We start from the raw sequence: 65,314 nt of genomic DNA, 5'->3' as shown, positions 1-65,314 counted from the left end.
TGTAACTTCATCGTTTTTTGTTGTTGGTTTTTTCCCTGAGAATTTTTAGCCTACAAGTCAGTGTAACTGAGCTGGAATAGTCTTGGTTTTTTCCATCAGCTTTAAAAAGTAGTTTTAAGGGTACTGCATTTTACAGATTATTGTTTGAACCTTGTTATTTCTTCCTTACATTTATGGATTTTAATGAAATATATAAAGACAAATGTGTTCAAAGTGCCTCGCAGGAAAATCTGAAGCAATTGTAGTGAAGTTATTTTGAATTTGAGTATTAACTGTGCTTTTCTAGTCACTAGCACATATTGGAAGCCGACTTAATTAATCCGTGGCTAGTTCTGCCCATTACATTTTGTGGTAAATTAGAGTTGTTTCTTTGGCTTTGAGTTACAATTCCCACCCATTTTTGCAATTCTGCATCACTTGACATACAAGCATAACAGATGAATGTTTGCATTTAAAAAAGTAAAACCAGTACCTGCATGCACAATTTTGGAAATGTGTATATTGTTGCAGCTTGGCATTAATTTATTTAAGTTGGCTAATTATTATGCAGAATATTTGCTGCTTACGTATGGCTTTTCACTTGCTCATTTCATAATTTAAAAAATAAGTGGATAACCAGTGTTCTCGTTTTAGACAGGTAAAAATTACGTGTATGGCTTGTGCAAGGTCAAACAACAAACTGCTGTTTGAATTAACTCTCAAAACTTATGGTGTCAGGTCCTGGATTCTACACTGCAGTTTCTCATCAAGCAAAATAATGTGAAATGATCCAGATATGCGGATCAGTGAAATTTGTTGAAGTTACTACTGCCAGGATATAAATTTTTCTTTTTGCAGGAAATGCATTTTAGCCCTTTCTTCTGTCCTTATCTTGATCCCTTCTTCCTCTTATGCTGCTTTTTCTTCTGTTTTTATCAGCTCTTTCAGTGTGGATTGCCTTTGTAAAATTTCTCTATTAGTTCTTTTATGTTCTTCCTGACTAACTTTGTGAATGAGCCTGATCAGGTAGTCTTGCACTAAGGGGCTCCTCTGAGCAGTATGCATGTCCTTTAGTAGGAGCTTCTCCTGTGCAAAAAGAATTAAGAATTTACTTTTCCTGTAAACTTGTACTATTTCCTTTGCTGTTAAAATATAGGCTTTGAACCTACATTGAATGCTCTCAGATATTCTGAAATCTGTAGATACATAACTGAAGAGGCCTAAGTTCAGACTAGTGCAGTGCTGAAAATTTAAACTTTTGCAGTTTAGCTGTTTGTTATACCTTGATCTAATTTGTGTAGGTTGGTTTTTTGTTTGTTTTTTTGTGAACAGCAACAGTGATAATAGATGCCCCCTGGGATGCGAGATTCCAGCTAAAGAATGATGTTTTGTTTTGAATTTAGAAATAAAGTTTAGGCCTTGATTTAATTTTGGGTAGGTAACACACTGGTGCTCTTCACATTATTTTTATTAATAGGAGAAATTTACTAAACTTAGTAACAACTAAGAGCTTTGATCTTCTGTTTTTAAACACAGTTTTGCATTGATTTGTAATATGAAGTTTGGCACTCATGTTTTTTCTCTTTTTTAATAAATTGATTACTTTGCTTTTGTGTGCAAAGAATTATCTAGGCTACGTAACTCCTTTAGGGATGGTAGTTGGCCATTATACTAACCAAATCTGAAATGAATAGCAGTTGGGGTAATCCATTCTCATCATTCATTTACCTAGCATGACTAATCACCATTCCACTTAAACTGTATTCCTTTTCAGTCAGAGTATCACTGTTGAAGATGTTTTAAGGCATTGTCCTTTACTATCTTGTTATTGTTTGATTGAGCTTATTTCCTGGCAAGCAATCTGAATCTTTTTTTCCTAGTGTTTGCTGGTACTTGTGGAATCTTACCAGGGAGCACTGTATTTACCCTTACCTACAAATAAGATTTCAAGTACAGTTACTTAAGATTACCAGTGCTTGTGAAAGCAAGAATATTGGCATGTTAGTAAAGAGGACAGCACACATTAAGCAGCTAGGACCTCAAAAGACTTTGGTGAATTGAAATTGTTGATAAAATGGCATTGGTATACTCTGTATCTGGTTTAGTTTCTAAAAAGGATTTTGATTTGAAGAGATTTCTGATGCTTGTGTAGGTAAAAAAGATGCCTCTTTGTAAATATGGAATGAGAAGTAACAACATTACCTTAAGCTACATCAACATTAGGGGTTTTTTTTTGATGGTTCTTGAAGTGAAAATGGTTGAATTGTTATTCTGGTATGTTTTGGGTAGAGCTGTAATTACTGATGTGCTGATAGGTCTTGGAATTCAGATACCGTACTAAATATTTTCCAATGCCAAGTTTTGGTTCTCAGAAAGTGTGAATTGAGGGATGGCTTGGTATAAAAACTTACTGTCAGCAGTAACTTGAATCCAGAGCTGTAACTTCCTTGGAATCGTGGTCTTTGATATTTGAAAGTGCTGTGCATTCAAAAGTTGTCCTACAAACTGTTTCAGTGAAATCTAATGTGTTTGAATTTACTTTGTGATCCACTGTAGAGGTCACAGTAACTTTCTGTTGGTGTATTCTTATACCCTGCAAAGCAGACTAGACTGTGGTGGCCTTTCTTTTCATGTGTGCTTTTCTTTGCTTGACCAGCTAATTTACAAACACTACCACAAGAGTATGGTAGTGGAAACTAACCCTGAAAAATACTGGTCCATAAACTATTGCTTCTAGACAACATTACAGAGTGAGTAAAGGACTGTGGGAAAACACTCTTTACTTTCCCTGTTTAAATTGTTCTGGTTATGAGCAATTCTGTAGAGTCTTTCAGACAACATTTCTGTTTCAGCCATGTTAGGTCTGCAGATGGTAAACATTTTTAGGTTCAGAAAGCAATTTCGGAAGGTGTTCAGAAATACTCAGTATTTATCTGTAAGTGATTTTCTTGGCTATAGACCCAGCTACAAGTTCCTGTGCAGCCACAATTACTAAGTATTGATAGGTGATAACTATTTTAGTGTCTATTAGTTGGTAATAATGTGGCATTCTATGCTAATGTTTAGAATTCATCTCAGAATACTTTGGGAGACATGTATTTGAAAATAGGGCTTTCTGTGGCCTCTTAATGCTGCAGGCTGATCTTGTGGGGGCCGTCTTCGAACTTTCTCTTGTGGCATTGCAATGCAAAGTGGCTGGTGTCCCCCTCCCCCAAGCCCCAGATGCTCTTCCTCCCCCTCCTCTTCAGAGTTGCATAGTCTAGTTCCTCAGGGGCAACTACCTGCTCTGCTCACCTAGCTGTGGACATAGAGGAGTGCCACAGCTAGGAGGTAAGGGCAGGGAGTGTGACTTACCTCCTGTCTTTCAAGTGGTAAAGCTTAGTTTTGCAGCTAGCCAGGCTTAGTGCAGGACCTGTATCCTGTTGCCTAATGATTTTGGTGGGTTTTGGTAGCACAAGTTGAGAATTGCAGTATTATTATGGTATATTGCTTATCACTACCTGCTGAATCTTTTTTCTCCAAAATAAAAGCTTTACTAAAGCTTAGACTTTTTCAGTTAGCTATGCTGTTCCCAAAGCAAAGTGGAATTACTAAGAATATAATCATAAGTGACAAAACAAGAAAAAGCTCTGCCATACTTTCTTGATGTTATGTTTAGCACATATACAGCACAGTGCAGCATCTTACTTAAAAGTGACACCTTTCCTTAATTAGAAGTAGCTTACTATAGAATAGGTAGAATCATAGAATTGTTTAGGTTGGAAAAGACCTTTAAGATCATCAAGTCCAACCATTAACCTAGCACTGCAAAGTCCACTGCTAAACCATGTCCCTAAGCCACATGTGTACATGTCTTCTAAATACCTCCAGGGATGGTGACTGATCCAGTGCAAGTGCCTCAAGTTCCTCTCCTTTTCTGCGTCTTAATATATGCATCACCGGGTTTTGTGTGGATGCAAACTGAAGAAGTTCTGTGGAAGAGTTTCATTTATGGTTACTTTGTAGCAGCATCGCTGCCATAAAATTAACAGTTATCAAGGTCATGCTAATAATTTGTATCCTAGTTGAGAATTCACAGTCTTCAAATATAATTATGCTTTCAATTTCTGATTTGTCACAGTCTGTGAGACCTTTTAATTTAGAAATGCTGTACTACAGGTAAAAGGGTTTTGAGGTAGACTACTTTTTCTAGTAATAAAATTATATACATGTATTTAGATTTACATTTGTTTTATATATTCTGTACTTACTGACTATACCGACTTCATCTTGCAAAACTACATTCTAGATATTTTAGAATTCCAAATTCTGCAAGTGGTTAGTGATTTTTATATCTCACACTGTGTGTTATCTGCGACACTATATTAATTTTTTTCAGAAGAGGCTTCTGCAGTCCAGGTGTTGTTAAAATATCAAATTCAACTTATGAAATGACAGTCACTTAAGAAGAACTGTGCCCTCTCTGTCCCAAGTATTAATAGCTGCGCTTACAGGATTTAAACCCTCTAAGTTTAGAGGAAGACCAGCTTGAGCTCCAAGTTCTGTTTGTGGGTTTAAAATGAGGAAAGCAATCCTCATGCATAGGTGAAGTGCTGTACCTTCTCTGATTATTACTTCTGCTTTCATAATTTTGAAATTATTAAAAGATTTTGCTTTTTGATTTCAGATCCCTCAGGGAAGGACTTACTGAAGGACACTGTTTAAATGTATGACATTACTGCAGGAAGATCACAGCAGGATAATCATCTTGCTTTGCACCTTGTTTTCCTAAGGGTAAGTTCGGGCTTTAGGTCTTCATAATCCTGTCTTTAAGGGGTGAGGTGGGTGAATAAGTACAAGATGATACACCTTATTTTTCTTTATAACTACATTTGGAAATCTAAAAGCCTGTAGAGCCAAGGTCCTATGGTGCAACTATATAAGGTCAGAGATTCTTCCTGCAGTGATGTCATACGCTTTGTGTCTTCTGTACCTCTTCAGAATTTTTCTATTTAAACGTAGAAATGCTCTATTATTTTCAGTTTGAAGACTGAAATTAGTTGGGGAAATCAAACAGCCCCTCCTTTGAATCTGTAACAAAGGCGAAGGCGGGGAAGCGATGAATTGGACTGTTTTCAATTTATTATAACAGAATTAGGCAGATTGAAGTAAGATAATTGAACTAACTTAACATGGATTTCCAGTGTGTGTATTTTAAAACTGTACAGAACTATAAAGTACCTTTAAATTAGTAGTATACTGAAAAGAAAAATCTTCCATTTGGGGAGCAATTTAATAACGATTACATATTAAATGTGAAGCCATTATGATGTCAGGTTTTTACCAGGTTTATTACTAAATGAACATAGATTTCATTCTGTGACTTTGCTTTGTACAATCAGTGCAGAGTAGAAATTGTATAAAAAATGAAAAGAAAACCACACTGTTTTTAAATATCATTAGTGATTCAAGTCCCGCTATGGTGAAAGTCTTCCATGTCAGAAATTTTGTGAGACTGTTTTCACTTTGTCAGTGTCCTGTTTCACCTTACTCTTTGTACTTACTCACTTAAAGATGTATCGATTTGACAAAACATTTATTGCTGGAGGAGGAAGAACCTGTGCTACATGAGGATGTAGACTAGCTGAAAGTATTGATTGTTTCTTATAAACTAGTTGCAAATTGACAGCGTCTTCCTGATAAAATTAAATAATCCTGTGGATGAAGATTTTTGTGTTCTAGTTCAGTCCATGTCAAATCTGTGTTGTGCTGTGGTAAACAGAAAACATTTTATAGTGGAAGTGCTGACTAAAATTCTCATTCTAATAGTCTGAATGATGCTACTATGATAAGCTTTGCTTTAGAAAGAAAACACTGGGTTTATTTGTTGTAATATAAACACTGCTTGTGAAGGGTTTACTTTTGCTAAGTATTTTTATTCCCAGAGCCATTTTCTGTAAGCTCTAAATTCTGTGTTTTAAGAATATAAAAAACACAGTGGAAACAGTAAAAAGCAAAATTTAAAATATGAATTCTCTTTCTGAATGTGTCTTTCAATAAACTGATTTAAACAAAAAAGAAAAATAATTCCTAAAATGCAGCATCGAAGTTTCAGTTCTCGCAATATAAAAACTCTCAAGTATAAAAATTAGACTGAGTTTACGTTCCTCTTCATTTTGTAATGAAATTGATACTTTGTTATAAAAAAGATACTTTCCTTAACTGTGACTTCTGTAACTGAAAGCTGGTTTTATATATGTGCTTTTCATTTTATGTTTTGGTCAATGAATTTCATTAGAAATATTGTTATATAAATAGTATGTTTCTGATCAGAATGTCAGTTTTATATTTCTAGGTATTAGTAAGTTGGAAAGCTATGTTGGCCAGGCATTGATTCTATACAAGATGTTAAAGGTTTCAATATTTTTATCTTCTGTTGCAACTTCTAGTGATACAAATGCTTCTTTTACTGCTGCATGTCTTCAAGCTCAGATATGCTTTAGCAGACATGAAGCTGCTTTACAAGTATTAAAGCAGATTTTGAGAGCTTTTTGGGTGACAGATCCTACACGATTTTTTTTTTTTTTTTTAAGCTAAAGGAAGGTACTACAGTACCATTCTGAAGAAATTGTGGCTAAGAATGGCACAATATGTAACAAATAAAGCCAAAAGACTAGAATTTCAGTATTGATGCTCATTACGTTTTTTCCTTCATATAAGGGCTATTTACAGGTTTGTTTACATACATTTATGTTGTTGTTTTGTATTCCACAAATGTAAACCCAAGTGTGTTAAGTACAGTAGTCTGTACCTTTCATTTATAGTGCCATGTGATAGCTTTCTTTTCACCAGAAAATGAGAAAAGTATTTTTATCAAAATATTTTCACAAAATTATAGGAGGTTGTAGGACAATCTCTGGAGGTGATCTTGTCCAGCCTCCCTGCTCAAGGAGGGCCACCTAGAGGAAGTTGCCCAGGACCATGTCCAGGCGAGTTCTAAATATCTCCAGTGAGGGAGCCTTCACAGCCTCTCTGGGCAGCCTGTGCCAGTGCTCGGTCACCCTCACAATAAGAAAGTGTTCCCTGATGTTCTTATGGCACCTCCTGTGTTTCAGTCTGTGCCTGTTGCCTCTTGTCCTGTCACTGAACCCCACCGGAAAGAGTCTGGCTCTGCCTTCTTTGCACCTTTTCTGCAAATATTTGTACACATGGATGAGATCCCCTCTGAGCCTTCTCTTCTCCAGACTGAACAGTCCCAGCTCTCCCAGCCTTTCCTTATATGAGAGATGCTTTAGTCCCGTAATCCGCTCAGTGGCCCTTTGCTGGACTCACGCCAGTAGCTCTGTATGTCTCTTGTACTGGACACAGTGCACCAGGTGTGGCCTCACCAGTGCTGCATGGAGGGGAAGGACCTTGACCTGCTGGCAGTACTTTGTCTAATGCCACCTAGGATACCGTTAGCCTTGTTTTCTGCAAGTGCACGTTGCTGGCTCATGTTCAGTTTGCTGTCCGCTGGGATCCCCAGGTCCTTTTCTGCAAAGCTGCTTTCCAGCCATATACCGGTACATGAGGTTTTTCCTTCCTGGATGCAGGACTCTGCAGTGCATGAGGTTCCTGTCAGCCTATGTCTTCAGCCTGCTGAGGTCTCCCTGAATGGTAGCACAACCCTCTGGTGTATCAGCCACTCCTCCCAGTTTTGTCATCTACAAACTTGCTGATGACATTCTGCCCTGTCATCCAAGTCATTAATGAAGATGTGGAAGAGTATTGACCCAGTATTGCCCCCTGGAGTACACTGCTAGTTACTGGCCCCCAACTCCATTTCATGCCACTGATCACAATCTGCTGGACCTAGCCATTCAATTTTTTATGTTTTCCTCATAATGTAATTGTTTCTAAACCAGTAAATATCTTTCCATTTGCAGTCTGTATGTAAGCAAAGGCTTCTGGTTAGTAACTGAGAGTTAATGGTAATCATTATACTTGATGACAGTTTCAACAAAGCTACTGGAACCTTGTAATAATTCTGTGGAAGTTTGAGTGTAGATATAGTTGTTTTTGTTTATAGTTATTAAAAGCTTTTGGTTTTTCTTAGAGACAGAAGGAATGATACTGCATTATAATCTTAAAATCTCAAACATAAGCAGTTTACTTTTAGTATACAAATAAAGTCATTTACTTCTGCAAATAGGTAGTGGCTGAGCCACATTGCCAACTTCCTGGTTTTACAGCTTGTTATTTTGAAAGTTTCTTTACTGAAACCTAAAACCAAACCTACAAATGCATACAGAAGTTGTGTTATTCACATACGTGAGCATGGTATCTAGTGGGAATATGAGCGTGTATGTGAATATTGGGTTGGGTTTAGAGTTTTTGTGTTGTATTCATTGTAGATCAAAACTCTTTCTAGTGTTTAGTGCCTATAAGGTAGGAAGGAAAACAATAATTTGGGATTTGGGGTGTGGGTTTTTTTGTTTTTGTTTTTTTTTTTTAGAAGTATGCTGATCACTTACCAAAATAGGTGATGAAATATTAAACTGTGCCTAAAACATGGTTTTTTTTTTTTAAATTTATAATAGGAATAACACGAATGAATGATTAGTTTAAGATCTCATTTAAAGTAGCGGTAAAATTTTCATATACATAGAAAACAATTTCAGGGTGAGCAAGCGAAAGTGCTTTTTAAAATCTCTTCTTTCATGAATATTAGAAAGAAATACCTGCAATCTTTAAATTTTTTTCCCTTCTTTGTTTTCTTTAGGAAGATGATGCTCCTCATCCTAATTATCTGAGGTTCCCTCAATGACAAGCTAAAGCAAGAACAACTAAAAGCTACTTCTGGAACCCTGGATATACAACTTAAATTTGTAGGAACCTTTCCAGAATGAAAACCATATACAGTTACCTTGATAATTGCAAAAGGATGAGAGGAAAGTTATGATGGCAAAAAACAAAGAGCCACGTCCCCCATCTTATACTGTTAGTGTTGTTGGACTGTCTGGAACTGAAAAGGATAAAGGTAATTGTGGAGTTGGAAAGTCGTGTTTGTGCAATAGATACGTTCGTTCAAAAGCAGATGAATATTATCCTGAGCATACCTCTGTGCTTAGCACAATTGACTTTGGAGGAAGAGTTGTTAACAATGATCACTTTTTGTACTGGGGTGACGTAACACAAAGTGGTGAGGATGGAATCGAGTGCAGAATTCATGTAATTGAACAGACTGAGTTCATTGATGATCAGACTTTCTTGCCTCATCGGAGTACGAATTTACAACCATACATAAAACGTGCAGCTGCCTCCAAACTGCAGTCAGCAGAAAAACTAATGTACATTTGCACAGATCAGCTGGGCTTGGAGCAAGACTTTGAGCAAAAACAAATGCCTGAAGGGAAATTAAGCATAGATGGGTTTTTATTGTGCATTGATGTAAGCCAAGGATGCAATAGGAAGTTTGATGATCAGCTTAAATTTGTGAATAATCTCTATATCCAGCTGTCAAAATCTAAAAAACCCATAATAATAGCAGCAACAAAATGTGATGAATGTGTGGATCATTATCTGCGAGAGGTTCAGGCCTTTGCTTCAAATAAGAAGAACCTTGTGGTAGTGGAAACATCGGCGAGATTTAACGTCAATGTTGAAACATGTTTTACTGCACTGGTACAAATGATGGATAAAACCCGTGGTAAACCTAAAATAATCCCCTATCTGGATGCCTATAAAACTCAAAGACAATTAGTTGTTACAGCGACAGATAAGTTTGAAAAACTTGTCCAAACTGTGAGAGACTATCATGCAACTTGGAAAACTGTTAGTAACAAACTGAAAAACCACCCTGATTATGAAGAGTACATAAATTTGGAAGGAACAAAAAAGGCCAAAAATACATTTTCAAAACACATAGAGCAGCTTAAACAGGAACATATTAGAAAAAGAAAAGAAGAATACATTAATGCATTGCCACGAGCCCTTAATACTCTTCTGTCAAATCTTGATGAGATTGAACACTTGAGCTGGTCAGAAGCCTTGAAGTTAATGGAGAAAAGGCCTGACTTCCAGTCCTGTTTTGTAGTGCTTGAAAAAACACCCTGGGATGAAACTGACCATATAGATAAAGTGAATGATAGAAGGATTCCATTTGACCTTCTCACTACACTAGAGGCAGAAAAAGTTTATCAAAACCATGTGCAGCATCTTATATCTGAAAAAAGGAGGGTTGAAATGAAGGAGAAATTCAAAAAAACTCTTGAGAAAATCCAGTTCATTTCACCCGGACAGCCATGGGAAGAAGTTATATGTTTTGTAGTGGAGGATGAAGCATTCAAATACATCACTGATGCAGATAGTAAGGAAGTGTATGGTAGGCATCAGAGGGAGATTGTTGAAAAAGCCAAAGAGGAGTTTCAGGAAATGCTTTTTGAACATTCAGAGCTGTTTTATGACCTGGATCTTAATGCGACACCAAGTTCGGATAAAATGAGTGAAATTCATGCAGTTCTGAGTGAAGAACCTAGATACAAAGCTTTACAGAAACTTGCACCTGATAGAGAATCTCTTCTGCTTAAACACATAGGATTTGTTTATCACCCAACTAAAGAAACTTGTCTCAGTGGCCAAAACTGCACGGACATTAAAGTAGAGCAGTTACTTGCCAACAGTCTTCTACAACTAGACCATGGCCGCTCAAATTTATACCATGACAGTGCCAACATTGATAAAGTCAATCTTTTCATTTTGGGCAAAGATGGCCTTGCACAAGAATTGGCAAATGAAATTCGGACACAATCCACTGATGATGAATATGCATTAGATGGAAAAATATATGAACTAGATCTTAGGCCAGTTGATGCAAAATCCCCATACCTGTTGACTCAGTTGTGGACCTCAACCTTCAAACCACATGGTTGTTTCTGTGTGTTTAACTCTATTGAATCACTGAATTTTATTGGGGAGTGCATTGCAAAAATAAGGGCTGAAGCATCTCAGATAAGGAGAGACAAGTATATGGCTAATCTTCCATTTACGTTAATACTGGCTAACCAGAGGGACAGTGTTAGCAAGAATCTACCTATTCTGAGACATCAGGGACAGCAATTGGCCAACAAATTACAATGTCCTTTTGTAGATGTGCCTGCTGGTACATACCCGCGCAAATTTAATGAGACCCAAATAAAACAGGCTCTGAGGGGAGTACTGGAAGCAGTTAAACACAATTTTGATGTTGTAAGTCCAGTTCCCACCATTAAAGATCTGTCAGAAGCTGACTTAAGAATCGTCATGTGTGCCATGTGTGGCGATCCCTTTAGTGTGGATCTTATTCTTTCACCCTTCCTTGACTCTCACTCCTGTAGTGCTGCTCAGGCTGGCCAGAATAATTCTCTGATGCTTGATAAGATAATAGGTGAAAAGAGGCGTCGAATACAGATAACTATATTATCATACCATTCTTCAATTGGTGTAAGGAAAGACGAACTTGTTCACGGATATATACTGGTCTATTCTGCAAAGCGGAAGGCATCCATGGGAATGCTTCGGGCATTTCTTTCTGAAGTTCAGGATACGATCCCTGTCCAGTTAGTGGCTGTTACTGATAGCCAGGCAGACTTCTTTGAGAATGAAGCAATCAAGGAACTCATGACGGAAGGGGAACACATAGCAACAGAGATCACCGCTAAGTTCACAGCTTTATATTCATTATCTCAATATCATCGTCAAACTGAGGTTTTCACATTGTTCTTCAGTGACGTATTAGAGAAGAAAAACATGATTGAAAGTTCTTATATGTCAGACAGCACGAGGGAAACAACGCATACAAGTGAAGATGTTTTTCCAAGATCTCCCAGAGGAAGTTCCCTTGACTATAATTATCCGGATTCAGAGGATGATGCTGAAGGACCACCACCTTACAGTCCAATTGGTGATGATGTAAGGTTACTCCCAGCCCCTAGTGACCGTTCAAAGTACCGATTGGATTTGGAAGGAAATGAGTATCCTATTCACAGTACACCACTCAATTGTCATGACCATGAACGCAACCATAAAGTGCCTCCTCCAATTAAACCGAAACCACTTGTTCCAAGAACCAATGTGAAGAAACTGGATCCTAACCTCCTGAAAACAATTGAGGCAGGTATTGGCAAAAACCCCAGGAAACAACCTTCTCGAGTGCCTGCGGCACCACCAGAAGATATAGACCAATCTGACAACTATGCTGAACCTATTGACACTATTTTCAAACATAAAGGCTTTGCAGATGATATCTACGCGGTTCCAGATGATAGTCAGAATCGTATTATTAAAGTTCGAAACTCAATTGTTATAAATACCCAAGGGGAGGAAGAAAATGGGTTTTCTGATAGAATATCCAGAAGTCACGGGGAAAGAAGGCCTTCAAAATACAAATATAAGTCTAAGACTCTGTTCAGCAAAGCTAAGTCTTACTATAGGAGAACACATTCGGATGCAAGTGATGATGAGGCTTTCACCACCTCTAAAACTAAAAGAAAAGGAAGACATCGTGGAAGTGAAGAAGACCCACTTCTTTCACCTGTTGAAACATGGAAGGGTGGCATAGATAACCCTGCTATTACATCGGATCAAGAATTGGATGATAAAAAAACAAAAAAGAAAACCCATAAAGCAAAAGAAGATAAGAAAGTAAGTCAACTGATTTAAATTTTATTTACAACTTCTGGTGCATTGTAATAAGGGAAGAATTGCCCCTATTTAGAAACATGTGCTTTAAAATTTTCTCTTAGCATTGTTTGATTTTTGTTCAAGTTTCTAACTTGCTCAGAACTAGCAAACTGGAGGGGATGAGATGGTTTGTCTACCTAATCAGCTGTTCAGTAAGTTTCAGTTCTTCTCACCTCTGTATGTACATGTGATGTCTCCCATATGAGTAAGTGAAGGGAGAATTTGGTCCACAGTTCCTTTGTTAATCGTAACATCTTTTTTTGTTTGTTTGTTTAAAAAAAAAAAAAAGCTGCTTTATGAGTTCTTGGGTAGAACTGGTTCTTTCAGTTCTTGCAGTTCTGGCTGTTGGAATGAAGTTTAGGGCTGGTGAAAGAAAGGAGTGGTTTCTTTTTAATTCTCAATTGTCTACCTGGAACTCTAGAACAAGAACATGAAAAGGAAACTTTGTATAGTGGTTTTACTGACTGCTGTATTTTCCTAGTGTGGGCAAGTAAATAATTAGGTTGAAAGCTGTGCTACCTGTACAATTCTCTATTCAAACAAAATAAAGGGAACAAAATGCCTGCCCAGTGTGGGTTTCTAAATAGTAATGTGACATTCTGCTTGAAAAATGTCTTAAGTTTTATTTTGATCTTTATGCCTGATAGTTACTAATTTTTTGACTTTTTTAAAAATTATTATATCAAGGTAGTGTTGTATGGGTATGTATACCCTTTATAGTTTAGATTTTAATTTTACGCTAGCAATCATTGTCTTGCATATAGTTTTTGTTTAACATTAAATCAGGAGTGTTCCTAAACACTTAGATATGGGGGTTTTGTCTCAAAATAAGTGGACCTTTTAAATATTGTCTTTTTTAGCATTTAAAAACATCTCTTTTAGTTTAAATCTGATAGTACTTGAATAGCATTTAGAAATAAGTTTTGTTCAGGTAGACCATAGTTAAATTTTACTAGTGGATTGAATTCTGAATTGCACTTCCTAGTATACAGCTGTAATTTGAATTACACATGACTGATTTAAAGGGCACTAAATTTTCTTAAGGCTTACTCATAAGCATAGATAATGATGTCTTGTGGGTATAAAATCATACAGTTAAAAATACTTTGAAGTTATTCTTTTTGGAAACTTAAGTGTTTCTAAAAACAAAAATTTATACACTTTTGACTGAAATAATCTTGCTACATAGAAATTGAAATATAATATTCATAATCCTACTACTGTCATAGTTGTGTTAAGTTGACAGAAAGTTCCTTCGAGTTGGATATTTATATTTAAACTGTATTGACCTAGTATAGTGGGATCTTATCTTCCTGGCATGGTCTCAGGAAATCCCCTGATATCTTTACCAAAGCCGCTGCTTTTGGCTTTGGCCTGTTGAGAGGCAGCCTGAGTCAGAAGTTTCAAGCTGTTCTAAATTTTTGTAGTGGTTAAGACTCCTGAAGAGTACAACAGTTGTTTCAGGTTTTCTTCAATGTGCCTCTTGTTTCTGTTGGTTGGTTTTTTTTGTTGGGTTTTGTTTTAGTTTTTTTTTACTTGCAAGTTGTGGTCTGGGTTTGATATTTTCAAGTTAGTCAGAGAAAGCTTTAATAGTAGAAGTACAAGTTATTGTAATGATGTAGAAAGCAAATTTAGCTTGATAGCTAGAATGTTGGTAAGCATTCACAGTATCTAAGAACGTTGAGTGCATAGTGCTTTTGAGAAGTATTCACTTCTATGTGCGTTGTGTTGAAGTGAGAGTAGTTCCAGTTAATGTGATGAGTCATTCTAGTTTGCGATATACTCATTGTGGTTTTTTTAACTGTTGATTTTTTTTTTTTTTTTTTTTTTTTTGCAAGAGAGATGCAGTTTTATTAGTTTTGGAACTTATTCACCGTGATTTTCTGTGTTGTTTTAGATGAGCAGCTAGCAGTCTTTAATTACAGAAACTCAAAAATGAATGAAATTATGTTTTCCTTGTTCAGCGTTATTTAGTCCATGGGAGGGACGTTAGTGCACCACTATTTACAAGTTACTTGCTGGGGCTTTTTTGAGAATTTTGACCACTTGAACGTGGAAGGAATCTGAATGTGGAAGGAATCAATAAAACTTTTGTACTGCTTTCTGAATATTTCTTAAAGCTCTTACTGATAAGTTTTCTAAATTGTTCAGCTGTATGTAAAGGGAAAATAAGATACACATGTAACTATTCTTGCTTTTTATAGTGATTTTGAAATACAGAAATCTTACGAACAAAATGAAATTGTTTGGAAAAACTCAGCCTTTTGAAGTCTGAGGTCCTCATTGTCTGTCAAAGATTACAACTGGATCTTTTTTTTTTTAAAGTTAATTATTTCTTTAAAAATCAGCTTTGTAGTATGCTGTTGCTTTTTAAAGCCCAAATAGGATGTAACATTTTTGATACTCCTTTCATTTTTATTGGTTTGAGGAGTTTGAGATGTAGTGGTTCTGGGTGGGTTTCTTGTATGGTATTGCAGAAAGCTCTTATGCACAGTCATTTGTGGGTTTTGTGCTTCAGTTTTGCACTTCATTCAGAGACAGAATTTTCCAATGCAGATTTTTACACTGAAAATTTTTTTTTAAATTATGTTGTGGGGCTTTGGGGTTTTTGGGTTTTGCCCCCCCCCTCTCCCTCCTTCCCCCTTTATGACAATGACTTTAAAGTTAAATACACTGAAAGTTTCTTAAAGTAGTATTTACTTTCGTCTTGGAGGTTCTGGAAAATGTTTTAAAGGTAGGCCCAGAATAAGAAAACATTTGAGAAAGAGTCATGACCTTTATGAAAGATGCTTGTTCTGTCCTGATGCTTTCAGAGCCCAGTCTCCCAATTTACAAGATGAAATCATATAAAGGTATGGGCACTAGGACAGATATAGGGAGGCAGGGAATGGATGTAGAGCAATTGTAGGATTCAGGTAAGAAATTGAAGGGAAGAAGGCAAGAGCTGGATGGGTAGGAAGGAGGAAGGGGAGGTTTGGCAAAGGATGGAATAGGAAAAACAACAGTTCCTTTTTACAACCCTGAAATTAACAGCTGTAGTTTGACTGATCTACTAACACATACGTACCAAACTTTTTTTAAAATCTGTTGTGAACACGTTATTAAAGGCAGAAGTAAATACTCAGAATTGTTATACTTGTTGCTATTTGGAAGCATAAATTAAAATGTTTTACTGTGGAAAGTATAGCAATGACAAATCTGTGGCAAGCAGATAATGTTACTTGCCAAGGTCCTCTCACGTTGCTTACTACCAAAGGAAATGAAGCAATTTAAAACTGAGACCAGTTAAATGAGTGTGCTTTGGTCTGAATTATTTGTCCGTTGTTGTTGTCCATAGCACTGCATTTATGTTCTCAGATCTTGTTTCTATATACGGCTAGTCAGAACTGGAAGAACCATCCTTGACCTCTGTTTTCAATTGTCACAGAAATAATTCCTCATAAAACTTTTATCCCCCCCTTCTCACTATTCTGTAAAACTCCAGAACTTCTGTTTCCTCTGTATTGGTGAGGAATCTTCTTGCAATTTCCCATTTTCACCTTCCCTTGCGGTAACCTTCTTCCTCTTGTGACATCTGTCACCCTCCAAACAGGTGAACAATATGGCTGATCTTGACCTGAGTTTCAGAAGATTAAAAAAAAGTTTTGTGGTTCTCTCTGAACTTATGTTTTTGAATGAGGATGACTGAAACTGTGTATAGTATTGTAAACAATGTCATAGCCATGCATCATATAATCTTAATGTTTGTTGATCTATATTAGAAATTACCTGATGCAATTGTGTGATTGCATCCAATTTTTTCTTAGCCGCAGTTATTGTCACTTTAGGAACCTCTGGCCTATTCTTGGCCTTGGTAATTTCATAGAATCGTCTAGGTTGGAAAAGACCTTTAAGATCATCAAATCCAATTGTTAACCTAACACTGCCATCCCACCACTAAACCATGTCCCTAAGCACCTCATCTACCCTTCTTTTAAATACCTCCAGGGATGGGGACTCAACCACCTCCCTGGGCAGTCCATTCCAGAGCCTGACAACCCTTTCTGTGAAGAAATTTTTCCTAATGTTTAACCTAAACCTTCCGTGGCGCAACTTGAGGCCATTTCCCCTTGTCCTATCGTCCATCACCAGGGAGAAGAGGCCAACCCCCACCTCACTACAGCCTCCTTTTAGGCAGTTGTAGAGGGCACTAAGGCCTCCCCCCAGCCTCCTCTTCTCCAGACTAAACAACCCCAGTTCCCTCAGCCACTCCTTGTAAGACTTCTGCTCCAGACCTCTCACCAGCTTTGTTGCTCTCCTCTGGACATGCCCCAGCAACGCAACGTCTTTCCTCTAGTGAGGGGCCCAAAACTGAACACAGTATTCAAGGTGCGGCCTCACCAGCACTGAGTACACTGTGGGCACGACCACTTCCCTACTCCTGCTGGCCACACTATTCCTGATACAAGCCAGGATGCCACTGGCCTTCTTGGCCACCTGGGCACACTGCTGGCTCCTATTCAGCCGGCTGTCAACCAGTATCTCCAGGTCTTTTTTCACCAGGCAGCTTTCCAGTCACTCCTCCCCAAGCCTGTAGCGCTGCATGGGGTTGTTGTGACCAAAGTGCAGGACCCAGCACTTGGCCTTGTTGAACCTCATACAGTTGGCCTCAGCCCATCGATCCAGCCTGTCCGGGTCCCTTGGCAGTGCCTTCCTCCCCTCGAGCAGATCGACACTCCCACCCAGTTTGGTGTCATCTGCATCATTTCCGGCTAATGACTTCCTACTGTATAGTTACAGGTGGTTTATAGTACATGCACATTATAGTACATAGACACATGTATAGTATATACACATAGTACATGTTCATTATAGTAAATACACATTCCAGTGCATGATTTTTCCATTAGTCTAGGACTTTGTCCTTTTTTTTGTTGAATATCATTCTGTTTATGTTACTCCAGTTGTCCCAGTAGTTTACTACATGCCACCATCAAATGCCTTACTGAAGTCCAGATTGGTAAAACCAACTGGTCTTCATAGTTTCTTTGCCTCTAGAAAAGAATACATGTTTTCAAGGGAGAAGGTTTTAATCAGTCTAGCATAGTCTAACTTGTGATGCACCCACCTTTATTCTATTTGATGTTATTACCATGTTTCTAAATGCTCTGAAAAATTTATTGTATGGCCTAGCATGTCCTGTTAACGTATTGACCGTTAGACTTTTTCTGGTAGGGAAGTATATGAAGAAAAGCGGAGAGATGGAGAAAAAAGAAAGCAGACTGGCTTCAGGGTCATAGGACCTTTTAGCCAAGTTGGCATGGAGCTGTGTGCACACACTCTGCTTGAAAGCTTTCAAGTGCATGTTGTATGCCCATATTTTTTAAGCTGTGATGTGCTTTTTTTCCCCCCCTATGGAGCTTTTTCTGTAAAATCACCTAGTCCTTTCTGCTGTTATTATGCAAAATATCTCTCAGATTAAATGCATTTTCCAGAATGAATTCTCCCCTATATCAACATGCTTTCTATGTTTGATTGTTCGTTTCCTTACCAGTGTTTACAAACTTGGAGGAACTAAGCAGAGAGTCCAATATTCATAGGCAACTTTGCCTCAGCTGTTTCCACTTTGCCAAGTTAGACCTCTCCAGCCGAGATGTGTGCTTTGTGTCTTTTTCAAAAATTGCAAGTGAGAACTACAAGTAGATGCTTATCTCAATTAGAATCTTTAAGGCTGTAATACTGAGGTCTACTATAGATTATTGTGTGTTGGTACACAGCAGTTTCTTTAAAAGCAAGAGCCTTGCAGGCGCCATACAATAAATTAATTTTGTCTTCAGTTTAACTTGAGTTTGGAGATATGGAGCAACAGAGAAAATGCGGAAAATTTCAGAACATGAAAGGGCAGTGAACATTCCTAGAGGATAAGGATCTTTCTGGAGGAAGCCTTCTTACATCCCAGACAGGAGGAACCTCTTCATGTGTGTGCAATAACCCTAAAGCTGCAACTTTCATGCAGTTCATGCATTGATATGAGGCCCAAACTGCAGTGCTCCTTGGCTTTTCATTGTTCTCACCATGTTCTTCTCGTATGTAAACAAGCTTGATAGAAATATTTTTAAAATTATTTATCAACTATTATTGATTTATCTATTATTATTATTACTACATTAAATAATTGCAAGTTATTTTTGACCCTTGTCTTAATTTAGTAATTCCCTGTACATCAGGAAGCCTGCCTGATCTGGAAGCCTGTAGCTATTCTATATAGTTACAATTAATACCCTTATTATTTAGCTTTACTATGGAATTGATGAGTATTAAAAATTTACCCCTCTAATTTAGAGCTCTTACCTTTTTGAACGCTTTGAGTTATATTGAGTGTCTAATGTAGGCTGTATTTTTTTTCCCCCTTTTATAAAGTATAGTTATTTTAGTTTTTATCCTCCCCAGCATATAAAGAACAGCAAATATCCTGAGTAAATTTCTGCAAAGGGAAAGGCAGAGCCTCATCTTGAAATAAATTCTGCAGGCTTCTTGCCTTGTTACAGAAGAATTATTTTGTTAATACATTTGTAAAAGTAGGAATAAGATTAGTATGAGTATCTCATTTTTTTTTTTGTATGGAAAAAAAAAAACTTGAAATACTTGTGAAAACAAATCCTAACTACAGAGATCTTGTAAACCGTATAGTAAACCGACCAGTGATAATTCTTTGACATGCCATTGTTAAAAGTTATTAAATCTGAAAAGTTTTCACTATTTTTGTTCTTTGGCCAATAGTCAATAATTTTATTACTCAAGGTCTGATTTTTATTTTTTTTTTGGTGACTGGAGTTTCCAGCTGTGTTGTTAAATTGAATCTGAAAAACAGAACTTTAAAACACTATGCCTTGTAACCTTGTTTGCAAACAACATTTGTTGCTTCCAAAAGATGAATTATGTTTTTTCCATTTTCCTTTGCACCAAGATGGTTGTAAGATGCCTTCTAATTTGAATTAACCTGAAAACTTGTCTCGGTATTTCAGCAAAATCGACCAGCACCTAGATGAATTCTCACATACCTTACTCAAACTTGTTTTAGAACGTGGTATTTCTAGTACAGGTTTGGCATCTATTTTTCTATGTTTAAACTTGTTTGCTCTCATTCTAATTTCAAAACGATACGAAATGTTATGTTGAAACTATTACTGAAATAGTGTCAGGAACTGTATAGCCCATGTGTGTTGATCTCAGTTTTAGTAAGAGTATGGTAAACATGTGATAAGGGGGAGATCAGCTTATATTTTTCTTAGCTGTTCTTGTGTAAATTCAATGGTTGACTTAGCAAAGTGCTGTCTACTTCAGACTGGAATGTGCAGTGATTTTTTTTTTTTTCTTTCTTTCTCCTGAGGAGTATAGGAAATACTAAAATCTGTACTTTTGGTTTTCATCTGCTCAAATTTAGCACTCTTAAAATGCATATTAGGAGCCATATGCCTTCTTGAGCCTCTTTAGTTTAAAACTTAGTGTAACAAGCTGGAACTCTAAAAATGGTTGAAAGCATGAGGGGAAGAAAGAGAGAGCATGTTAGGGACCATAATCTCCATTATTCATATGTTGTATAGTTTCTGACGAACTAGCCATGAATTAGAGATTACAAATGCTTTATTAAGCCTATAAAATGAATGCTGTTCATGGTACATGGTTTTATGAAGTATTTTAATAGTCCCAAAATATTGACTTTGCCCTCCATGACCCTAGAACTGATTGCAAATGAAGCAGGCAGAGAATTTCTGTTGTATTAAAAGTAGTAGTGAAGTGTGTGGGAAGTAGAGAAGTGACTGAATTTCCCCTTTGATAAATAAATGATGGTAGTCCTGGTGGGATGGAAGTGAGAGGAAGAAAAGAAGGGGAGCCCCTCTTGAACAGAGGGGACTTGCCAGAGTAAGCAGCCCATCCATAAAGGGGGTTGATAGATAGCTTTGGGCAGTTTTTTAGTTTTCTAAGTTAATTTTAAAAGGTTGTGTTTAAGTGCATTGTACTCTCAAGACTCACAGCTGGCTGAAGTCTCAGCCTAGTTTCCCTTTAAAACATGAGTGCTGCTTATCTGATTCCTTAGTACCTACAGTCAAGAGGGCTAATAATCCTGAGTGTACTTTAAATCTACATTTTTCACAATTTTATGCTTTTTATGATAATATTTCTAGTTTTGAAATCAAGAATTGGATACTGTGCTGTGCTAGAATACATGTTTTCATGTTTACCTTGTCCTTTATTAAGAGGACTTCAGGTACTCTTTTGCAACACACGTTTCAGTGATTACTGTAATTAAAGCAATATTTCAGGTAAATTCTTTTGGTATCAGCAATGAAAGGCAAGTTTGGGATTCTCAGAGTTAAAATACTTTCCTGCCAAAATGTATAAGCATCAGCTGGAGGTTTGGCATTAACCTCTGTTGTGGTATGAAGAGAAGTTGTCTTTGGCAAGAAGCAAACAGTGAAACCCATGCTGGAAAGCTCAACATTAGTGCAGCAACCAATTATAAAAACCCCCCAGATTTATATGAAAACTAAGGATTTCAGCTTTATGATGTTGGGCTTGTGTTTTAATTACTAACATGACACAGTGGTATGTGAAACAATGAGCTTTTTGCTAGGATTAACTAACAAAACTTTTGTGCTGGTTCCTGCCTTCTCTAATTTGGTACCTATTAGTCCTTTTTTATTATGATATGGAAGAAACATAGAAAATTATCTTTGACTGTACCTAGATTAGTGCTTGCTGTACTCAGTATTAGGTGGCTGCTGTGTTGTGGGAAGTAGGTGTATTGGGCAGAACTGTTGAACTAAAAATACCTGTGGCAAAATCATAATCTCTCTGCCAAAATCTAGGAATTTAGAAATGATTCACCTTTTTCAGGTGCTGTTTAACTAAATAGTTTAATATTTAACAGTGTTTTTGTTTAAATACTGTTTCATTAGAGAAATTTTAAAAGTTAATTTTATATAGAAAAGTTTTTGATATTCGTTATCTTGACTAGCAGGTTGAAGAGTTCTGTGCTATGACTGATGGATCAGAAAAGCTGCTATTTTCTCAGAGTGGGAAACAGGGATTAAAAAAACGCTTTCACTAAAGCTTATTTTTGTTAGAAATAAGACCTGTATTTTTTTCCTGAAGTCAGTTGATCTTTTGGGAAGGATCAGGTCTCTTTCACAGTATCATGCCTTTGCTTTCAGAACAAGTTCTCTGCTTAGGAAGTCTAGACTTGCAACTAGAGAAATTACAGAAATCTCAGAACAGGAAATAACATGGTGGTTTTTTAATACTTTAAAGTTCTGTTGTTAATTTGCAGAACTATTTTTTTTTTGTGAAGATCGTGCAGATAGTGTTATTTCCAGGAAGATTTGATCTGCGCTGTCGTTGGAGAGTTTGCTTACTCACATGCCCCAAAAGAAAGGGAAACTGTAAGGGAGATATTTTAATAAATACTGGACAGGAGGGACACAAAATACATAATGATACATAATGGGAAATAGCTGATAAAATTATTTTTGTAACTTTGCCATGTGAAATCCTAATTTCATGTTTATGGAATAGCCCTGCAACGATAACCTCTTTTCCTACTCCTAGATCAGTTTGAAAAGGACTTCAGGATTTTTTTTCATTGTTCTTTAAATCCTTTAGACAAATTCTCACTTTCCAAATTGGAGACTAAACTGATCGTTTCAGGTAGATATTACATCTAAGAAATGTTTCTGCTTTTTTGAGTGTGTAATGTCGTACTTGATAACTCAGTCCCTTAGAACCATTCTAATAAATGCAGGACAATTATTAGAGAAGAACAGTCTTTATTCCAGCTTTGCAGACATATTTGATATTTCATGCTATTTCCAGGTATTCTATACAGATAATAATATTCATTACTATTATAATTGTCATAAAAATTCTGTAAAACCCTAGTTTATTATTCCATTAACCAGACTGCTTTCCACTCACACCAACAAAATTTGTTTATATTTAATTATGTTATGCTAATATTATGTCTTAATCAAAGAGAAATGCACGGTCTTTTTTCTATCTGCTGGGTCTGAAATATACAGTCTGGGTTTTGCTCTATTTATTCTGATGGTGGGGATGTGCCCTGAACACTTTGGAAAAAAAACAAATTTCATTTTGTTTTTGCTTTTTTCATTGCGTTAACGAATGCATCTCTAAAATGATCTTTCATTCAACATTTGACAAAAATGTTTCACTGTCTTACCTGTTCTTTAGCTTCAGCTTGGCCCTTTCAGCTGCTGCTCATCAGAACTGGATGGATACATTTGTTGCCTAATTAAATAGGATTTTACCACTAACGAGAAAATTGGCCAATAAATTAGGTTGAGTACGGGGGACTTCAGAGCAAGGGATTGTTGCATTGGGAAGGAGGACAAAAAAGCTGTTTCTAATCTGAAGGCTCATACTGGTTGGAGCATCGATATTTTATCCAAGATGAATAAAAGTTATGCAAAGACTTAACATTTGAAAAGAATGCTTTCAAATATCATCTGCTTTGGTCATGAAAGTTTATCCTAAAGTTTTATCCTAAGCTTTTTTTTCTAAACTTTTTATTAGATTTTCAGTTAATGTAAAACTTGCGGAGAAATAAATTGCTGGAGAGCAATTTCTTTATAAAGTTTTGAAGAACTCTCTAATAAATATTCCTTCCTTCTAAATTATAAGTGCCAAACCTTTTATAGAAATCCTAAATTTGAAAGATAAGCCTAATTTTTTGTTAGCCTTCTGTTACCATCATCAATCATGGGTACTCTGCTGCTGATTTCAAGAAGCACAAGCTGTCTTACAAAGAGGCATTCCACATAAAAAGCCTTACTTGTTTAATTAGGTTATTGAAAGGCTTTGATTAACAGATTGTTTTATCCAGTGTTGGAGAAGTTCTACAGGTGCTGTAGGCTGATGGTTGGAGAAATGTTCTTTAGGCTGTAGTTTCCAGTTTTCCCTAAAGAGTTCAGCTCATTAATTCTCAGTGGGCAAGTCAATTATGAATATGGACCTTGCTAACTTGATGTTCTAGGTAGTCTGTAAGGGCTGATTAAGTAAATTTGATGGCACAAAATTGTAGAAGTTAACACCCCCCCCTCTTTTTTTTTTCCACAAAGTAATTGAAACTCAAGACTCTTCTAGATTTAAAACACAGAAATAAGTAGATGTAAAACATAGAAATGACGTTTAGTCTTACAATTTATACAGTTCTAGAAACCTTATTAAATTTAAATCTGGCTGTTGTGCTTTTTGTGTTTCTTTCGTTTTGTACTATTAGATGTTGACTGAAGAGTTTTTATATGAAAATGTAACTGCTTTTAACTAACTTCTTACTGTATATAAACTTAAAGATAAAATGCTAGTTTTTAATGGTGATGTTAATTCAGTTTCCACATTCAGTTGCCACTGTACAGCCAACTGATTGACCACTTCATATGTCCATTTCTGAATATTTTAATCAGCATTCAGAGATTAAATGTGGTATCTGATACAATACAATTCTTGTAATCTTCCAAAGGTGATTTATCAGTTGAACTGATTAAAGTCATTATCGGGGTGGGGTGGGGGGGAAGGGATCAAAACAAGCAAGAAAACTCCATATGAAAGTCATCAGTTTACTAGATTTGATTGGGTGCAAACCTCCTTTTGGCTAAAATCCTGTGCATGTAATGAAGCAATCATGCAACAACTCTAACTCTGAGATTGATTGCTATCATCAAGTTTTTAGCATAGTTGCAATATAAAGATTATTTAGTAACTTCAGTGAGATGCATACAGAAGACGCTCAGGTTTTTTTGTGATATGACACTTTACAGTCTTATCCTAGAAAATTCTGTAGAGGTGTGATTCAAATGTGATTCATGTAGATTCCTTTGTGAGTGGTGCTGAATGTTATTGTCTAAAGACTTGTTGTAGCACTCTGAACAAGTAGTGTGTTTGGTTTTGTCCCTATAGTATTTCAGTTACTGGTGCATTGGGTCACCCTGTTCCTAATGTGATACATTGTAAGTTATTTAAGTGCTTTTTATCTAATGTATGCTATTTTAAAAGTACACTTACTTTTATTCGGTTTGCCATAGAGGAATTTTAATGTCTGATAGACATATGATCTGTTTGTTTTTACTGAATGGTTGCAATATGAGTTAGTTAAAATATTACTTGAATATTACTTAAATAACTCTGTTTTGTTGTAGCCGAAAAAGAAAACTAAGACATTCAATCCTCCAATCCGTAGAAACTGGGAAAGTAATTACTTTGGGATGCCCCTACAGGATCTGGTTACACCTGAGAAACCGATACCTCTGTTTGTTGAAAAATGTGTGCAATTCATTGAAGATACAGGTAAGATAGGAGAATTATTGGAGGAAAGGCTTTCCCACTTTTCATAAAGAGTAAAGCCTCTCATTTTCTGTTTTAAAGTACTTCTAGAATTTTATCCTAGAAATAATTATGGAAAAAGCACATTTAAAAGTAGAATATGTCTCTAAATCGCATGCTTAATATGTGATGGTCTTTTGTCTTTACATAAATATTTAATTTCTTTTCGACAAACATTTGAAGTTTGACATTTGTTTCCTATAATTTAAAAAAAAATGGTATCACTTTCTAATACCAAATGACTTGTAAGCCAATGGCATTCCAGTCTTACACTTGCCACTGTGTTTTACTTCATATATTAAAAAACTCTGAAATCCACTTTTTCCATTTGCAGAAAACAGGTGCTTGGTATGGCTTAATTAGTCAGGTTGCTTGCTTTATTTTGCTGGCAAACCTAGTTTTACATTTTAACTTGGTACAGAGACTGAAGCATTTCTTTTCTAAATACTGTGTAATTCTCTATGAAAAATGTTAAGCAATTTGTTTAACTTGCAGATTCCAGTTTAAGGTAAAATATTAACATAGAAATGTTTGCACTAGGGTGAAATTTTGCAGTATGGTTTTCATCTCTCTCCTTTCTCCCTGGCTCCCTGGCTGTGTGTTTGTCCCCTCTCTTGCTGCTTTCAGCCTATTTACTTACTGTATGACCATGAGGCAAAAGGATGATCTTGCTCATCCAACAGAAGACTACATTTGGGAGTGGGGAGTTGTTTTGAGGTTTGGGAGTGACCCGTGGATGGGTTTTGTTTTTTTTCTTTTTTGTTTTTAAAGATGGCGAGCACCAGTTTTCAGTTAGTGTGTAGATCTTGCTTGCTCTGAAGTTGCATAAATGCTATATTGCTGTATTTGAAGCAAATGAGAGTGTAAGACTGACGGACTGGAGCTGAAACGTGAGCAGGACCATCTTTTGGTGGGTGTCTGCAGTTCAGTATTGTTTAGCATAAAGTAAACCAGCACCTTTTTTCAACGTTTTCTTAGCTCTGTAATATGATTTTGGCTGTAAGATGACAGTAACAGTTTTAGCAAGAGGAAAATTGAAGGGTTTTCTTTCTTAAACTAAAATTCAGTTTTACTGCCATCTGTAAAAGTAGTGTTTCCAGAACTACTACTACAGGTGGCGAGCCTGATAGCTGTTTTTGAAGACTTACATACTGCATTATTGTAATCAAAAAAATTAGGTGAAACCTCAGGCACTGATCTTTTGGGAGTCAGAGATGAAAAGTATAAATCTGTCTTTGACCTTTGCCTCCTATTGATTCCTTGTCCAAAGGTAAGAGCTGTATTTTCCTCCCTCTTGCTTTTGCTTTCCCCATTTCACCCAGGAAAAAATGGGGAAGGAGGAGGAAATGCAAGGATTAATAGGGTGGTATAGACAATCTAAAGTATATTTCGTGTTTGCTATTGCATGTATCAAAAAAAAAACCCCAAAACAAACCATAATTTTATGGATGAGTCACTGTCTGAATCTGTGTTCTTTAAAAATGGCTAAATACAGCTACTATGTATAGCTATATAAACGAGACATTCCCCAGTAATGAAGATGAAAAGACTTTTTGAAGAGTTTGTGGAATCTAAAAGTATTATCTTAATTTTGAGCATGTTTAACTTTGTAAGAATACTTTCAAACAACAAGACTATAAATTCAGATCTAAAGAAAATTGTATTTGCTTAAAAGTAATATCTGATACCTATTCACTTTGTGGTAGACTTTCGAAAGAAAGTCTAGTATTTCTGTCAAAGGATTTTCACCAGCTTATGGAGTGAGAGAGAGAACTAAATAGTGTGGGAACATGATTCTTTATCTCTTTTTCCTCATAGTCATCAAATAACTTAAGCACCCAGAAGATTTAACACTTTTATATTCCTCTAATGACCTGTCTTTGAAGGCTAAGATATTTAGTTAAGCTGCCGATGTGTTCATAATATGAGGGGCTCCTCGAAAGTGGTTACTCAGGAGGTACTGCTTTTCCTTTAGCTGGCTCAGTATATGTTAGTTCAACCTGGGATGCTGCTGTGCAGTTACTGAAAGCTGAAGAATGTTAATTCTAGCCATATGTGTAAGCTGGACAAACATTGTGCCATGCTTTGTTTGTGGCTGTGAAGACAGTAGTTGTTCTGCTGTTTCTGTTAAGCACCTGGTAAAGATGGAACGAAACCTCTACTTTTGATCTGTATTACAGTTTCCTTTATCCTACTCTGGATTCTGTACAAGTAGCTTTGGTTGTTCTTTTCAACTTCCATTTTTGGCTGTGGGTGTTTTATTTTTGGTGTGTATTATTTTTATATTGAGTTAACATTCTGTAGGTATTTGATGAGTTTCAGCAGTGTTCTGCTAGAATGTGTTTGTTGCCTTTGAGAGAGGAGGATGTTCACTTGCATTGCCTTAAAATCCTGTACTGAGATAGATTCACATCACTGACTTTGGGACTGTCTGAGAGAAAATTTCACGAATACAGTTTTGGAGATGATCAGTCTGCAGAAGGCAAGTCAGGACCTATTGGCTTCAGGCTGGAGTCCAGAGCGGTACCATTCCCATTTGATAAAGCTATTGTATCAGCTGCTCAGCCCTGGGGAGTCACCCAATACCACAGCTGTCTTTGAGCAAGTCAGCCTGCTATCAGTACTAACTGAACCGAATACCAGTGTTTACTAGCATTGTGTTTTCATCAAGGAGTGCATTCTTCTCCAACTCTTCTTGAATGAGGCTAATCAGTATATTTCACTTACAGAGGACATATTTGTTTAGCTTTTCCTTTTAAGGTACTTTCATGGAGTTCAGCTCCTTCCCTTTGTATTACCCCATGTAATTTGCATTGTGTCTGGGTCGCAGGTTTTTTGCAGAGATACGATTAATCTCAAATTGGGGGGCTAATCTTAATTTTTAATGTTCCCTATCACTGCCTCATGAAATTATACAAGATGGTATAATACCCACTTTGTACCCACTCATCTAAATTGTGACTGAGGCTGGAAAGTACTCAGTGTGAAAAACAGTTTTCTCTGCTTTGTTTTGGATGTTTAGAGGAGAAGATAGTATCAGAAAGTGTCTTTGAAGATTCTTACTCCACCATAAACCTTTAAGAATTGAGCACATGCAGAAAATACCATCAGAGTTTTGTTTTACCGTACTGTTCTGGAATATCCTTCCCCCACCGCCCCCCCCCAAAAAAAAAAAAAAAAAAAAAGTGCATCAGTAGAAGACAATTTGGAAAATCTGAAGTAAATACAGGAGCTGAAAAGTTCTAGCCTTTTACAAATCAACAGATTTTCTTTTCAAGGAGCCATATGGATCCTGTCAGGGTAAAGGGAGATCTGGTAGAGATAAGGGATCCTAAGTCAGGGCCTACAGATGTAGGTATTTTCTGTGTGTTCCTGTTTAGATTTATTCTGAACTGGTTTAGCTTTATGGAGACAACTAATTTCTGGTTTTGAAAGATAATCTAGGGCTTGAATCTCTTTGGAATCTTTTTGGTAGTATTGGAAGTAGAAACTGGGAGAGCAAAGTGGTTAATACTTGAGCAGATCTAAACCTAATAAGCAGTAAGTGTGTGTCAGAACCTCCATTTCAACAGCAGTGCATACTGTTGCTGATGCTAGTAGAACAAAGCAGTAATAGCGTGTAATACTTTGTCTTGTTGGGAGCTACTGATAAAAAAAAACTTTGTACAATGCCATGTAAGATTATCTTAAATGTAATAACACTGTCATTTCTGGATAAGGAATGAGGAAAGCTTGGGTAAATATCGTAAACAAACTTTGCTTGTGTAGTCACACATTGTCCATGATTATAGGAAAACCTTTTCTCTATCCAGGCTGCTCAGTTTTGAATTAATTGTAATTATAGCAGGATGAGTAATCTTTTGGTTGTTTGTCATAGCTTTTTCTTGTTGGTTCATTGAACAAGATGATCAAAAGAATTGTTATCTCAGGTAAGTAGCTTGATATTGGTGAATTATCATCCACTAAACATCTTGATACAAATGTATAATGTTTTCAGGAAAACATATTTTCTGGTAAAGATATTGTGATCTTATCTGTAACCTTTTACAAACTGTATAAACACTTTTCTGTCACTAGTGACATAGCATAATGTATAAGCTGTTGAAGTTTGTATGCTTTTACCTCCATCACATTCTTTGCAAATCAGTGTGTAGCTTGCTCTTGAGGGCAGCTACTTAAATTGACTTCTTGACATTAGTTTTCAGTTACAGGCTTCCGAAAGAAGATTGTTGTTCTGGTGTATTTTCTTGCTTTCTCCTGATGGACTGAATAGCATTTTGTTACATCAGTTGAAATGAACTTTTTAACTGTTTTGGTTTTCTGCAAACTGGATTTATGGGAATGTATTTAGCAGAGAAACTAGAGTGCAGTTTTGATTTTTAACAAGATTGTAGTGGCTGGTTTTGTATAGATGTAATGGTGCTCTGATATGATAAGATGTGCTAGAAAAAAAAAGAACTGCTAATTAAAAAAAAAAAAAATCTGTCCAATGTAGACCATTACTTTTTTTAGTACAACTCATTTTTTCTAAATGTAGGCAGCAGAACTGAGATAATTTTTGAAGCTAAACTGTTTGTTAACAGTATTAATAGCATGAATTCTGTTTCTCTAAGAATTATCATGTAGGGAATAAGGAGGATATTCTGATACTGATAGTTTTGTTTGAGAAAGAGGAACACAGATTTCTGAAGGCTGATTTAATGTTTAACTTTAACAAAATGTTGGTATGGTTTGATTTTTATTTTGCAATACCATGTAAAAATGTATATTGAATGATTTTTTTATGTGTAAAAAGTTTACATGTTTATGGCAAGTTTGTAGCTCCAGTGTTTTGTTAGTAACATTTTTATGCTGTTTTACATGACACCAGTTTGATTTTAATTACTCTTTGTGTGCTATTCAACACATACTGTTGTTGATTATTTTCAGCTCTCCCAAATTGATAATAATTTGGGCAAAAATTACTCATGGTAACCGATATTATTAGCATATGAGGGTTTTTTACTATTTCAGTATTCTTTTAATTGGTGTTTTGGATTTATTTTTTGTATGCATCATTATGCATTGGTAGAAAGTTTGGTATAAATTACATTTTATTCTGTTTACCAAGGAAGGAGGCATCGAATTAATATTATGAATATTAGCACAGTTTTGCCATTTAGTAAACATAGCTCTTGACTATATTCAACTCTAATAATAACAGCAGTATTTTAATATGTTTTTTTCTTTGGGTTTTCAAATATTTTTTTAAAAAAACTGTGTAGAATATCAGTATCCATGTACTTCATTGACAAGATTAGAAGTTTTAGATTCTGTACTTCATAGAAAACTGATAACTTTAATGTAGTGTTAAGTCTACATGAAACAATTGAGGGAAGAGAAGCTAATTAGAATAATATGTATTTTAATAATTTAGTTGCTCAATTTATGTGAAACAAGGAATGGAAGAAAGAAGGAAGAATGAATTTGACAGCCACATCTCATTTAATGTCTCACATTGACTCTGTGGAGAGCTATAGGTGAAATTGTGTACTCGGTATATGTACAATAATTACTGCTTTTGATATTTATACCTTTTTGTACTGCTGTTAAATTTACAATTTCAAAGGTAATTTGAGTAAAAGAATATTACCTTCTGTGAATTTCCCTCTCACCTAAGTTATACCCAGGTCTTTTACATTGAATCTGCCATGAGGCCAGATTTTGACATTGAAAGTGTAGATAATGTAAAGTTGGTCTCCAGAGAATGAGGATTGGGTAGAAATAGGAAAAGAAAATGAGCCTGCAGTGCCACTTGAGGTAAAAAGGCTGGTAAATCATTGAAATGTATTCATAGTGGCTGCAAAATCCAGAAATTCAAGATGGATTATCTCCCCTTTTATTCAAAGGGCTTAGGAGAGCTAGAGGCTTTTAGGAGTCTGTTCTGTTGGACAAGAGAGAACAGAAAGGGACAAGTGGCCATCCCCTTTGGCCTGGTGTATGAGACCCAGTGTTCTTGGGGTAGTTTCATAAGAAACAGTCTAACAACCAGTAAGATCCTCTCATGCTATATGTTTCTGCCACTTTTCATTTTGGGTGCTTGTCAGACATCCCTGAATCAGTGGAGTTCACAGTCTTGGAAAGCTACATCAGTAAAACTGGTCAATGTCCTGCTGTTTAGTATTACAGCTGGTAAGTTAAGGGTCAAATACGTGTCAAAACAAGTGCAAGGCAGGGAGCAGGACTATGCAGCTAGGAGTGAGGGAAGGACAGAAGCAGTGATTGATGAGGCAAGGAGTTAGACCATCTTTTTCAGTCATAATGATGAGTTAAGTTGACTCAACTGCCCATGGAACTGTAAGTTTAGCAAAAGAACGCATAGGCCATGATTCTGTTACTCTTGATTCTGGATAGATACAGTAACAATATACTTAAATAGCCCTGCAGTACATTTTGTACCCTCATGAAGTTTGTGAGTGATCCTAGAGTAGGTGGTGTGGTTAATACATTCAAGGCCAGGGCTTCTGTTCAGGGGAATGCAGACAAGCTGGAGGAATGGGACAACAGGAACCTGATGGAACTCAGCGAGGACAAGTGCCAAGTCCTGCAACTAGAATTGCAAGGACTACACCCCTGCAGAGATACATGCTCAGGACTTGACTGGCTGGATAGCAATGCTGCTGAAAAAGATCTGGGGGTTGTGGTGGAGAATAGGCTAAGCATGTGTGCAGCCTTCTGACACTGCCTTCTGTGTTGGACTGTCCCAACAGAAGGGTAGGCACTACAGCAACGGAAGTGATCATTTGTTTTTTACTCTGCACTTGTTACACCTCATCTGAAATACTGCAAGAAGGGTGTTGACAAACTTGATAGAGTCTAGCAGAAGAGGGTCAGGGGCTGGGGCTCCTGACCTCTGGGTTTGTTCAGCTTGGAGAGGGAAAGGCTGAAGAGATACGCAAAAGTGGCTTCCCATACCTATGAGAAGGTTACTGAGAAGGTGCAGCCGGGCTAAAGTACTGAAGTACATGGCAGAAGGATTAGAGACAATGATTATTGAAATGCAAGGTTCCAACTAGAAAGAAAGGAAAAAATCTTGCTCTGAGGATTATTTAAGCGCTGATTGAGGTGCCCAAAGAGATTGTGGGCTCTCTGTCTTTGGAGATATTAAAGATTAGATTTAGATAAGCAAAACAATCTGAATTCAGCTTTGATCCATGTTTGAGCAGAAGGCTGGACTGGATAACCTCCTGAGAATCTCTTCTGTGATCACTTCAAAATTGACATAGAATAGGTTTCGGTATTTAGGAAACTGTACACCAGTTTGTGGTTTGCAACTTTGATATTATTCAACAGGGAGGAAACCCTGTCCACACTCGAGAGTAGGGGAAAACAGGCATCAGTTGTTTCTCCTAATGGAAGACTGACTACCAGACGGATGGAGGAGGAGCACATGCGTTAATTTATTAGTGTGTGAGAATCACTGAAAACTGTAAACAAATATGTTTTGAAATATTCATAAACACATGGTGTGCACTTGAGCTGTATTGCTAATTAAGGTATCTCTTCAAAGGAAACATCATGGGAATTATATAAAGAATTCCTAAACAATGCAGATAGGACCAAGATGTCAGTATCTTTTGCAGAGTACTTACGGGACTTACTCTGTTCCTCTTACTCCTGTAGTTTTCTCCAGGCCCAAAGTGGCCAAACAGCTACTATGTCTGGAATCTTCAGATGTTACCCATTTTTAATGAAGTAAAGAATGCACCTACCTTTTCCTAGGCATGTTTGTCATGTCATATTAAGTTTAATAATTGGTTAATGTTAATTATAGAAATGTTAATTCAGCATTGGATGAGAGCTTCCTATTTTTTGAGCCTTTCTAAAAGTACTGCTTATTTTCTTACACTGCTTACTTTTTACTGAACATTTCAGTATTATATAAATTATTAAAAGAAGCAGTAAGACTTATTTTTGGTTCTGGTTGTCAGTGTGTGAATTGAATGTCATGGATATTTAAATGCCATTGTTGATATGCACAGATAAGAATATGTTAAATGTAGACTTCTAAATGTATTTTATGTAAGTAAATTTAGTGCTAGACTCTTCCTACTTGAAAAGAATTTGGATTCTTTGCTCTGTAATTACATATATTCTAGGTGTATATAGAAATTGCCATTCTGGATCAGTAAGGTGGCGGTTCCTTTAGTCTTGTGTACTAGCATAGGGGATGAGAAGAGGTCAATGTGTGGAATAAAATTATAGAGTGATATAGATCACAAAATTCACAAAAGTAAGTGTGGGAATGATAGTCTCAGCTATTGTAGTAGAGAGTGATTCCTGAAAAGTTTGATTGGTCGCTGTAGGGGAAGGAATTAAACTGGGGAGATACAGACTTGCTGTGATTAGGTGGCATGTACTCAGAAATGTAGACAGAACAGTGATGGTGGAACCTGGCTACGAATGTCAAGTTGGCAGATACTGTGTGACTTCTCAGCAGGCTAAATATTAATATAGCTGTTGTCACTCGGGAAAAGGCTTCAAAATCATCAGAGCTGTCTGAAAACTTCAACTCTCAGTACTTGCTATCAAGCAAGCAAAAAGAATTAAAAGAATTATGAGAGTGAGTGATACAGGGAAAAATTGTGCTATTATGTAATTCCATGGTATGCACACGGTTTGAATACAGGTTACAATTTGGGTCAGTCTGTCTTAAGAGTAGAAAAGAATTGGAAAAGGTGCTGCATGTGACAATAATAGTAACTCTTGGATAAAGAGGGACTGAATTGATTAGCTTAGAAAATTTCTGAGGAAGGGAAATGATACAAATTTTAAAAACTGGTGCTAGGAAAGAGTAGAGAAGTTATTGCCCCCTGTTAATCAAGAACAGAGATTTCATGAAATCTTCAGGTACTGAGCATAAACCCCATGTGCTTTCATGATGTACGTTCCTGAATTACAGAACTGCATTTGCCATGGGTGGTTGTTACAGACCACAAGTAAATGACTTAAAGGAGTTTGGATGAATTAGTGGAGGATAAATCCCCAAGTGGCTATTACAACACTTGATGCAAAAGCCTATGTAAGCCACCATCTGCAAGGAGCTTGGAGAATATACCACAGAGAAATTGCTGGTCCTACTTTTGTCCTACTTTTCCTACCTCTCTCCGCAAGCATATACTAGTTAGCTGGTGTGGAAATGGGATAGTGTGCCAGGTAGACTTTGGTCTGCCCTTGCACTCAAGTTAGTATGTTCTATGCAGGTACTAAGAGTTGTGAAGTATGTTGCTACCTAAAAATGGAAGTGTCCTACCAATTAAATATGCATATAGGTGCAGATGTACCTTGCCCATTTTCTTTGCTTTGAACCCCATGTGAAGTTCCAGTCAGATGGGATGGAACCCTGATTACAACTGGTAGCATAAAAGAAGGCACAAGAAGAGAATTCATTAGGCACTAGGAGGTACTTTGAGAAAGGAATAGTCTAGACAAAGGAGATGAGCTCTGTCCTGAAGTCAATACAGGCTACTGTGACTTGAAATAAGGAGCATCTAATTCTTTAAACCTAAAGGTGTAGTAAAGCTAGCAGGACAGAGAAGCAAATAAATCAGATGATTCTGATGTGTAATATTACAACAGCCATTGTGTCCAGTAAGGATATCTTGAAAATTGCAGCTGGACCAGAAAGGAAGCAGGATAAGAATATAGATAAGAATTCTGAAAAAATCTACGGGCTTGCAGATGAAGGAACTGAATTTTTAAAAAAGCCATCAAGAAAAAATAAATGTTGCATGCTCACTCTCTCTCAGTATGGATATACATTATAGATACACGAGAAGTTTAAAAGCTAAAACTAGTGTACTACAGTGTCTTATACTTGATGAAGATCTTGATGTAACAAGCATTGCAGAGACCTGGTTGGATAATAAAAAACAACAGAGAATTGAAACGTTACTTAAACATTATACTTTCAGACTTCTAGATGTGTGTGTGCACGCAAACAGATTTAACTTGTCTCCTTGTGTGCCTGAGAGAAACAGTATAATGACAGTTGAGCAACCGTTTCATCAAGTGTTACTTTCTAGAATACACGTGCAAGAAAAATTATTTTTGCACAAGGAATTCAAAAGACAATTTTAGTTAGCTTAATCCAGAATTGCAGCACTTTGCTATATTTGGAAGATGCCTAAATTCAGTAGGCATCTCCTTGTTTAACCTGAAAATTTTCTGAAGTGCTGTAAATTGTCTTTCTATGTTTCTCAGAGTTGTACTGGTCTGAGCAAAGACGTGTCTGCTACGCGATGAAACAGGAAGGAAAAAAAAAAGCCCAGATACTGCAGCAGAGAATCTCTATCTCCAGAGCACCCCAGTTCAAGTATTCAAGGTTTAAACACTAAACAATGGCTGGATCCAACTTCTCAGAATATGCTATTGCAGCACGTTCAGTTCCTTTTGTGCAGAAAGAAATTCAGTAGTAGTTGGATAAAACACAGAATACCCTGGGGCTGTGGGGTCTCCAACTGAGAATTCTCCCATACTAAACAAAGAGAATAGGATCCTAGCTTGTTCTTATCTACCAGTGACTTTTTGTATTTCTTTATTTACAACTTCTGGAAGAGGAATGCAAAGTGTTTCTGTCTGTGGTAGTGTGTAGCACATTCAGGGCGTTCTTTTGAAGACAGGTTTGAAACTCCTTCCAGCTGTGGAAGCCATTGAATCTTTGAAATCACTTTTTGCCCAGTGCTACCAAATTAAACCTCCTGGTGCTTTTTGAGGGCATCAGTGAAAGAGGCTCGGTTTTTTTGAGAGGAATGTTTAGATAATATATTTACAAGAGAAAACTCTTGGCAACAGACTTGGAAAGCTAAATGGTAGCTATAAAAGTTTATTTAAGCAAAGCTTACTTAAAATAGCATTGATGCAGCCAGTAAAGAGACATGTGAATTGTTGAGGCATTAAGAAGGAAAAATTGAGTTAAAAGAGTTGGTATCAAGTTAATTGGTATAAATTTCCCAACAGTATCAAGCAGTTAAGTGCTTTCTGTACTTAGAGCATTGTAACAGGATTCCTTGTATTTCTTGGTAATTTAAAAGGCACACTCAGTGACTGTGGTGTGACAGAGAAGTTATGTATTGATCTGATAATCTAAAATGCATTCAGTTACTGGGCTGTGATGGTAAAAAGCAGAGAGATTTCACAAAGCTCTAAAATTTGTGAATTTTTAAAGAGAACCACGTACTCTAATGGAGATCTAGCATATCGATAATTTTGCGCCCATAAAGGTAACTTGGAGAATTATGGAATTATAAACTGCTTGTATTCCTTAAAAGCTTTTAAATTAACAAAGAAAAAGATCTTGAGTAATGGTGTGATGAGCAGGACGGACACTTTCTTTCAGTGAGTAGCTGTGGGCAAAAAAGATAGCAGTGCGATAGGAAGCATAATCACTGGAGTGGAGTGAGCAAGTTGCGTGTGCATAATAAAGGTGTATTTTTTTTATGTTGTTTACCTAGAATGGCTGCTGTAATTATGACGACTCCATAACGCATAGTAAAACAAAGTAATAACGAGAAGCCTGGAGAACCTCTGCTTCCTAACACCCTTCTCCCTCTCCCTTCTTCCCCCACCCCTTAAAGAAAGACTTGTAAATGACATGATAATTTACCTTTGCAAAGAAGTGAGGAGAAATGGATGCAAAGTTTGTAAAATATAAATCATAAAAGGGAAGGTATGTTAGAAGATTAAGTCCTTGTCTTGTACAGGAGTGTGTTACACCATGAAATTAAAAAATCAGGAATCAATTACAAATGCTTGATTTTTCTGCAGAATATTTTATTGGTGTGTTATTACCTGCCATCCAAAGTTGTTAAGCCCAAATTGTGAAGACAGTTTTTAAAAATGTAAATTCTGTGGGTACCAAACCCCAGAATTGATACTTTTGATGATTAAAAAAAAAAAAGTGGAAGTAACAACAGTCTCTTAGAGATCAGGAAGAAAATAATTTTGGATAAATTATTCCATAACTGCCTGCAGTCAGGTTCTTGTTACCCTACAGTGTGATTTTCTCTGACTCACTGAATGGAATAGTGAACCTGATAGACAGCTGGTATTTTGTGGTTTAGTAGTCCATATCACTATAATGGTTGACATGTTACTTTTTAGGCACTGAAGTTTCCTATTCCTACTTTTGATGTTTGAATTCATAATTATGACTGGCTCTGTTTTGCTCTCTAGTATATACGCTTGGTTTTGAATATTTTTTTTTTTCCTCCCCTTCTAAGGATTATGTACTGAAGGCCTGTACCGTGTTAGTGGGAATAAAACAGATCAAGACAACATTCAGAAACAGTTTGATCAAGGTAATGACAGATTTTATTATTTAAAGCCAAAACAGAACTTGAATTCTCTATGGATTTCTCACAGTGCACTATAAAAGGGTTGCGTTTTCAAACTGACTTCAATAGCACTGAGTAGATAATGTTCTGGTAACTTGTATTGGTATAGTCCAGGTTATTACCAATGAAGCAGGGTATAAGCCAAAGATAAGATAGAATCTTGTTACAAATAGTTTTAAGTGCTGTTAAAATAATTTCTAGGTGGTATTCTAGTGTTTAAAAGAGTTTAAATGCAGTCCTAGCTGCTCCTTGTGTTCATCAATCCTAGGCATTAAGGCATTCATTTCTCCCCCTTATCCCCTTGAAATGTAGTACTTCTTGATACTTATTTTATTGAAAGCTCTCTTGAATTATATAGAATAACAGTTAAATCTTGATAATAAATTTCTAACAACCTTTTTCATGCTAGAATATACTGGAATATGATTGGTAGATTATGCTTTTCACTTTGATGTGTTAAAAGAGAGAGTCAGCATTATTTTTTTCCTTCTGTTTTCTCATTTAATTTATGATCTTAGTTGATATTTCAAAATGAAAACACTTCTTTTAAAAGTTCTTGGATATTAATCATGTTGTTGAGCCTGTGAAAAATAGTGAAATTTCTCCTAGATGATAAGGAAAATAAATGTACTATTTTTTAATGCCTCACTATGCTGTTTCAGATAATCTGAGTATAATACTAGATTTGTCCATGTGTGGTCACTGGTATGTTTTGCTGTCCTTTTTTAAAAGGCTTCATGTGGTGACGTGAAAACCACCACATGAATTCTGCGAATTGATATATCAGTTTCTAAAAAAATTTTGGGAAACAGAATTTAAAACTTATTATTGGACAAAATTGATTGATCAGAAGCCAGTCAGTGGCAAACAGAAAAGCACTTAAGTCTGCATGGAGAACTAGACAATTTTATTTTTCTGATCTACTGTTTTCTTATACTGTCAGTTTTTCTTATATTTGGTTTCATATTGGTCAGAGTGATGGCAGCTTAATTGTTTCACCTTTCAGTGCATTTTTAACAAATGTTTGGCAACATTCATTTTCAGTGTTTTGAATAAATGCTTGTTTTCATAAATACTATGAGGAATGATAGCTGTAGTTTTCACTTATACTGCTGTTTAATTTTGTCTTACAGATCATAATATCAGTCTAGAGTCTATGGGAGTAACGGTAAATGCAGTGGCTGGGGCTCTTAAAGCTTTTTTTGCAGATCTGCCAGATCCATTAATTCCTTACTCTTTGCATCAAGAGTTGTTAGAAACATCAAGTAAGTAATAAACTATCTTGTCTTGACCTAATTATGTTATATTGATTGCCCTTATTGCCGTTTTTAGTTAATTGTAAGTTGAAAGGAAATACTTTTTTTAAATTGCTTAAACGTACTTTTTTTTATATTCTTTAAAATGAACAGAACTATATGATGAAATAAATGTAATATTTTTTCTAAATTGAGTTGTGGCTTATTATTTCCCCTTTTCCTAGAAAATTTAATCAGAGAAATCTACTTTTTTTTTTTTCCATTCTGGGTTAGTGCTGCATACAATGAAAGCTTTTGTAACTGTATTGCAGTTGTTAACAGGGGGAAAACCACTTGAATTCATAAAGTCTTAAATTCAAAGTAGGCTTTAGAAATCAGACACATCTATGGAATATTATGGTAATTCCCTTTTAGATGTTTTTCAAATTCTTTTTGAAATCTTTATAAGATGAAATGCTTAATTTTGTTTGCCTTGCAAACATTTTTCAGACACTTCCAAGTGAAATGAGTAAATGGTTCTCTTACTTTTTTTAAAGAGTCTCTCTCCTATAGTGGCAGCAAACTCTTTCAGAAAAAGACTGCTATGCATTTTTGCAGGATACAACTGTGACATACAGTATTCTTAATGCTTTTTTGTTCAAAACATGAAAATACTCATGTAAACCTAAGCCTTGGGCCTGGACGTGATTAATATATAGTCCATTAGAAATTTTGTATTTTTGGACAATATTGGAAGATACCTATTTGTGGTATGTCTGCTGTACTTTTCAGGTTTGTTTAATGTAACTATTTAGGGTTTATTTTTTTCTTAAAAGTATATCACTTAAATTAGAATATAAATGGCCTTACTGTTTTAAAATGCCATTAATACTGCTTTAATTTCTATCTGGGATATATTTGACCATATTTAACACTATTTCTGTGGTACTAGGGTACATCAAATTTCTTTTTAGCAATGCAGTCAAGTAATAGAGGTGAGCTTGGATTTCATCATGGAATAGAAGTATATTCTGCAGAATGTATGGTTCTACAATACTTCAGTGGTATTTTCCACAAGTGTTTTAGCAGCAGCATTGGTTGGCTTTTTTTTAAAAAAAATTGTTATTTTATTCCACAGTCCTTTCTTACGTTTTGCTTATTTCATCTCTGAAGCATAAATAATGTCCTTTGGGCCTGTGAAAATCCTTCTTCTCCTTTAAACAGTATATTTAAAATAGCTGCACCAGGCTCATTCATAATTTTCTTAATTATTTGAATAACTGATAAGCTTAAGATATTCTAAGTTCATGTGAATGTCTTCCTTCCCCCAAATCTTTATAAAACTTCAGTCCAAAGAAATCTTAGAGATATATCCCAGTCACAACATTTTGCAAGCAAAGGAAAATCTAATGAGAAATGACCCTGTCACAGTGTTGGTTATCATTCTACAAGCCAACAATGAGCTAATCATGTGATTCCTTGCTGTTAAACAGATAAGTAATTCTGCTTAAATACAGAAAAATATTTTTGTGTTTAGATTGTTACCTCTGTAATAAAAAAAGTTATTCTGTGCAATAATATATGCAGATATAAAATATTTGATAAAATTCCTCACTTGATTTTTTTCTGTGGGTATCTTACATTATACTAGGAAAAAGACTTAGCAACACTTTATTCGGCATGTCTTTCTAGATGTATCACAAAATGTCACTTATTTCTATAGAAATCTTGGATAAGACAGAACGGTTACACGAATTAAAAGAAATTGTGAAGAAATTCCACCCAGTGAACTATGATGTCTTCAAATATGTAATAACGCATCTAAACAGGTTTAGTATTTTTTTTTTACTAAAATCTTGTTTGTTGTAACAATTGCAAAAATATTGTGTTAGTAACAATGAATTGACTACTAGACTTGAAAATTTCATGCTGCATTGCTCATCTGTTAGTATAAATGCGGAAAATGAAATTAGGAGTTAGAGGCTGATCAGAAAAGGTTTGTATGTTCTGTTCTGGGGTCTGTTGACGTATAAATGTCTGGCATCATTGCTATGATAAAGTTGTAAGAATGATTGGTCCACAACAAAAAAGCTTGAAGAATAACTATGCACCAGTTACAGTTCTCTTTTTTTTTCTTTTTTTTTTTTTTTTTTTTCCCCCTCCTTTCTTTTCAGGAAGTAGCTATTCAAATTATAGACAAATGTAGGTTTTAAGGGACCTGAAAGTCATTTGGCGTAAACATACCCCTTAAAGGAGGGCTAGCTTCAGTCACAATCTAAAATGTAGCACCCAAAACCCCTGCTGAATAAGTAAAATGTAGAACAAAGCTACAAGTAACAGTAAATTGGTTACAGTTGCTTCCTAAATCTTGCCTCTTGCATGGAAATTTAATGGTTTTGTCTTTAAAAATTACATTACTAAAATAATCTGATATTAGTAGATGTATGCTACCTCATAATCTGACCCCTTATGTACACAGGAAGAAAAAGACCAGTTTACTCGTGTTTCTTTTTCAGCTAAAATGGGATTATTCTCTGAAATCCACTGAATCATATTAACTACATTATTAAAAAAATAGAATAAATATTACCAAAGCTAAAATAACCTTTTTTTTTTTTTAACAAAAAACATTGTTAACCAGTAATCAGTCATTTAAATCTTAGCTTGTGATATTTTTCTCCACGTTTTTAGACAGAATCACAGAATCCTTGAGGTTGTAAAGGGAACTTTGGAGATTCTTTAGTCCAACCCCGTTGTTTCAACAGAGTCAACCAGAACAGATTGCTCAGGACTGTGTGTGGTTGGGTTTTCAGTATTTCCAGGGAGGGAGACTCCGCAATCACTCTGGGCAACCTGTGCTAGTGCTCAGTCAGCCTCACAGTGAGAAGAGGAAAAAAAAAAAAAAGTTTTCTTATGCTCAGACAGAATTTCCTGTGAGTGTTTGTGCCTGTTGCTTTTTGTCCTGTCATTGGACACCACTCAGAGGAGTCTCAATCCATCTTTTTTACACCATCCTGTTGGATATTTACAACCAATGATAAGACTTCCCCTGAGCTTTTTCAAGTCCCAACTTTCTCAGCCTTTCCTCATTTGAGACATCCTCAGTCCCTTTAATGATCTTTGTGTCCCTTCACTGGGCTTGCTCCAGTATGTCCATGTGTCTGTTGCACTGGAGAGCCGAGTCCCATACTCCAGATGTGGCCTTTGCAGTGCTGAGTAGAAGGGAAAGATCACCTCCCTAGACCTGCTGACAGCACTCCTAATGCAGCCTAGGATGCTGTTGGCCTTCTTTGCCACAGGGGCACGTTGCTGGCTCGTGTTCAATTTGTTGTCCACCAGGACTTTCAGGTCCTTCTCTGCAATGGTGCTTTCTAGCCAGACAATTTTGTATATATACACCAATAAGCTTTTCATGACATTTAAGTTGTTAAATTGTTCCGGACTAGTGCGTGTGTTTGTGTTTTTGCAGGTGTTTGTAACAGTCTTACTGGGCATGTAATATGGGAGCAAAAATGAGACCTTTTAACTTCCCTATTTAGTCAAAAGAGAGAATGTAAATGCTCTCTATTGCAGCTGGGAAGGAGTCTTTCCACCGAATGTATGAGAAACTTCAGATTTTAGTCACCTACTTTTACACTTCTCTCCATCACAAATATGACTTTGCTAAAGCTTTATAGAGTTACGCATTTTCCTTTGCAGGGACATGGATCAATTTTCCCATTGCAGAAACTTCTGAGCGTAAGCAATTGCATATACATAGAGGTAGATATAGGTGGATCCAGGATCTTAAAAGGAACTTGTAACTAAATTCTTTACCATCAGTATTTATTTTTGAGAGATTAATTTGTGGTAAATTACTGCTAGTATATAATTAAAATGGAAATTTTCATCAAATGAATTGTTAAATGAGGTAAAACACTATTCTACATGACGGAAGAGTTCTCTTCACAAACTGATGTTTTAAAGCTTAGTTTTTACATCATATGTGATTAGAGTAAGAGATGTGCTGTTGTATTGTTAATAGTGGTTGGTGATTGATATTATTTTGGTGTGTCCACAAGCATAGGACTTGGTTATTGAAACAAAAAATACAAGTACTATCCAGATGAGTTTGCTATTGAAGTACGAGAGGCCAATAACTATGAAAATGTAATAAATGGCAACAGTGAGATGAAGTTTTATTTAGTGTGATAAGCACCTTTCAGAGCGTACCAGCTACCTAATTGTGGTTGAATAACTGTAAGCAGAAGTGAGTTTTAAAGACGGAGTTGAAACAGGACAGTGTTGGGTTGACATTGGCTTTTTTGATACTGGTTGTGTTTTGTGTTTGTTCTTGATAATGACTCCCATTATACATAAGGGCTAACACGGCATAATATGCTTCTGAAGTCTGGGGAGAACATGTGTACAGCTTTTAAAGTCTGATCATAGAGCAGGTTTACAGCCTCAAGTTCCTGAAGGTGGCGGGATCAAGAGAAGCAGATTTTCGTTTTTCCTTTTGAATGAACAAAAAAGAAGGTGAATAGACCTTTGCTAAGCACTTACAAGAAGTTTCTGAAGTAGTTTGGGAAAGTTTGGTAGGAGACGGCATACGGGTTGGTAGATTTTTGTTTACCTTAGAAAGGACAGAGGTAAAGTTTAAAGACGGGAGAGAATAAAATTGATTGTTCGTTATGTTTAATCTTATTGTGAGCTGCAACCGGGAGAGAGGTGCAATGGCTCTTCCCCTTTTTTCACTTTTAGCCGTAGGTTCCCATTGCTTTATTTGTTGGATCTAATGATTATTCAGCTGCAGCAGGTTCTAAAGGAAAACAGAAATAGGGGAAATCTAATTTTCTGCAGAATACACTAGCTGACCTCATAGACCCTGTGGCCACCCTGTGGTCTGATGCCAGAAAGTTGGTGGAGAGGGAGAAGATGGGAAGAATGAAATTTCACCTGTTTTCCACAGCAGCAGCAGTCTATAACTAGATCAGATTAGATTTAAGAAACAATATGAGAGAGACAGCAAGCAGTGAACTCATGACAAGGGGGAGGAAGGGTACATGAGAAGACCAAACACATAATCAAATCCTAGAGGTGCTTAAGGATGTCGGAGGGTATACATTTTAGCCTATGCAACTGAAGAAGCCTCTGGAAAGATGTTAAATTCAGAGCAAAAATGACAGGAAAAAAGCAGTCTACAAAACAGATGATCTGGGGTTTGTTTCAGTTTTATTACACAGCAGGTGCTATTTTTTCCCCAGTTTTATAACTTACCTTGTAGTTTCTTCTCTAACGAAACACTATTATACAGTTTGAAATCCCTTTTGGTGTTTTTTATTGTACTCATTTTAGGGAAAAGGTACAGGCAGTTCTGATTCAAAACTCTGACAGATTCATTGTCCCATCACAATGTCTTACACTTAAATTTTATTTAATTCTTGGTGACAGTCTCGCTCATTGCTCTATCTCTAGAGTATTGTTTAGGAGGAATTTATACACAGAATTCTGTATAGGAAGAAAACTAATAAAAATGCTAAGCAAAATGTAAGCTTACATTTATATTTTCATGGTTTCTTAATCCTTAAATGAAGTTAAAATGTATTTCTTTTAGGAAAGAGGATATGAATATTACTGTCACTCAGAAATAGTGTCCAAATATCCTTTGGACCAAACTTAATCAAAACAGATTGAGAGGCAATATTTGTGTACCCTCACAGCATTTGGAATAAGTAATGCGCATGCTAAAATGGAAGCCTACCCTCTATAGTTACCCCTATACATGCATTGTAAATGAGTGAAAATATTTTCTTACAGCATTAATTCTAGTGTTTACTATGATTTTCACAGCTTTTGAATCTATGGACTACAGCCAGCTGTCAGAAATTCTTGCAGTCTGCTCTTGTTAGTCATCAAAACTGTAACTGACAAGTTGCTGAAGTTTTATTTTCTGTCTGTTTCTGCAGGACAACTGTATCTCAGTTACCTCTGTGCTATTTACTGTAATAGAGGCATTGCATGTTCCCAGCTGAATAGCTTAGGCATTTGTCACATTTATTAACACACAGTTTTACATGTATCTCTCACTAGTTACTTCTAGATAAAGTTATGATGCTACTTTAGAATGCAGAGGGGTTTTGGAAAACAAAATATCCTGGCTCTTTCTAGCCTCTTACTTTCTAGCAATGTGTTTTTCTGAGACATTTAACTGTAGATGATAAATGTGTTAACAAGATTGTTTGTTCTTTATATTTTTTTTTCTTATAACAGTATTGTAATAATGAATTTAGATCATAAATGAAGAACCTGTTTCAGCCCCCACTTAAAAGCAGGAAACTTCTAGGAAGAGAAGCCCAGTTGGAAAACTTTGTGTTATGCACTGGAAAATAAAACAAAATTAATGTGTGTTGATATTAGTGAAATTTCCACTGATGGTGTTCTTTATGGCTTGGCCAAATTCTGTTGCTGGCCAGCATGAAAAAAATCTGTGGAGATGTGCTTTAATCAGCACTTGATTTTTTGGGGCTTTCTGTTTATTTTTAACATGTGATCTAATGTGATGCCTTTTTCTTTGAGTGCCATAGAAGTTAATTAATATCCGACTGTACTGCATTAAGAAGCCATTTCTGTCATTTTTCTTCCAGACCTTTTATTGGACGGAATTTTAATTTTACTACATCCTGTAGCTGATTGAGAAATTAAAAGTTTATTTATTGTTGTCCCTTCAAAATGTTAGTGGAATGTTGAATTTCTTTTGCAATTAAAAGCTTAATCAGATTAATATTTCTTAGCTATCCAAATCTGAAAGAGTGATGGTTTCTAAATTTTCTTCTGCATAATTGCTTAAAGAAAAGAAGAATGATTGTTTTAATGGAGAGCTGGAGGAAAGTAACAAAAATCTTGAGATTGCTTAATAATAATGCTTACAGTTAGGGCGCTATGAAAATACTGCATACCGGTATTAATTCGTTCTGTGCATGTCGTTCTCATTTCAGGGTTAGTCAGCAATATAAAACCAACTTTATGACTGCAGATAACTTATCGATTTGTTTCTGGCCGACGTTGATGAGACCTGATTTTGAAAACAGAGAGTTCCTTTCTACCACCAAAATCCACCAGTCGGTTATAGAGACCTTCATTCAACAGTGTCAATTTTTCTTTTACAATGGAGAGATCGTAGAAGCGCCTAACCCAGTGGCATGTCAGCCACCGCCTTCCAACGCAGTGCAGATGGTGGAACCAATGGTACCTCTTCAGTTACCACCACCGCTGCAGCCCCAGCTGATACAGTCACAATTACCAGCAGACCCTCTTGGTATTATATAAATAGAAGATGATTGCAGGCAGCCTGGCACTGGACAGTAAAGTCAAGCTATAGACATGCATGTTTCAGGATACAGTAATGTACTTCATATTTATGAAAAATAATTCTCATCCAGCTGATTGGACATCTTTTTGTTATATCCCGTACTGTGTTCCTCATTTGTACACACTGCAGATAAAAACTATGTGATAAGCATGACTGGAGAGGTTTAATTTTTAAAAGCAAAAATAGCTATAAAGTACAAAGCTGCTGCTGCATGATACCTTATTGCAATCACTATATCATTCCTGTGACGGTTTGTCACAATATATTGTGAATAAAATTTTTCTATAGAAATTTAATGATTTAAAAAATTACATTTATGAAACATTCAATGCTTACAGCCTGCTTTATGGCTGTTTTTGTTATTTAACATGCTATTTTTGGCAATTTTATTCACATTCAAGCATTCTGTGTAAACGACTAAAGCCCAGCTATAGTTTATTTTGTAATCTCCTGGCTACTTATGTGATGGTATGCTTAGGATGGTTTATGGAAGAATACAAAATGCACTGTTGAGAATTTTACAATCCCTCACCATCCATCTTTACTTGTAAGTAAACCTGTGGACAGTTTGTTAAAGGTGGGTGAACTTGCTTATTATTTCTTACAGCACAATACCAAGGACATGCTTGTTGTAAAAGTGAGTTTCAAATATTGTACAAAAATTTTGATGTTGCCTACCTATTTCTTTATGTTCCATTACTGAACTAAACATTTTGTAAAACTGTTAATTCTGTAAACAGCTGCATGTTTAAAAGATCATTGATGGTCTTGTAAACTTAATCTAATATATTTTAGATATTTTAATTTTTCCCACTTGGGAATACATGTAGTGTTTAGAAAATAGTTCATGACATTTTCATATAAGGTTATATAACTTTTCATACATAAACATGAATTTTGTTGTAGTAAAATTCTCTAAACCAAACAATGTTTTAATCTAGGACTTCAATTAATCTATTCTTTAAATCTATTTTTATGTGACCCTTTAAAGATATACAAAAATGCATTGCTAATACATAGCAATAAATACTTTGGGTACTGACAATTAACCTCTTTGGAGTGTGTATATATAAAATCACATAAACTTGTATTCATATTTTTTTCCTGTGGTATGTTGTACTAAAAATTCAAATGACTGATTTTTTTCTTCTTTTTTTTTTTTTCACCATATTTTTAAATTATCTCTTTTTTTTTTTTCCATATATTTTACTTTTACATTGGTACCAAGTTTGCTGTAAAAGAATGCTGCTTAATTTAAACAAATCTTTTGGTTAAATATTTTGTTAGTGGTAAAAAATTCAGAAGGTTACAAATTGTAGCAAAGGGAAGACCATAGATAAACACTACCTGTGAGACTTTTCATAGCAGCTTTTTTTCTTTCATGCTCAAAATATACCCTTTTAGGTCTGCAAAGAAGAAAACAGTTTTGGCTCATTCAGCTGCTAGAATGTTTTGTGTAGTTTAAAACAAACAAACAAAAGCTTTATGATGGTCACTGTTGTAATCTTCACTTATAACAAGATTTAAGATCGTCTTGTATGTATTATAGTAAATAGATGATTTTGAGAATTAAGGCTTTTAAGAGTTTGATTTGCTCCATTTTCCCAAAATAAAAATTGCCTTTCCCACTTATGTCCTAGGTATTGTACTTCTGATTATGACTTGGATTATCATTCTAGATACTATGATACCATAGACCCGGCTGCTGTTTGAAGTACATGTATATTATAAATTATCTTGATATTGTGTTATATTCTTTCAAGTAATTATCTTTTCTAAGAAAACATAAACAAAAAAGAAAAGTCAACCCTATTCCTATTGCAAAGCACACAGGAATTAATAGTACAATAAAGTCTGTCCTGTAAATTGTAGTATTCTTAACTTGTTCTACTTTACCTGTTGTCTATATAGCTTTTATTTATAGTTGTCAGTCTGATCTTGGCATGTTTAGCAAAGCAAATGAAACTTCAAGAGTTTTATAAACTATTTCTAGGTTGCTAAAGAATTTATTTTTCTACTGTATATGGTATAGACAAAGCATCACCTGTACAGGAACAAGTCTATTTCTAATAGAAGTAAGCTTAAAAATAAATGCCAGTCATATCCATATTTAAAAGTTCTCTCTATAAAGTATCTCCAGTCTTTGTAATGTGAATTACATTTTAAACTTTCTACAATTCCAAGTTGTTTGCCATAATATTTAACTAACCTTTGAATACTGATTTTTAGAATAATTTACATTCCATTTCATGACGAACTTTCATGTTGAACTTGTGATCAGAAGTATGTGCAGTATCATTTATTTCTTGTGTATGATGTTATGGCTAAATCACTTCATGATTTTTAAACGTCTTAACACTTCTATTTGGCCAAATACGAAAGTGTTACTACATCTACTGGATAAAACATAAAAAGGGGAATAATAAGGAAGCATGGCACGTGGCGCTTGGTTGCCACATGGAAGAGTCCCTGCCGACTGTTTGCGTTATAGAAGTGTTATATGCAGGAATGTGGAGATGTGTGTATGTGTCAAATATAGAGGCTTTGGTATTTTTCTTGTGTTTGTGTGTGTATGTACACAAGCACATGTGCACAGACTTGCATGCACATACACCCGCACAGTAAAGTTTTTAAAAGATACTAGGAAATTATACCATCATTATTAAAGATTTATAATAGAGCTTTCTCTATTATTATTTTTATTAGTGCTATAAAATGAGGAAGCATGCCATTATATACGAACTCCTCGTACTTTGGCTCATGTAGTCCCTTCTAGTTTTAATGAAAATCCAAACAATAATAACTATATTTTTTAATGTGAGTGTTTTTACAGTAATATCTATCTTGATAAAGATACAAATGTATATTATTTTTGGTTGAGCATCTCAGTGACACTTTATGGAGTAGTTTGTCTTTTTTATGTAATATTGGTATAGACATACTGCAGTCTATTGTCTTTCAATGTTTTAGCGACTTTAAAACCCCGGACCTGAGTTACAAAAGTGCCATTTTAAGTAATGCTTAACAGGTTATTTCAAAATTCCTTACCCTCCATGATCTTGTGGAATTTTAACGTATATAGTGTAAATAGATCGCAGATGTCAACTTAAGTGAAAAGAAACTTTTTTGTTGTTGTATGTTTTCTCCATTATTTGAATCCTGGTTGCTAGGAGACTATAGATATGTTCATTTTTAGTTGCTGGAGTTTAGCTTCCAATATTTATGATAAACTATCAATTGGAGATTAAAAAAAACCTGGCCTTAGCTTATGTGCTTATTTCAGTTTTTTTCAGTAATTGTGATGCTGTTTGTCAACTGAAAAAATACACACATACAAAAAAGATTTGAAGTCAAATTCTGTTCTTTGTTTATAATGTAATCTTTTGTTGCTACATCAGCAGAATACTGCAGTGAATTAAATATCAGTGAAGCTTATTCTGTATAAAAGATGCAACGAATAAAATACTAAGATCCTTACTGTGTATAATGTTCAGTTTAGTTGCCTACTAGATTTGTAGAGGCAAAAGCACCCTGTCTTTCATGTACACAGAGATGAAATTCAGCAGTAAATCTTGCTAAACTGAGTGTTTAAGGCATTCTCGGGGGGGAGGGTGTCTCTCTTCTTGCACTTGGTATGTCTCTTAAGCTGCTGAATTTTGGAAGTGATGCTCAAAAAGGTGAAGACTCTGTAGGTCATGCACCCCCCCCAAGATGGATACATGCATGCAGCAGGGAACAGACCTCGAAAGTGAGGAAGCGTAAGATGTTCTGCTCAACTGTGCAGCGGATGTGAAATTCTGTGGCTCGTGTGGCCTCATAAGTTTTTCACCTGATTGAGCTGCTCAGCAAGAAAGGCTGTGATTATGGAAATTGGTTTTTCAGAGTTCTACCGTGCTGAAGCAACGGGTCTCTTAGAGTTAGCTTTCCTGCGGAGTTTTTAAACCTGAAGTGAAAACTGTGGGGTTTGAGGTCAGCTTTAAGTTTTCAGAGTTGTACGTTATTGATCATAATTCTGCTGACTATATACAGGAAAAATCCAACTTTGATAATAGTGCTGCTTTTAGTGCTTCTGCATGCAACATCTATGCTTAGTTTGCTTCTTCAGAGCATCGTGAGTCATCTGGCCGGTGCAGAAATAACTGCAAGAACTTCCTGACGGCCTTCAAATCTGAACACTGTTCAGGTTTTATTCTATATCTTAACACTTTCAGCTACTGGAGCGTTTTAATCTCGGATGGGATGCATCTTACCCCTGATTTACACAGTGTGCAGATCTCAGGTCTTTAGATGGCTGTAGCAAAACCTGTCTCTACTGAACCTGAAGCGTAAGGGCAGACCACAAGTTTCTGATGAATAGCTGTCCTGGGGAACCAAAGTGTAACGTTAGTGTTCGCTTGTGTCAGATTCGATCCTTCGGCTAATTCCTAGTTTCCATGGAATCAGAAGGAATGAATTTAATCTGTCATCATGGCTAGTGAAAGCGAACGCTTCCTTCCTTTTTTCTTATTGACAAATTCTTTCCCAAGTGCGTAGATGGTGCGTGTTACGGCTGTTGCCCATATGTTTCTCATCTTCCTTACACAATACGATGCATGTGTGTTTAGACCTGGTATTTTTGTTGGTGAATTGAGTCATTGATGCCTAGCCAACATTCTGGTGCTTTTATATTACAGAATAGGGTTTAATATACCTGATTACATTAACAATAATTTGTCCATTACTGTTTGGTTTTTTTTTTTTGGTGTGATTTAGAAAGTATGGCAAATTAAATAATTTCACTGAATGCCTACAGTGCAGTAACCGGTTTTTCAGTCTTGGAGTGTGAGAGCAGTGAAAGGCCATTGTTGCTTCTACTTACAAGCTGTTTGACTTAAGAAAAGATGGGAAGGGTATCTCCTGGTGGTACTTCCAGCCGTGACGGTGTGTCAGGGCGTGAGGGGTGGATGCGCTCACTTGAAGAGCGCCTCTGGCTGCTCGTGTGACTGATTTACGGAGCATGGCTGTGGCTTGTGTTTTCCCCAGAATTACAGTATCACAGTCTATCTGTTCTTACAGATTTTTCTGCTTCACACCTGAAGAAGGGAAGGGAAGGCAGAGTTGCCGTTCTCATCTCTTCCTGCAGTTCTCTCAGCTTTGCCACTGATGAGAATTGTCAGAGGCTCCTAAATTGCTCTTGCAGGGTTTTACTGAATTGAAAGTAGCGAATGTACAGAATGGTAAGGTATGAGTTGGAGTTCTTCGGTTAACTGACACGGAGTGTGATGAGTTGGTGAAGCATCTGGGGAAAAAAACCCCAAGTTGCGCTATTACATTACAGGCGGTGTGGTCTCCCCTTGAAGGTTCCACCCTTGGTACTTGGCAGCGTGACCCAAGTTCCTGCAGTGGCTGCCCTTACTTGGTCATATTGACCCCGTGCAAGTTGGGAATGAAGAAGAGATCAAGAAACCTACCTCAAAAAAATCATGTACTTTGAACAGCTGCCTCTTAAAACACTTAGATGAAACTATTAAACATAGAATGTAGCAAAAAAAAAATTATGGGGAATGAAATGTTCGTGGTTCTTTATTGAAATACGTATGTATGTACACATACGCTTTTTTTAACTTAGTAAAGAAGTAGATGTTAATATAGTGGTTCTAACATAGTAACAGGTGGCCAGCCTGCTGCAGATAAATGTTGCGTACAATTCAGATGTTAAGTTTTGAAAACCAAATGTAAACAGATGTATCTAATTTTGATATCCTATCTGTGCGTTGTCTAGCTCTAAAGTTGGTTTAATTTTGTTATCCTATGTGGTCACAAAAATAAGCCTGATTTTATGTCCTTTATTTAACTGTATTAGAGTTGAAAAGTTTTATCTCTTCACAGATGACTGCTTTCTTTGTTCTTTCTTCTCTTAGTATTTCTTTTAGACTTGATCAGTCTTAAAGTCAACACTCGCAATTTATAACATGATCATAATACTTGTCTCCTGTAAAACGTACCGGGTCCCACATAAAGTTTATAAAAGTCTGTCAATGCTCTTTTGTCCCCTTTTGTCTGCACTTCTCTGTGTGCACTCATTTGCGATTTTGGGGATGCAGGGCCTGGGGCAATGTGGCACTTGTCCACATCTGGAGATTCTGATCGCTAGGAGGTAGATATTGGGGTGATCCTTTCCCATATCCGTACCTGCTTTTAGCGAAAGAGTGCAGGAAAGAGCAGCTAGGCGACTGTTTAAAAGCGATGAAGGATAAATATTACAAGTTTTCGGTGAGGTGAAGGTGCTCGCCTCAGCTGGGCTCCATTTCTGTGCTAGAGGTTTGTGTGTAGGGAGCTTTCAAGCCCGCCACTGATAGCGTAAAGGGAGAAGGAGGTGGGAAAGCTCTTCCCTGTACCCTTCTCGCTAACCTCAAGGGCCAGCAGTGTTCTTGCTGAGTTTGGGGCACCAAGTCCTCTATGTACGATGTGGAGTTTTGGCCCCACGGAAGAGGGTCATGGATTAGTATTTGGCCTTCAACCAAAATGGGTACAGTGGGGACATACATACCAACCATAAATCGTTCCTCAGCACCCCTGTTCCTGAAGCATGCTGCCCTGAGAGTCTTTCATTGTTTTTTAATATAAAATAGTTTTGAGTGGTATTACCACCATGATCTGCAGTTCTAGGTCATCTTTACATCTCCTCATAGCTGGCCAGATCTATTTACAAGGTTACAAAGCTGCTCTGACCTGAAATACTTCTGGGGAAGTAGAGATCAAGCTATGTTCTCCTTGGGCTCATATATGGTGCTGTCAAGCATTGTTTCATTTTCTCTCTTCTTTTCAAAGAAGGCAGTTTTTAAGAAAAGTGAGAGGGCTGAACAGTTACCTGTCAGAGGTGTGGTTTGTGGCATGATAGTAACACCGTGAAGTAAATGCCGAGCTCATTGAGTGAAGACATGGGAGTAGTATATGAAGATGTGAACCCTGCTGGAATCATTTGGAAGACTGTGGCAAGAGTAATTGAATTGTGGAACAAATTATCCTCTCAATCACGGATAGAGTTCCTCTTTGAAGGAAACTTAGTACTTTTTTTTTCTCTCCAGAAGGGAGGTGACCTGGTGTGCGTGTAATGTGATTGTCAAAGCCGAGCTCTGACCCAGTTGGGAAATGAGCAAACAATTTGACACCAGAAACACCCTGAAAGGCTCTGCAAACCTCTGTGTCCAACCCTAGTATTCAAAGTATTGGGAGGAGCGGGATGCTCCTGGTTTTCTCCAAGATCGTGTGCTTCTCAGGGGCTGAGGGGCAGGGTCTCATAGCTCGCTTTGGATTTTGACCACTGCCCTGCATCCAGTGTTCTACTTAAAACATCAGCTGTAATAAATGTTTTTAAGCTACCAATCTGTAAATAGCTTGAGCCTGATTTCCTGAAATGTTAAACACACACACACATTTTTTTTTCTTATATTTTTTCTTTATTTTTTCCTCTCCCCTGTGAACAGCAGAGCTGCTCAGCTACAGTTCCCTCAACATGAAGAAGGGATTCTGCTGCAGGGCATTCTCATTTGGGAATACTTGGCTTTAGATCTCACCTCTCCTCCTTTGCACCACGAGAATGTATATTTGTTATCACCTGGGCTTGCTACTAAACCTGTATTTTCCCCCTCCTTAAAGTTGCTGAGGGAAAGTGGGCTGAAGCAAATGTCTACAGGCATTTATTTATCTTGTGCATTAATTTATGGGACAGGTGCCCAGAGCCCCTAGGATGGCAGAATTTTTTCAGAAATGTAAAGAAAAAAAATAGCTTACCATTTCTATGAGTCTCCTTTCTTCTGATGTACTAGTTAAGGAAGCCTACAGCTATTCTTGCACCGAACAGTAGTAAAAAGTGTGTTCTGAACTCATTTAGATGATAAATGTCTCTATATTCTGAATTGTCTTGCAAAAAAAAAAGTAGGCAATTGCCTTCTTGCAGATAAGTGTTGTGCGTACAAGCTGAAGTGAAGGCCCACTAGGAAGCTAAGAAAGAGTGGGAATTTTAAGAGCTTAAAAAATTTTAAACTGAATCAAAGGAAATATTTATGGTGGGTGTTTTTTCCCTTCTAGTGTTTTCAGTGGCTTCTTGTCTGCATTTTTGTAATATGAGGACATGTTCCAACAGACTCCGTTCCCAGTGCTGCAATGCTCTGAACAGCCACCCAGTCGTGTGCGTGAGGAGGAGACTCGAGGAGGTGCTGCAGACAGTTTGCACCGGCCCTTTCCCTTTCAGCGTAAGAACCAAGAGCTTCAAAAGAGATGCCTGCTTACAGGAAGTCTTTTCTGGTTTCATGTAAGATAAGAGAGTTTCCCACTCTGACAGAGTTCTCAGGAATATACGTGGTTAGCCAAAACCACAATCTCAACAGTTTCCGTGGGCTTTTGGGGTTGGTTCATTTCTTTATTTCCCTTTTTTTTTTTTTTTTTTTTTTTTTTTTTAATACAAAGAAGGGCAAAAAAAGCTAATATGCATTTTCATTTTTGAATGGAAAACAACTCTTTTTTTTGGGGGGGTGGAATTTCCTATTCAAAGAAAGTATTAGAATTAGCTAAGCAACCCTCTGGAAATACCAGTGAAGTATTCACATTGAAGAGAATAACCTTTTGTTGTTGGTTTTCCTAGTGTATTTTATTTGCAGGTATATTAATGCCATTATTAAACTACTACAAGTACGTTCAGTAGGTTCAAAAAAAATCTTGTGTGGAGGTATCTGCTTACAGGAGGCCCTGGATTATTCTTTATTCTGACGGTGAGTAAAAGGGATCCACATTTCTCACTGAGAATATAAAAAGGAGAGCGCTGACATTCCTCCTTATTAAAGAACAACTAGGGTGACCTTTTTTTGCCTGAACTGGTGAAAGTTTGTTTTCAGCTGCAGCTGGCGCTACCGCAACACCTGGAGCACCCATGCGCAAAGGAAAGAGAGCCTGTTCTGTGCACGTAACTTTCCAAAGAAAGAAGCAATAGGTAAAGCAGATAAAAGCGTGTCTTCCTGGGAAGTTAACTACAGGAATGACTGTCATAGCCTGTTTTAGAGTCTTGGCCCATCATCTGGCCGAATAAAGATGCCAGATTTATATTTTCTACCGTGTCTCTCAAAAATGCTTAAAGACCTGTGTTCCTACATTCATTCTAGTCTCTCTTCTGGCCTGTACCCAGTTTCTTTTAGTAGAGAAGTCTGCACATGTACAAAACCATAGTAACTCAATGGCAGTTTTAGCTCAATTTAGAAGGTTTAGTGAATGTTTTCAGAAAAGTGTCTTTGGCTAGAGTTTACCTGATAAAAGTTAGACCAAGCCCTGTGTTAAAATGCTTCACTGTAAAAATGAAGTAGAAGCTAACTTGAGATGGAAATGCTGCACTGCCTGCTTTGGTGAAGGTTCAGTTAGCAAGGAAGGAATCAGGTTTTGTTTACTTTACAAGCGGGCAGCTTCTGCTTGATCAGTGGAAGTCTCACTTCCATGCATGTATGCAGGGAGAGTTACGAAAATGCTTCTCTGACACTTGTTTTCTCTGCTTGTCAATCTATTATTTCTGTGTCCCCAGATACCTCAGATTCAGCTATGTATAGAACGACATACTGAGTTTTCCACCTTGTGCTGGAAACTAAAATTTGCTGTAAGTGCATGAATTTTTAGTCAGTCTGCTTCCTGAAGAGCATCCGTGCTTTATCCATACATTTGGTATCCAAGAAGCAGAGGAGAAATTAAAGGTGAGTGATTTTACCTCTGTGAATTTCAGAAAAATCTGGGAGTTTCTGGATTGGGAATTGGCCCCTGTTCCGTGTCTGTGGAAGAGATCCAGCTGCACTGTTCCTACAGGTGCGCCGTGGGTAGCTGGTCCCTTGTGTCTTGTTTCTGGGCTCAAAGGTCAGCATTTCATGTGCAGCTGTATCCTTGAAAACCTGTGGAACGTGGCTGTATTCTGCCCTCTTTAAATACTGCAGAGGGAAAGATCTCTCCTTCTGATTTTGAAAATAAGTTCAGAAAACTATCCTCTTGTTTCACATCAGCAATGTGAGTATTTGCCCTTTTCCTCAAGAGGCTTAAAGGAACACGCTTCCATTCCTGAACTGCAAACTTTCCCTGATCCTTCTGATTTTAATTGATGTAAGGGATAAAGAATTGTGTAAACAAGTCTTCAGGATAACTGAATGGAAAAATGGAAGAAAGGAGTTCAAGTACATGCATAAGGTCTTCATGTGCGCATACTCAGCAGAAAATAATGAAGTCATTTTGCCTTTTGACTCTGAAAAAATCGTCGTTTTAAAGGTGCATATGAAAATGCTTGGGCACTTAGTTTAGTGGTCTTCTGAAATCTGGGGATCTGATCTCACCCTTTGGTTTGTTACAAGAACTGCAAATGATATTCTTAGCAAGCATACTGCTAAAAATTCTTTGGTCCCCCTACTTCCCCAAATGAACAAGCGGCAAAGAGCAAGGAATGACCTTGCCTGACTTGCACTGCCTTGCGCTGTTACGCTGTGCATCGCCTTGCACATGTGCTAGAGCCAGATCTTGTCTCTTGCCTTATGTTTAAATCACAGCGTTTTGAAACAAGAAACTTTTCATGCTGTGGGGTATTTTGCACCTTCTTGGTGGTGTGTCTAAGGGCGACACATATACAATAAAGAGAGTAAACTGGCCAGTATACGTACAAGAGCTGGCATTATGCTGATTTTGTAAATCATATTGCTGAAATGCCTTGGGATGCAATACCAATAGCACTGTAATAACTTGGTGTATATTTTCTAGAAAGAATAAGCATACAATAGGAATTGCATTTAGAATTGAGAGGTCTTAGAATGATTCTATCTTCACTCATTGCACACCCCCCCCCCTTTTTTTTTCTGATCCCACTTTTTTCCTTATGTGACAGCCTACTTTCTTTCTGTTTTCCCTTGCTAGGTGGTAGACCTCTATGGCCACATAGTGTTTTCTGCTAACAAGGTTCTGGAAGTTGTGGAGATTGCACAGATTGTTTAAGAAATGTATGGTCTGTGGGGGGAGGAAAAAAAAAAGAAAAACTTATATAACATTGCAAAAAATTACAAAAAGGCCCTAAAATAGGGAACCAAATACAGAAATGGATTAGAACTAGAGTTAAGGCAAAGCTGTTCAAAGGGGGAAGAACTTAGTTTTTACAGAAGGTGAAGATCCACTTCAAGATGAAAAAGTAAGCTTCTCCAAACAGAGGGGAATGGCTGCATGTGTTAACATAGGGGTTCTAGCTCAAGATATGCAAGTGGGTTTATTTGGCTATTTAAATTGCTGTGCTGGTTTAGTGAATACAAATGCTCATTAGATTTTAAAATTTACACAGGTATTGAGATACAAAAACTCTTGACCCACAAGAGATATTATAAAAATAAGTATTATCTTTGAATATACAAATGTAGGTCTTAATCATTCTTGTATCTCCGATACAAACTCATCTATACTTTTCTCCTAAACCTGTGGAATAGATTCCACAGCTTTCTCCATGTCTTATTTCAGTGATTCAGTATCCTTGTGGGAAGAAAGATTCTCCTGGTAGCCAAGCTAAATCTTCTTTACTGCAAGATAATCTGACTTCTTCTAGTTCTGTTGCAAGTGGACATGGTGAATATTTACCACTGACACCTTTATGGTGATCTTTAGATGCGGGAAGACTGCTATGTCCCATTTCTCTCTCACTGCTTTCCACAGCTGTCTTTTCTTTCTCCAAGTGACAGATTCCTTTAAGCTTTTTTACAGTTGATAAGCCCTGTAGTATTTTGTTGCCTTTCTTTTAAGTGTAGACCTGGTCCAAACTGGGCTCAGTCCTGACCACTCTACCAATACAAATTACACCAGTGTAATATGTCTGGTAAATACTGTGTAAGGCTGATTGGCCCTGAAGCCGATATACTGTAAGCCCTGAATTTTATTCCCACTGTGAACTTTTAAAATGGTACCATTCAAACAGGGGGACTGGTTTTAGCTGAAGCTCATGAGACCGCAGTTCTTTTGGGGTCTGTTCAGTGCGTGTTTCTGTCCGCTCAAGGAACTGGCACGGTGTGAACTGCTGGGTTCAGGCGCCTCCTCGGTAAGCGCGTGAGTGACGGGGAGAAGATGCGGGATGAGGTGTTCTGCAATTCTGCCTTTCAAAGAAGTCGAGAGGCGGGCGGTTTTGTTATTAGTTGCTCCTGAGATGCTAACTATTAAATCATCCCGCAGCTCTGTGATCCAATGCTGTCATTGAGAAGGGCGATTGAGAAAACACAAAAGACACAGCGAGCCTTGGATAAAAGCAAAGACCGCCTTCCAAAATGGTTACTGAATAGAGTGGTGAGCAATAGAAGACACATTTCTTCTTAAAGCATATATACTTAATGCAGATGTGCTGTATTCCTCAGTTCTCATTGCTTTAAAAAAAAAAAAAAAAGTTAAAATTGCTTCATTCAGTGAGGATTCTAGAATTACTGCTTGTTCTTTAGTGGATGCTTCTAACTTTCAGGAGAGAAATATAGCTAGGTGACGTAAGTTAGATGTCTTCTCTCCTGATTTACTTCGATGTATCCAAAATGTTAAAATACTTCCCATTTCTCCGAGTGCCTAATTAACATTTTATAACTCCTTACCCTAAAATTGAAAGAAACAAGGATTTTGTTGCAGTGTTTTTAGCTTTGTCTGCAAAGATATACGTGATGTTGTATAAACAATGCAAATATATTTGGCACTGAATCCCCTAATAAAGATCTCATTTAGTACACGCTAATTTAAGATTTAATGTCATGTTTCCATAAGGTTTGTTGACTATTAAATTTATGGCTCCCTTTGTTAGTTCCAGGGCTAGATAAAAGCAACAAAAAAACCCAGCAAAAAAACCCCCTTAATTTGTGAAATAAATACCACTGTCTGAAAATCTGTGATTTGGCCTTTTAAACACGCAGCTGTCCTCCTCTCATTCTTCTCACTTTCTTTACATTTGTAGGAAGGTAAATCCATAGCACTGCAGTGTGACTCCTCATTGCAATAGAGGCCATTAATCAAGTTGTGCTGGTTTTGGAGTGGGGTATCAATATCACTCCCTTCAGCCTTTAGTGTTGACAGTGCATTCCAAAATATTGAAGTAGCAGTTTCTTAAATGACAAAGCAAACAGCTTACAGTACACCTGTAAAAGGTAATAACAAGAAAGGATTGCTTTAAGAAAAATATCCTATTAGGAAACGTATTTCTCTAATGTTCTTGTTGATGTATTTATAGGTACAGCTACGCACACATGATATGATATAGCGTGCACTGTATATTGTTCTAGAAATGCAATCCGTTGTGGTGTGAATGTGAAGGTTTTATTGACAAAAGCGTGGGATAGCCATAGGACCAATTGATTGCAAAGCCACTGCAGAAAGCACTAGTACATATACAATGCAGAAGATATAAATAGATTTATTTTTCCGCCATCTAGCACATTGGTGTATTGTTGAGATATTAACACGAGATGAATTCTACCTCAATTATGTTACCAGTATTCAATTGGAACTTTATTAATGTACATCTGGGAACCAAGAGGGGGTACTGATCACATTGTCAAAGATCATGTGTCTTTGACTTTGGAGCGGAAGGGAAAGATCACCAATGCACTCGGGCTGTTTACTTACAATGTGCTGCTTTGGATAGGCACCAAAATAATATGTGTAACAGTGAGAGGTGACTTCTTCGGGATAGCAAAGGCAGCCTTGCTGTGAATGTGGTTTGGATAAGCTTCCTTCATCATCGTTTCAATGGTTTGGGGGATCTGGTGGCTATATTATTCATTTGGCCTGCAAGTGGTTATTTTATTCTGAGCAGCAGCCCGCAGCGGGGCTGTTCTGGGCTGGCATGTGTCGCTGTGCTCTCTGTGAAGACAGGGCAAGGTGCCGTAGGGCCAGGGGTTTCCAGCCGCAGACCCGGTGCCGTCTGTGGACCCCAAGCAAGCTGCCTTCAGCTGAGATTCACAGCTGGGCTGCGGAGCGGAGTGAATTAGTTTCTTTTTAACAAAGCAGGCAAAAAGCAAGCATGTAACTAGGCAAGTAAAAAACAAACCCCAGAATGTTCCTGTTGAAAGGTAGCAAATGACTTCTCTTTTCTTCTAGCTTTCTCTTCTCTGTGAAACGCCATAATGCTTTCAGGGAAGCGATAAAATTTCTGAAATATTTCACTACACGCGCTTTCAGTAACAATGTATTAAAGGTAAAATGCTAATTTATTTAGAAATGCATAATTAATTGCTTGATCTATGAGATTTTACTCTTGTTAAAAATAATTTAAAACTTAAAAAAAATCATATTTGCTTGAACCATTCCAAAAAATCACTTACTTTCCTGTTTGCTTAAAATACTTTGGCCAGTTTTCATTTTCTTTCTCTTAACCAGATTTGCACATCTTGATGTTCATCATTGAAAGCATTCGCTGCCAACAGCTTCAGGCCTCCTCAGGGTGAATCAGATGTAGGAGTGATCCTCATGTTACTTTTTCAGTCTGAATGCCTTCCTCCTTTCTCTCCTCCCTTTTTTTGGGAAGGGACCAAGTGCTGCTCAGCAATCGGACAGCAAATTGAGCAGAACTCTTGCAGACCTTTTGCACAAAGAAGTCGTTGAGCAACATCACCCAAGTTCCTTCTTTCTCTGGCACTCAACTCTCACTCCTCTGGCTGCAGCCCCCCAGCCACACAAGATTTGTTAGGGGACAGGATGCATCTGAGTCGATGCTCCAGCAGAGAGGTGTGCAGTAAGAGCAGAGAAGTTCATTATAGACAGCTAAAGGCCAGGAGGTCACATAGCCCCAAGTGCCCATGTTGTGTAGGAAGGAGGACAGGATGCCTGCCCTTGGAGGTTTGATATCATCACTCAGATCTCCAGGTGAACATCTGGGAGCTGGCCTGCTGCCAGCCCCTGTGAGCAAACTGTCCGAGTGCTGCGAGCGTGCCTCTGGAGAACCGACCCCTGCAGAATTCGTACACCTCTGTTCCTTTCTCCACTTTCTCCCATATCAACCCTGGCCAGAACGCTCCGGTGAATGTTCGCTCATATTTTATTGCTGTATTTAGTTTTCTTTTCTCACAGATGGATTAGCTTGTATTTTTCCTGGCTAAAAAATCTCTATTCTGCCAATACTGAAACCTTCCTGAATCTTCTCTCGGTTACGGTGATGTTCATGACATGTATTATTGACTAAGAATTTGACCAACATGCTGCTCTCTTCTTGGCGTACTCCTTTCAATTAATCAATATAGCTGTTAAACCGAATGGGGCTAATATGTGTCTCTGGGATGCGATATTGTGATAAAAGCTTCAGCTTGACATTATGTCATTTGCTGTTATCCTTTGTGTATGACTGTACAGCCAGTTTTCATTTGTCTGACTTCCACAGCTGGACTAGCCCTCAATTAAAGACTCCGGAATAACTGTATTGAATGTTTTATTAATATTTCATCTGAGGTATTCTCATCATCTGCGATGTTCATTTGCACAAAAAAGAAGTTACATATGGCGTCATCTCAGATTTGCTATTGATCGACTCTCTCTCCCAGTGTGACCACTTTCTGCGCAGCCTAGTGTGCAGAGTCGTGTCATTTCCCCTTCCACCAGCAGCAAACCCAATAGAACACTGGATAATATGTCATTATGACATGAAAATTTATGAATAATTTTGGTGGGGGGCTCATTTCTTTGACTCTCATATTTAATTGGTTTTCAGTATATTTTCATTTTTTTAATGAGGTTTTTATGTTCTTGTGAGGTCCCATCTAGCCATTCTAGACTATCTAGAATTTAGAGTTAACTCATTCAGTTTTATGGAAGGTAGAGTAATAGTCTTGCTCACTCTGAAAGAACTTTTTCTTTCCATTAACATAACTAGGCGAAGTGCAGTCCTGCAGGCAGATTGGCTAGTGTGCTTCATCCAGTTCTCAGTGCGGTGCCCTTTCTACCCTTTCCCTGAAACGGTGCGTGGGACTTCATCCAGATTTATCCTCTCCCAAGTTTTGCCCTGCTGTTTGCCTTAAAAGCACTCATATGACTCAGCTGAGATTCCTTCTAAGCATTATTTTTGAATGCGAGGAAAACCAGAGAACTGAGTATTTTCCTATTTCTAAATTAATTCCTCCTCTTTGTCATCTCAAAAAAGTCTTTGCTTGAGCCCGTTCAGGGTCAGAAAATGAGCATATGTGGTGGTTAGGACATAAAACAAAACTCAGGGCATTCGTACATATTTTTGTGTTGGCTGTTATCTCGAGGTGTTCCTACTGTGCCTATAATTCTTCAAGCCTGCACTGTAAAGAAAGCAGCTTTTCTCTTTCTCTACCACTGTGAGAGACTCACTACTGCCACTTTAAATAATTATCTTTATGAAGACAAATGTCAACTTGCCATTGCTACTGTTACTTTATTTTGTCAGCTATGCGACTGAGGCAAATACTTCACTAACATATCTCTGTGTTGAGTAATGACCCTACTGCAAACGCTGACTATCCCTGGTTAATAGAATATGTAAGTAATAAAAATCTTCACCATGGGTTAGTTTTAGAAAATACTGGTTTTCTCCCATGTTTCATACAGTAAGTTTGACCTCTAAGCTAAAAAAAAAAAAAAAAAGGGGGGCTGCGAGATCTCCATTCACATTCAATGTTGAACCTTAGAGCACAGCAAATACATAGGAGCAGGAAAAATCAAGACTTAATGCATCAGGCCTGTGTGATGGACAGACCCCCTCTGCACATTACATCTCTTTTAACCAGATGTGACTTGTATTATAGCTAGAATAACGGTTATGTGTGCTAGAGGCTAATCTCTTGAATCAGAAAGCCATTTGTTTTATTATTCTTCAGGCCCTTGTACTGCAGGAACTTGCTGCGATTCAAAAGTGTGAGTAGACAGGCTGATGCTGATGAAAGCACATATTGCAAAAAACCTGTTTATAGAGAGAAGCATAAACTGATGTGGCTGAGCACGTTATTTCCATTTAGAAGATTTCCAGTGTTGCATCAGTGCAATTCGCCACAGATAATTGAAATTAATATTACTGGGTTTTGTTTTGTTGGTGCAGACATTGCTACTGCGGCTTTGTGTCTACACAGACACATTTGCTACATGTTGAAATGATTTGAATATTTTGACTTGCAGCAGGTTTAAAAGCATTAATATTTTAAAAAAATACCAAGGCAACGTTGTTTTGCCTTTCTGTCCATCCTCTACTGAATGTTATGAACGTAAATGTTAATTGAAGCAAAGATTCAAAGCCCAGTTTTAAAAAAAGCAATTAAAGCAGCCCACACCGTCACTGGAAGTAGGACAAAAAATTGCAAAATGTCTCAAGAGGGGAGTGGATCCAGACACAACTCTTCTGTGTCTCAGATGAACATTGCAGCCATTTAACTACAGGATGAAAATGAAAACCCACCTCGTTTTGCTTTATGAGCAATGGCTGTTGGAGATGCCAAATTCCAGGAGCAGGCTCAAGACCATGATTTCCACGCAGACATGACCCCTCAGTTTGGTCCGTATTTCTTCTGCCAAGACTGTGTTTTTTGTAGATCCGCTTTTAGTTATCAAATCTTTCCATGCATCGTAATGGAAGTCCAAGTCCCAATTAAAGGCTGTGCATTGTACTAGGCCGTGAAGTGCCAAGAAATAGGTGCTCTGAAAGCCAACTGTGGATCTAGCCTGACTAATGAAGGGTATTCTCAGGCCTCTGAAAATACGCAGGACAGGCTTACGCTGGGACAACTATCACAGTAACATTTCCAAGGCTCCTGCTCTACTCTGTCCATGTCAGAGTTGTTTATGGTTCAGGGGCTTATGTTTTAGGTTAAAAACTAACATTTTACACCAAACTATCACTCATTTCCATGAGCTTTAAACCTGTCCTGTAGTACAGCCCTTTGGGAGCTGTTTTGCAAACAGTTTGAAAATCCATGCAGTGGAGATAGAGAGATGTAAGCTTGTCATGTGTCCCGAGGTAATACGTTCTGGATGGTTAATCAAATCCTTCAGTTAAAGCCAGGATTGGAGCAACTGAGTTCTTTTGTGTCCTTGGAGCATATTTGGAAAATTGGCGCTTAAAAGACTTAAGAGGTTGTTGAAAGATACTCCTCGGAGGGAGGACTGCTGGCTTTGATGCAAACTGGTTGTCTAACAAGCAGCCAGCCTGGGTCCATTTACAGCATCAGGAAAGGTGGACTGCAGCGAAAATTCTTTTGAGTGCCTATTCAGTTGTCATCTGGAAAAAGCGGTTTATATACGTGCTGGCGTTTCAGTAGGATGTTGGGTATGTATCTGGTGTTTTTTCACAAGTTACTTTACTTGCTTTTGTCTTGGTTTTGTGACGTGGAAGAGTCAGGAAGCAGGAGATAAAGGTAGTGGCTGAGAGACAGTAATGCTTCCTTAGCTGCCTTCCTTACTACATGCTGATACAATCGTCTTTAATTCTCACTTATATTTGGTACACTGGCTTTACATTTATTCATACTTTTCTGCTTTGTTCCCCTTTATTTGGTTCTCTTTTTCGGGCAGTTACTCTGCTTTATTGGTCTTGCGTGCACGATTCCATTGCAGTTATGACAGCGAGTTTAGCCAAACAAACCAGCTTAGCCTCTGCTCCACAGGGACCCATTAAAGTTCTTGTTATTCTTACTGTTCATGTTAATGCTTTGAATTTTAATTACTTTCACATGCAGATAAATAGTACATGTTCTTTATACTTGTAAAGCAGGTTCTATGAATTCTATAAAATCACTTCTGTTTCATCTAGTATTTGTTTTATAAGATTTTCAAAAGGAGCAAATTCTGTAGAGTTTGCTGGGTCAAAATTCACGGTAGAGTCCTTAGTGATTTTCATCTGTGCTAGATTTAACTTTTTACAGTGTTTTGTACAAAACTGCAAGCTTTTACCATATGTGCGTATCAGGTCCCTGTTTAGCTGTGTCGCTGCACTTCTAGAAAGTGAATGTCATTTGTCATCCTTTTTTGAATTATAAAACAAACGCATGTGAAGAGCTTGAGCAACGACAGAGCAGACCGAACACATGTTGAGGCAGTAGACATGACACAAATAATCGTGCAGCAATTGAGACCTAGGTAAGATCTTAGTGAGCCGCAGGATCAGCGAAGGTGATTTCTAGTGGAGTTTCCAGTGTGGTACGGATGTTTTGGAGTGGGAAGAGCGCTGCTCTCCCCAGATAGCCCTAGGAAACATCAGCATTAGCAGTGGCTGGTTCAGAGGCAGGTGCGTTCTCTGGAACTTTCTGAAAGCCAGCTCCTTCTGTAGATAATGTGGCTAAGGACTGCCATGTCAATTTGTGTATGTGCAGCTAATTGAA

At 37.1% G+C, this 65,314-nt stretch overlaps 1 protein-coding gene across 3 annotated transcripts; it reads left to right on the top strand.

Annotated features, from left to right (window-relative positions):
* The first annotated feature begins 4,649 nt into the window (after window positions 1-4,649).
* ARHGAP5 (Rho GTPase activating protein 5) lies at window positions 4,650-51,628 on the top strand. Of its 3 annotated transcripts, XM_009646700.2 has the most exons (7): window positions 4,650-4,752; window positions 8,720-12,618; window positions 24,852-24,999; window positions 37,296-37,373; window positions 38,543-38,674; window positions 40,368-40,473; window positions 45,622-51,628. In XM_009646700.2, exons 2-7 carry the CDS (start codon window positions 8,896-8,898, stop codon window positions 45,950-45,952), a joined length of 4,518 nt encoding a protein of 1,505 aa, XP_009644995.1. In that variant the 5' UTR covers window positions 4,650-4,752; window positions 8,720-8,895; the 3' UTR covers window positions 45,953-51,628. The 3 variants fall into 3 exon arrangements, 2 of the variants coding, with proteins under 2 accessions (XP_009644995.1, XP_035757888.1); XR_004842994.1 differs by lacking the exons at window positions 38,543-38,674; window positions 40,368-40,473; window positions 45,622-51,628 and adding an exon at window positions 25,807-25,945 and having other exon boundaries at window positions 37,296-37,378; XM_035901995.1 differs by lacking the exons at window positions 37,296-37,373; window positions 38,543-38,674; window positions 40,368-40,473; window positions 45,622-51,628 and adding an exon at window positions 28,913-28,983.
* Window positions 51,629-65,314: the final 13,686 nt, after the last annotated feature.

The sequence above is a fragment of the Egretta garzetta genome, unplaced genomic scaffold (assembly GCF_000687185.1).
Source record: "Egretta garzetta isolate BGI_Z169 unplaced genomic scaffold, ASM68718v1 scaffold79, whole genome shotgun sequence".
Lineage (NCBI taxonomy): Eukaryota > Metazoa > Chordata > Aves > Pelecaniformes > Ardeidae > Egretta > Egretta garzetta.
This window is presented reverse-complemented; position numbering and strand designations above follow the sequence as displayed.

Bases quoted from the DNA above. Each gene is read 5' to 3' on its own strand.
- ARHGAP5 (XM_009646700.2), top strand. From the start codon at position 8,896: ATGATGGCAAAAAACAAAGAGCCACGTCCCCCATCTTATACTGTTAGT. The intron at 12,619-24,851 runs GTAAGTCAACTG...GTTTTGTTGTAG, and splicing joins AAGCAAAAGAAGATAAGAAA to CCGAAAAAGAAAACTAAGAC. The intron at 38,675-40,367 runs GTAAGTAATAAA...TTATTTCTATAG, and splicing joins AGAGTTGTTAGAAACATCAA to AAATCTTGGATAAGACAGAA.